The sequence below is a fragment of the Cygnus atratus genome, chromosome 4, assembly GCF_013377495.2.
Source record: "Cygnus atratus isolate AKBS03 ecotype Queensland, Australia chromosome 4, CAtr_DNAZoo_HiC_assembly, whole genome shotgun sequence".
Taxonomy (NCBI): Eukaryota; Metazoa; Chordata; class Aves; order Anseriformes; family Anatidae; genus Cygnus; species Cygnus atratus.
Genome location: NC_066365.1, coordinates 18,903,385 through 18,975,473, shown reverse-complemented (window position 1 = coordinate 18,975,473; position 72,089 = coordinate 18,903,385).

The window sequence follows — 72,089 nt, the reverse complement described above, 5'->3', positions numbered from 1 at the left end:
ACCTTAAAATAAATGAATATAGAAGAAATATATATATATGTTTATATATATATACATATATATATTACATCACCAATTAGTTTAATTGACCTTCTGGTATTTGCATTACAATATTCACCTTTTTATAATATATATCTTCAAAAGGGCAAAATTTGACTAGTAGTAATTAAGACAACTTAAACATAGTTCTCATATATATCTTTTGTTTCATTACTATCAGAATATCTGGCAGTAAGAGAAATATCAAAACAAATTATTCTTCAGCTAAGTAGCTTATGTAATAGTGAATCATTAACTGTATTTCTTTTTAAAGCTTCTTAAACTCTTAAACCCTTCTGTGGAGTACATTCTGAAAAATGTTCACAACATTCCACTTTTTTTTATGAGAACATTTGATTGTCAGGTAGAATTAGCATAGCACAAAATATAGAGCAGGAAGCAGGAAACAGGTATCATGTCATTTAAGCTCCATTCTTTCCTCTTTATGGAGGAAAATTCCAGTAACTGCATGGCATACTCTCAAAGGCACATAAAATTCATAATTCTCATCAGGGTGAAAATGGTAATTTAAAGGTTGAGATTGCTTAATTAAGATGGAAAGGAAACATAGCTTTATAAGACTGAGAAGGAGAGAGATGGGTGTTTTTCTGGTCCCCAATCTGAGAAGCAACTTGACATCAAAACAAGTTGGATAGCAAGAGGCACAGTTCCCTCTGCCTGGCTTTCAGACTAGAACAATCTTTTTCTTCCCTTCCCTTCCCTTCCCTTCCCTTCCCTTCCCTTCCCTTCCCTTCCCTTCCCTTCCCTTCCCTTCCCTTCCCTTCCCTTCCCTTCCCTTCCCTTCCCTTCCCTTCCCTTCCCTTCCCTTCCCTTCCCTTCCCTTCCCTTCCCTTCCCTTCCCTTCCCTTCCCTTCCCTCTCCTCTATACTTAAGGTACTGTTGAAACTATGCGTTTCAGCTCAAGGTTATGTCATTGATCAGACTAAGCCTGTGCAAAAACAATTTGCTCTGAATGAGATATGAGTGTATTTATCATATTGGTCACAAGGCAATATAAAGTTATTAATTTTAAGCTTCCATGATAGCTTGGACCCATCTGGATTGGCACTGTTTTAACCAGAGTGAAGCTTGACAGGTCAAAATGTAGCTATCCCATTGATAGAAACGAATTTTAAATGGCAAAATTTTCCTAGTATACTACACTGTGTGACCAAAGGACTTGTTTATTTTTATTCCCCATAACATAGAGAATTTATTGTGCTGTTGAACAATGGCCTACAAGCTGGTCATTTCCAGTCCCAGTCCCAGCTCTGACTCAGGAAACACTTATTTTCAATGAATCAATCATTGATCATAATTTTATCTCAGAAATCCTTAATTAAATCTAGCTTTAAGATGTGGTTTACCTCTGTCTTGTGGTTGGGGGTCACTTCTCTGCAAAACAGCTGTTGTTGTTCCAGCAGTTGCAAGCACAGTCTACTTCTTCTACCCTGGACAGCACTGGTGGTTATTGCACTTTTGCTGACCAATGGGAGGGTAGAAGACACATTATTATCATTCTTTTAGTGCCTAAATATAGACCTTCTGTAAAGTTCTTAGTGATAGTTTTCTCTTACTGAGTCATTATCTATAAAGTCAAGGCATATAACTGAGCTAAACAGGAACTGTATATGTTTGAAAAAATATATCAGAATGACATTTTTAAATAATATCTGGGAAAACATTTGATCTATAATATTTGCATGGGTCTTACTGCAAATAGGTCTATGAATAGGGTTAGTTTGCTCTTGGAAAGAAGACTTTGGTTCCCCAAACCAGTCATAACTGAAAGAGCTTATGTTTTCAGTGTGCTCTAAATCTGAGCATTGCACAGATGTCCCCTCTATTAATATATCTATATATGTTTGAACAGGGGTTATTAAGCCTTGATCATTGGACTGTACTGTAAATCTGTATAGCATACTCTTTGTAGCTATGATTTGCAACTGTGTGTATAATGGGGAGAAAGTTATTTAAACCTTTTAATTCATGGGAGTTAAAAAACTGAGTTGAGAGGAAAATAGGAGCCCTGTTTTTCAAAGTGACAGCATGACACCATTTCCCAAGGATGTTAGTACTAAAGAACACTCATTAGCTCTGAACAAACAGCAGATGGCCCTTGGAGTGTGGGATGCATATTTGGAAACAAATTGTGAGCAGGGGTACAGAAAATCAACAGTATTTATCCAAATAAAAAAGGTAGAGGGCCAAAAAAAAAAGCTGGCATAAATTGGCATATTGGCACTGAAGTCAATTCATGAAGACACTCCCATATCTATTAATGAAGTCCTGGTCACCAGAGATATACAGGGTAAGGAAAGATTGCAATTAGAAGGGGGCTCAGGAGAAAAAGGGAATAGCCAGTATAGAACAAAAGTATACAGAAGAAGAAGAAGAACGGAAGTATAGAACAAAAATCCCTAAGCACACAAGTTTCAAACTATATTCTCAGTAGTTTCCAATCAAAACCATTTTGAATTCATCAAAAATGCCTTGTTTTCATTGGAAAATTTTTATATTTTTTTCCCTTTTTAAATGTGTTTTTTATGAGTCATACAAGAAATGTTTCAAAATTCATTTCAAAATCAAAATTCCAAGATTGTGACTTCAAAAAAAGTCACAAACAAGAAACAACTAAAATTGCAGGTAATGTAATTTCTTTTGGAATGTTTAGATTCAATAGCTGAAAAGCATTCTAACAAACTTTAAGAATAACTTTAAAATGAACTTTTCTTTCACATTTATACAAAATATATAATGTGGGCTTTAATTCTAACTCATAAAAACTGATAAGGCATCATCAGCTATATAAAAAAGAAAATATGGAATAAGAGTGGTCAGAAGATGTATTTTCAATATTTAGATAAAGTTGAAATAAATCTTATATAAAAACTCTGCCAAGAACACGAAACAATCCAAAGTGTTGATGATATCAGGTTTAATTATAGTTAATAAATTTTTGAGAGGGAATTGATGGTTTTATGATTAGTTGAAGTTATTAAATGGTCCATGATATTTCATATTCCAGCTCCCACTTCTACAATGCTTCAGCATACCTTTCCAGCTTTAGAGCCACAATAGGCTCTTCGCAAAGTAAGCAATGTAGCCCTATGAAAATGCGGTGATGGTACACACTGAAGACAATTTCTGAACTTTCAGTCAGAAATAATGGTCCTTAATCCTTCAGCGATGGAGAAATAAGTAACAAATCAGTAAGAACATACAGCTTTTATTGAAGGAACTCTGATATATCTGAGGCAGGATCTCATAGTAGCTTAATATTTTCTGCAATGTATTAAAGGTTTTAACCAGCGTTTGCTCAGTTTCTTGCTATCTTTTCCAACAATTTGTTCTTATTTCCAACTTGATAAAATAAAATACTTTTTCCTTCTAAATTTTTATTATATTCACTTCATTGCTACACCTTGATAAGTATCCTTTTCTCCAAAGATTTTGGATTCTTATTAAATTTATTTTCTTAAGGTGAAGTTCTAAGGTATATGATATTTTTATAATCTACATAACTTGTCAGGAACTGAAATTTTTTAATCAAAATATTCTTGTTTTCTGCACAGTACAATATTTACATAAAATTTATGAAAACAAATGCAGTTAAATCACATATTTTGTATGTCTTATTAGTGATGTTTATTGTTGAAGATTCATAAGCTGCTACAGCATCACCAAAAGTATCCAAAGAAATAGCCTTCTGATATGTTTATAATCCCTAGGTCAGCTCTAGTAATCCAGCCTTTCCTCAATGCACAGAAATATTTTGAGTTCAAAAAAAACCATATTGCAGTATTCAAGATTTACAAGTACATTTGTAAGAACATGGACAAATTATTAGCTATTCTGCACATTAAATATGAATACTATGAAATATCCACCCAATGCCAGAATCTCTTTCCTTGTACTAAATTTCACTCTGAGTTCACTCTAACAAAATTAAGATCAAAGACTAGATTAATTTCATCTGGTTGCTAGCTGCAACACAGGGAGAAAAGGGCCAGTTCTTCTAAGAGAACGGGACTAATAGTCTGAAAAGAAGTACCAGGACTTATTCACTGCACTTATTAATGACATAGAAAATGTTGAGCAATGAGGTGACAAAAACTGCAAATTCTATTAAATCATTACGAAGCACTTCAGGGTGAGTTACTTAGGCTGTGTGGTGACAGGAGAGAGGATAAAGATAAACATTAAGAAGAGTTTTTTAAACTACATGAGAATAATTAACTGGAGAGACCACCCCATTTTAGCTCTAGTAAATACTCCTGTGCTAGCTCTACCACTTCTTTACTGTGATGGAAAGAATCTATGTTTTAAGCCTTCTTTTCCACAGATTTGTATTACAAAGCAGCCACAGAATACTTTTTGATGTGCTCTTCTTATTAATTCCTACTAGACTGACAGGAACTGAGTCCTACCTACAGATAAGTGGTTCAACTTTTGTTACTTACATATTTTGACCTTGTTTTTCCTCTTTACTATGCAGGATTCTGAACAATACAAATTCTACTTGAGACAAATTTGCCTGTGAATGATTGCAGCTGTTTGATTAATGTCAAGGTGTACCATCCTTGTCTGGTAGACACAACATAGGCCCTTCAGCTGGAATTTGGAAGATACCTGAAGCAGGTAAGAGACCAAATAATTTTGATATTATTAAAAATATGTTTATTCTGTTCTAATCATCTGATATAGACCAGTAGATCTGTAAATTCCAGTGGAACTTTTGGTTCCTGCCCTTTACTGAATTGCCTTTGATACACATCTGTGTAAGGAATTATTGCAAAACAATGTTCAAGCCTACTGTTGACTGCAAGTTTCTCTCACGGCTACCTAATGCAGAAAAGCTTTGCTTCCATAACTTTCTCATTTCTCATAACACTGAAATCTGTAATAAAATATTTACCCTATGTTCTCTGTTCCCTTATGTAGAGATTTTGTATAAGGATAGGTATTTTTTTCCCTCTTATTTTTTATCCTATGGAATGAGATTTTTAAGATTAATCCAAAGAAACTTGGCTACTGATTGAAATAAGAAGACAGATTTTTGGAATGGTAACATGCTATTTTAAAAGGATACAGCAGCTCTGTTTGATAAACATGTATATGAGAAAAGAAGGTCATTTGGTTCCATACAGACACTGTATAAAATGGGATGTTTTTTTCTTGTCAGAAAATGTCATTTTGATTCATTAAGATCTATATTTTCTTCATCCTCTACAGTTACTATGTTTAGTAAGGGTGGGTGACATTTTTTTGCTGTATTGACAAAGGTTTAGTCTACAAATCTCTAAAAACTTAAAGTAGCAGATAGAAACAATAGCTCTCTTATAGTCACAGATATGATCAGACGGCTTGACCAGTAATACAGACAACGCCAGTGATAGATATAATTAGCTCCTCTGATGTGGAATCTAAATGAGGAATCTAAATTCTATATTCATATGGATATAACCTACCTTGTTGCATCAATCCATACCACTGAAGATTAAAACTGAAAATGGTTTTCTGGAAGGACAGATGAAGCCCATGCACAATAAGCAAAAATATGCAACTCATCTCTTTTGTATACCAGCAAATTCATTGTTTGGTAAGATTATTTCAGAGACATCCAAAGATTGGGCTGTGTTGCAAAGTTAAAGAATCAATTATAGTATTTTAAGTCTGGTCCCAGTGGTGACTCTAAAACACTTAAACTGGATTTTTTATTTTCACTTTCTGATATGGAGAGATTTCCTAGTATCATAACAACATCTTTTAAGCACATTTGCACACACTCTATTTTGAACTTTCTTTAAAGAAATCAATAACAATATCTCATATATATTTTGATCTCAAATGCATTCTTGGGCTCCATAAAAGATGCACTTAAATGCTAAAAATAATGAGATTTATTTATTATTTTTTTTTTATATACTATCCTTCCTGGAAAATAAAACAGTCACATTTAAGCCACATGACAGAAGGACAAGTTATCCCAAGTATAAAAAAAAAAAAAAGTGTAGTGAAACAATTTATAGTAAAAATGGTGTGTGGATTTCACTGTAAATTAGGCTTTTGTAAAAAAAGTATTGTTTCTGAAGATCAAAGAAAGGTGGTTTCTGCACTACCCTGTGTAATGTCTTCCTATTTTAGGTGTGATCATGCCTAGTTATCTCTTGCTACATCCCTGCTATTAGATGTCAAACTAATGTCAAATCATTTATTCTACTCAGAGGAGAAGAAATGCTTTCAAAGAGTGGTAAAGAGCATATAAAGATAGCTACCTACATTTTATCAAAACCTAGAGAAGCCAAACTCTGTGTACTGACTAATGGAAGATTATTTTGCCTAGACAAAATTTTGTAGGAGTTTGCCACAAAGACCTAATGCCCAAGAAATGGTGTTAGTACCACTTTGCTGGCTTGATTCTTACTAATGAATTGGACTGAGATTAAGAACATTGCAGAGTGCTAGTTGTATTGTTGTTTAAGGCAACCTTAAAATTTATTATTGCATGCATAGGAGCAACCACAAGATTTAGTATCAGATTTTGCAGCCAAATATGTATATTAGATAATGTTCTGGGTAGTATCTGGGGAAAGAGGAAAATGTTTCCATTTAAAATAGACAGGAACAGATTGATATTTTACAGGGTATTTTTTCTTCAATTTGTGTATATAATAGCTTGGCTGCAGAGTTTTTATTTTTTATTTTAGTATAGAGTACTAACATTACTCACTGCAAAATCTGAATCTTTCTTGCATAGAATAGGTTAGTAATAATTCTTCCATACTTCAGATAATGTTTGAATCACTTACCTTTTTAGTGTCCAAATAGTAAGAGCTGGAATACAGTCTCAGGGAATGGCTGCTCAGTTCACATATTTTAAATAAGGACTGAAGGAATTTATTGATTTACAAATCACACTAATTAACTCACAATCAGTGAATTCTAAATTCAGGATCAATATGAGCAACAAAACATATATAAACCATAGCAGTAGACACTTATAAAATGTTAATAAACACTTCTAAATTTATAAACACCCTTCTTAAATATTTTTTAAAAATTCAATTACACACACATAAATGTAGCTTGCAGGTGCCCTCCCATCTCTCCTGGAAACATAGGTGTCTGCATTTCCACACAGCTCTGGTTGGAAACATGGTTGCTTGGACTTTGTGAGCACGTGTTTCTCCTTTTAACCCACTAATTCATGAGAAAGCACCATTTGAACTCACACACACATTCACCTGAGGTGTGGGTCCCAGGTGTTACCAAGTCGCCAGTCCCAACCACGTGTGGGCTTCTTCCGGTGTCCATCAGAGTGGTTGCTTTGACCCAGACAGAGTTTGGAAAGTGACTTCAAGCAGCATCAAACCAGATTTTCACTGTTGCTGCCTCCAATCCAATGTGGTCTCTCCACACCATTACGAATTTTCATGCTTGTTTTGTACTTGTGTTCAAGCAAACTCCTCCTTTGTTTCAAAACTCTCCCTGTAGTTTCCCACTTACTGTTCAATCTCACTGGTTGTCAACATCCCCCAGAAACCTTTTGGGGCAAATGCCCTCTCTGACAGTTTTGGGTCTGTTCATACTTTTGTTCCTTTCTTAAGAGTTCTTATAGAGGCCATGCTGCCAAAGGTGGGCTTGCTGGCACTCCCAGAGAGTCCATTCACTATTATACATTTGCTTGCATCAGGATAATTTGGTTCTTTTTTTTTTTTTTTGAAGAAGGAAAAAAAAAAGAAGAAAGAAACATGACTAGAAGCAGAAAAAGATAAGCAGAATTTGAGCTGTGCTAAAAATGGCCCAGAAAGATACTAATAAAATTACTTCTGAAAATGTTTTATATTCTTGGGTCTCAGGTGAATGTATCCATATTTATGTATACGTATACACACGTATATATGCATACATACACTCTATACACTATTTCTTCATTTGCATTGCTTATCTCCACATAAAAAACAAACAATATGTTTCAAATTAAAGATGTATAGTCAGCATCAATGATGTTCTGACTTCTGAGATGTTACCATTTCAGTACTGTTAATACTGTATCTCTACATTCATTTTTTTTTCTGAATACCTGACTTTACCTTCTCTGAAGGAGTAAGTCATGTTTATCATAAGTTTCACAAATAACTGTAGAATTGCCTTGTGCTGAGTCCCACCAAGTAGTTGTAATTCTGTAAATAAATCCTGGGATATATGAGATCGTAGCTCATATTGTCTGTGAGACATGTATGGAAAAAATTGCATTTTCATTCTTTATTGATAACACCATACTTTGTTGAGAGTTATGAAAAAGAACTATAAATTAGCTTTAATCAGCCAAGAGGAACGGCAGGTGACAGGATGCACATTAAGGTGTCACTTACTGCAAATACTACCTTTCAATTTGAAATAAATGGAAATAAAAAGAACTTTTGCTACAGAATGAAATATACATTATTGTAATTCTGGCAGAAGAGCTTGGTTTATTTGCTGGTGAATAGACAGGGCAATTGTTTACATATGTCCTTAGATTCTTTAAAGATCTCTTATTTAATACATATGTATGATCATTTATATTCCAATTCATTTTCCAGACAGACAAAACTTCTCAGATTTTACAGGCATTGTGTTATTTGTCCATATAAGAAGACTAAGATAAAAGCCTTTCTGTAAATGCTTGCTGATCACTGCTCACAAGCTGTTCATCTTCCCTCATTCCTCTGCCTGAATTAAATTGATCTGCACTTCATCAATCTTTTTTTTTTTTTTACTTTATTTCTCTACATTTTTTCATTTTATTTTCTATAAGTGATAGAATTTAAACTCGTGAATGTTTAAATTGGACTTGTAAGACACTTGATTAGAATTTAAGCTCGTGAATGTTTAAATTGGACTTGTAAGACCCTTGATTTTACTACCTATATGGACAGCATTCACTGTTCATCTCTTTTGTATGTCCTAAATGTAGCTTATCGATGACAGTATCTTAAGTAAGATACTAACTTTATGTTCCGAAAGTATTTGAGGATCGTCAGTGCAAAAAGTCTATATGAAAAAGTATGTGCCATATCAGACATCTTAGCCACAGATACTGAAATCAAATTGTACTACAATGTGTCTGTCTTGAACAGTATTTCTAAAGGTATGTAGGTATTTATAAAAGGTATGTAATCTGTAAAATCTTTTGCCATATAAAAGAAATATATACACCTTTCTCAGACTTCCTATCTATAACTCTATTGATCTGGGAAACATACTGCTGCTAATAAGTACTATTTAATTCCTTTTATAGCCTCATATCTTTGTCCAGGTTAAATAAGGAACTGAGATTTACCATTACCATAATGAACAAAACCTTGATTTATTCCACAGTACCTATTCTGATATAAATTTTCATTGGCAGACTGTATTTTCAGCATGGAAATATAATAATCAAAACGTGTATAAAGAATGTAAACCTCACTAAATGAAAAGTTGGGACAGTACCAGAAATGTCAAAGATAGGTGAATGAAGGAGATCAGACTCATAAAAATACCTTTAAACTAAGTCAGAGTAAGCTACTCACTTTCTCATAAAGACTTGTTTAAGAAGGCCAATGACTCCACTAGAAGAGTTATACTTCATAAATATGGTTTTGTCCTGGGAAAATCTACTGAAGTCAAAGCTGTTAGTTTCTTAAAAAGATCTCTAAGACTTAATTAGATCTCTAAGATTAAATATAATCAAACCTCATAATTGGAAAGCACTTGGCATCATGATATAGGTTCCTGTGTCATGTGCCCAATAAAGTGCCCAAGGTAACTCAAAGCAATTCACAGTTATTGTAACCCTGGCTCTGTTCACCTAGACTGAATAGGTCGGTAATGTAACCAAATAAGTTGTGATATACTGAGTTAGCTTGGGCATCTAACACTCCTGAGCAGTGTTGTTCAAAGATAATCTCAATTTTTACTTCTGTTACACTGCAGGTATCAAGTCAATGTGAGTACAAGTAGTATGTTACTGGAGTTAGTTTATAATGAAATCATTAACATTTCTAAATGTTACATGGTCCTCAGAAGGAAGGCAGAATGTATACTATAAATATAACAAATCATTTCAATAATAGAATGAATGAATGAATGAATGAATGAATGTGCTTTTTACAAGCTTAATCTGAGCCCCCTTAAGCTAGCTGAAAGACATCCATTAGGTGAAAATAGTTCACAAGCTTTACAAAATAGCTTTAACATGTCGTTATGTGATAAAGTAGAACTAAAACCTTAATAAATTACATTGAAGCTCAGATGTCTATCAGCTTCTCTGCATTATCTGTAGGTATCAGTCAGATAGACTCTTAATTTTTAGATGCATTGCTGCCTACTGGAATACCTAAATTTGTGTACATACTTTGTAGCCTTTTTATGAGTAGACCTGAATGCTTCAAGGAGAGAATAATAGATATTAACGCCAGTCAGGAAGTAAGCACCTTCCTCCATTTTGCTTTTCCATCTTGAAAGGAAACGACATGTGAAGTTCAAATTAAAAAGAGTTTACCTGTTTTTCTTTTCCTATTCAGCCTGCAAACTGAAAAAATCAGTCATTAATACAATTTTATTCTTGATGTCTGGACCCCTGAAAAGAAATAGTCCATTTAAACTAGTACATTTAAACTAGTCCATTCAAACTTACCTGTAAAAGAAATTAAACTCCACTTTCAACAAAGCATAACAATTCCCAGGAGGGGCATAAAGAACTTGTTTTTTTTTTTTTCAAACAAGAAACATTTGTTTTTGTTAACACACAGAAAACATTGTAATACAGAAGAAAAATTCTGTAAATTCCCCTTCTATTTCAAGGATTTGTTTGATTGCATTGATAGCAAGAAAACTTTGTAGTTCTTTCAGTACCACAGTAATGTTGTACATGATGGAAAAATTACTTCAATTTTCATGACATCCTTAAACCCAGAAGTTGCAGAAGATTCTACTCCTCATTATAGTCTCTTTGTTTTTCTCACAGAATTTATACTTTTAGAAGAACAGTGATATCTATGTCATATTTACTTCTATGTCTCCTATTTATTAATGTAGCTCCATCATCTTTGAATTGTTGCAATTGTGTTTAATATTGGAAAAAAAATAATACTGTACAGTTTAATTTACATAGCATGTAAGATGTAGCAACAATTTAATTGTGCACCTCCCAGGGAATGCATACAATCTTCTGTTTCTCAGTCCTCTTTCCCAGCTCTAAGCTTTTTCATAGTAAAAAAAAAGTCAGCAAAATCCAATATTTTTGGCCCTCTTGTTGAAATGTCTGCATTCTAGGGAACTTGTGAAAAATATAGACTGTATTAAAAAGGTTATTACTATTTTCAGTTTACTAAACTGAGTATGTAGGTAGCAGTACATTTTAAAGGAAAAAAAAAAAAAAAAAAAGATAACTACAGGCCCCAAAATGTTTACAGTGCAATAAACATTTCCATGATATTATGTAGGTCACGTAGCATAAGTTACATGAACAAAATGTAAAATCAACAGCCTTATTTAATAACCTTCTGTAGAGTAACTCTATATTAGCCAGTCTCAGATTTGTTCAGGAGAACTGAATCTGCTTTCCAGTGTTTCCAAAGACCAGCGTTCACTTTCATTGTGAAAATTAAATTTCTTCTTAGTGATCCTCTGAAATCCATTTTCAGTAACAATAAAATCCATTTCTTACCTCTCCTCTAATTGATACGTCCCAAAAGTGCATGAATTTTTCACAGGTCTCTCTGACTAGATGTTTTTGTTCATTCGCAAATATCTGAATGCTAATCTGCTTCTCCAGAAATTTGTATATGTGTCTGATTTCTTATGCAGAAGAAACTATTAAAGTACCTTTCATAAGTAATTTTAAAGTAAATTATCTTCTACTTTGAGCTGTTTTGCACTCAGTGTTGAATAATATTTAACCTTTAATTTTGTCTATTAAAGTCTCTAGAAAGAACTGGAACTCATGGGACAGGCAGAAGTACCATCTTGTTTGGATAATCAAGGATATCCTGTTTGGATAATCAGTTTTAGATGCTGTTTATCCAGATACTAAATATAATGAAAAATGGAAAATAGGGAACTTGTTGCAGGGCCAGCACATGGTTCTCATAGTAAAAGTACAGTTAATTTACAAAAATCTATAAATGCCTCCAACATTCCTATCTTTAGAACTGTCAGAATGTTGCAAAACAAAAGGAACTGTGGAAGTACACAATGGTAATGACAAAGACTGGAAAAGTAGATAAGCTTAGCTTTGTAATTTCAGTTCAAAAATGTGTTTAAAAATATTTAAATATGTTGCATACTGAGAGCTTGAACATTAACACACACACCATTGTTCTTTTTGCAAATAGACTTGGATTTTTTTATATGTTTTTTCATTTTCATATGGCTGTCCTCCTTCTCAAATGTAGACCTAAGACTAAATTTAGTTTAACTCACTTTTAAAGGATGAGTCTTTATGAGCACAATAATTACAGTAGATCTTACTCTAAGATTCAGAAGAAATAAAGAAAGAAGAAAAAATGAGGAAAAAAATGTTGAACTTTGAAACTTTTAAATAATAAAATATATACCTACTTGTTATGGGGATTATTTTCAATTCATTTTTACTTTGCAGAAATGCTCTGGGAACAAGGAAATGTTATTGTTAATCTCTATTTATAAATCCAAAATTCAGTTTCATTGGGACACACCAAAATGGCTACTAAACTCTTTTAATCTATATGCTTTTTCCTTCCTTTCCTAATTCACTGTAATGTAAATTCACATATTCAGTATGAGAGTAAGCATTTTTCATACAGATGTCATATCTCTTTTGCAATAGACTGCTATAATAACTGACACAGTGCTTTGTAGAAATATCTAGGCAAGCACACATGCCAGAAGCAGTATAACTGTTTTAGTGCAATACCCCACTTAATATAACCAGATTACTTCCACTACTGTGTCTAAAAGTAGTGCCAATGCATTATATAAATATAACCAAGTTTAACATGCACAGGGAATTCCATTTAATCTAAAATAAATGTTATATTTCTAATCAAATAGAATAGTTCAAGGATTTCATACATAGCCTGTATAGTCCTTGATATCCTTCAAGACTGAAAATTAAGTTTCTAATAATATCATCTCAGAATTTTTCCCTTATTCAGTGTGAATTAGCCTGTATAGGGGACAATTCAAAGGTAGTCCAGGGACATCCACAGAAACCACTTTAGCATAAGCTAAAGTAATTGTACACAATTTTGCAAGATATAATTCCCTTTGAATTCTTACTTTCTGGAATTCATTACTTTTAGCCTATACAAAGCAGGCATATATATTCATATTAAAGATGGTTTAGCTGTGCGGTCAAGCACACACACAGAATGTCTGTGCTTAACTTCAAATAGATGTGCAGCACACTTTACATAGAACAAAAGCCAAGTCCAACAGTATATGCTGGATATATTGTAAACACAGAATACATACCCAAATCTGAGGGAGTTTTGCCCAAAATAAAGTAAAAATTCTAATTGTTTTGTAATTTAAGTATTGGGAAAAGGGAACAAAGGACAATGTTTTTAATCTCCAGGAAAATAAATAAATAAATAGATAAATAAATTGTAAATATTTTTTATTGGATGGGAAATACAAACATTTTGAGTGGAAATGTTAGGGGTTTTCATGGATGATAAAAGAAAAAAAAATCCTATTAAAAGTCAGTGATTTTCTTAGTGTTCCCAGTTATAGTAAGTAATACTGAAAATTCCCATCTTCCAGATTTCAGCAGTGGCAACTATAATGCCTGTTTTCCAATATAAACCAAATAACAGGAATATGAAATTACAAGCTCTGTGTCTTTGTGTTTACCTTCAAAAACAAAATGATAATAATAAGAATAAATCTTCATAGAACTAATATGAGCTTCTTCACAGAGCTTCCTTTGGTACATAAAATCTTTCTTGGCTCATAAACTTGTCCACTTTTTATGCAAAACCCAAGAAAGAAAAGAGAATATTTTCTTGATTTTGTTAATACATTTTTAAACTTAATTTCGTTGATTAAGGAAAAATCAATTTAGAAAAAAAGACATTCAGAGCAGAATAACCTGGTTAGGGGCACACTTGTATTCTTTGTCTCACCAAATAAACTTTAAAAATATATAATCTGTAGGTTACATTCTCCAAATAAACTCTCTTTACAGTTTCTAAAACAGTTTCTAAAATCACAGCGTTTTTCTTTGTTTAATGAACCCAAAGATATATCCTTTAAATTACTTAATGAAAGATTTTTAAGTTCTAAGAAAGAGAAGTACTGTTTATTAAATATTTCCAATAAAATAAAAGTGATATCGTCATTGTAAATCATTTTAGATTTTTGTTTTTACTGAAGGAGTTACTTGTTAAGATTCTTTCTTTATTTGTTTAGAGATATATGTGTGATGAAAATGCCAATGATTTTATGTTAACTGTTCAATGGCTCACTCAGAGTAATGGCTTCTGTGTGTCAATAACAACTTGAGTATTGCCCCTGAACTCCCAATCATCTCAGGGAATGTTGGCATCAGTAGCATATTTCTGGGCTGCCAGAGTAAGCAAGAACTGCATACTCCCAAATAACAGAAGACTTTTGTCAAATGTGCCTCTTATTCAAAAAAAAAAAAAAAACTGAAGAACTTCCTTTTTTCTTCCTTCTTTGTAGGACTTTGTTGGAAGTATGAGTCATCTACAGTGCTTTGGGATTATCATAATTTGTGTAATTCTAAATGCAGGATGCTCTGTAACATTCCCTTGCAATCATACCTGCAAACTGTTCTCCATTTGTTTATAGCTTTGTATTTTTCAGGATATTTTTACTTCAGAATATGTGATGGCATTATTAGGTACAATGATAATATTTTGAAATCATCTCTCCTAACCTAGTCAGACTTTCAGAAAATGCCTTGATCAGAAAGTAAAATTAAGTCACCTCTGTTACTCTCAGTTCTATGCTCAAGTGCTGATGCCACAAATCACCAGCATTACTCTCCCATAGCAATTCCCATCTTGTTTTGAGAAATCCACAACAGGCTAGATAATGCTGTTATAAACAGTAAGTCTGACCTTAAACACAAAGGGGAAAAAATCTGGGGTGACTAAACTAGAATATACAGCTTACAAAATCTATAGAAAAGAGAGAAGTTTCATGAGGTAAGATATGTGTTTAATTTTTCTCTGGAAAAGCTTGTGTTTGTTTTTGTGAGCCTATTCCTTATGTTTAATGAGATAGTAGTATCACAAATTTACGCATAACAAATTAAAAAAACAAAAGCCAACTATGGTAATCTGTGCAAACAGAATGAATCAATCAAAGGGTTACATGATGAATTAATATCACTGTAACTACACATTTAATTCTGTAACAATATTACCACTGTGTATACATATCTGTATATTTTTTTAAGTTAAGCCTTTACAATCATGCTATGTCTTTTCATGATATAAATTCTTTTATTTAATGCTTTGATTGCTATTCTAATCTGTAAACACAGTGTAGGTGAATAAAAGTTGCAGCCAATGCTTTTTACTTATCTTCTGCCTGTTTCAGTATCTGTGACTATTTCATATAACTGGGAATAGTGATAATCTGAAGTGTTAGGTTTTCAGTTAGAAAACCCAAGGGAGAAAAAAGGTAATTAGGGAGAGGGAAGGTCAAAAAAAAAAAAAAGTCCTAGAAAACTCAGCGAGTGTTGGCTTCACCACCACCACCATATAAGAACTACCAGAAAATGTTTTAAAGCTAAAGGGAAAAATTGTCATACCAGCAGATGTGAGTTATAGAAGAAGGGAATAATAGGAGACAGTGGAGCTATGAACAGGAAACTACTTGGCAAGGCCAAATGTCATTGAAAGACCACCTACTCTTGGTGGCTTGCATGCCAAGGAATTGTTGCAGAGTGTTTTCAATTTTGACACAGGAGATATGCATGGGACTTGCAAAGCAAAAAAAAAAAAAAAAAATTACACTAAACCACATCAAGACTGGAACAGCTACTAGCAAGCCTCTGCTTGTTTCTGGCATATGTAAGTCATCTGCTATGATTGTTAGACACTGTCTGGTGGAAACCAATTATACCAAAGAAAAACCCACCAAATTCTTCTCTTTTTCCTTCCTTCACTAACCCAGTCAACCAACTGTACTTCCTTCATATCAGTGTGAAGATGACAATAGTAAGATTAAAAATGTTATGAAAAAGCATATGAAAATGTTATTTTAAAGCAGAGTATAAAATTACAGGCTGAGCTATTATTGTGGGTTGCTTGAGAGTTATGTGATATGATCACACTGAGAACACTTTCTTCCTGGCAATGTAAAACAACATCCTATGAGGGAATTATGACCTTTTTATTTTGTCTGTAAAGCATTTTTATTTTTTTTTTGAAACAAGGAGGTTTTCCTGAACAACTTAGTAATGAAAATTTACAGTTATATTACGTGATCTATAATTTAGTTCTGACAAAGTCACAACCAAATTGACTTCAATGTCCTGTAAGAGTCCACTGAGAACTGTGAGGTACTGTGTTCATAACCATTGTAGGTGAAATCCTGTGCTGTGAGGCAAGGTCTCACCACGACATTTCTTCTTGTGCAGGCTGCATCAGAGAGCAAGACAAAGCTTGTACATTTAGCAATTTTCCCTGCATGGGGGCAATATAGGATAGCTAAAAGGTACTATTTGCCATAGGAAATTCTTATTTATCATCTTTTATATGATCGCTTCCTGCAGTTACAGCAAAATACTGTATTTATCCTAGTGACACCATTTTCTGCCATTATGCTTGTGAAGATCCTTGATAACTTGACTGATGGCAGCAGGAAAGAATGCTTGGTGATTTTCTATGTCCCTTAACTGAAGTGCAGCATTATATATACTGATTCTTATTAGCCTTTATCTGGCTAACTGAAGTCAGAGTTACACCAATTAACTTTCAAATTTTGGACCAATAAAAAAGGTAATATAGACAACAACCTCATATTTCAAAGCTCAAGAAATTATCTGATTGGTTCAGGCCATTGAATCCAGTGTCTTCTTCAGTGTACAGTACTCTTATTGTACCTTGTGCCTAACATCAAAGAAAAATTATATCATATCATATCATGTCATATCGTATCATATATTAATGTTGAGACATGCCTACTTTGGTTAAATTCCACATCATGCTATTAAGGTGGTCAATTTAGGACACCAAAATACTTTAACATTTTAGTTCATGCCAGTTTATCCAAGGTCCTGCCAGTGTCCTTGTTGAAGGGATAAAGAGGAAACAGAAACATGTTTTATTTTCCCTTACTTAAAAAAAAAAAAAAAATCTAGTAAGGTGAGGGAAGGGTTTCATCTACTACATTCTCTGATGAACAAAAGATGCAGAAATAAGCTGAAAACTTTAAATCATAAAAACAGCACAAAATAAAAATCAATTCTCAAACTTATAATGTCAAAATGCTCTGCTTAAATAACAGCATTCTGAACTCCAAGAGCTCAATGCAGCTGTATCCCCAAGAAAATAAATAATTAAACAAACAAATAAATAAATAAGTAAGTAAAAGCCTTACTGTTGATGGTGAAAAGAGAGAATAAAACTATATGGTGAAACAGTATTTAAACAGATGCTTTTCCCTGAGTTCATTGGCTTTAGTGACTACCGAAATCATCTGTGGTACAGTACGTCTATTCCTAAAGAATGTTCTTCTCCTAAAAATCTTTTGTGTAATATTTCTAAAATTAAACTACTTCCTAGGTATGATCCACTGAAACGAAAGGAAATCAGCAGGCTTACTTTTCTGTTTTCTTGCTCATTATACTGTCTTGTTTTTGAACTGGTGTCTTTGAGTTTAATAGAAACGCAGAATAGAAGTAAATTGAGGCTACTGTAATATAACATTTTGTGAACACTTTATTTTTCATTGACATCACTGCAATCAGATATAAGAAATAAGAAATAAATTTGAAACTCAGACTTAAACCATCTTCAATTCACTTCTAAATTAAGCTACCTTAATGTCATAATCTGAGTTTCATCAGTTTTGTTCAGGGAAATTAACTTTTGAGGATAAGTTGGTTTAGAAGGAATAAAAATAGTGCTATTTTTATTTTCAGTCTGATTACAGTGAAGTAGAGATGCCTGAATGACTGATAAATGTGTTGTTTCAATAGTTCTTAAGCAGTTCAGAGTGAGGTATCTCCATTTCAATAATTCCTTAGCAGCTCAGAGTGAGGCATCTCAGTTTCATGAACCATACAGCCATTTTAGTCTGGCAGTGTGTCCAAGTTAATGAGCCTGATGAAAAACAGCTTAGCTGAGGTATGGAATTTTACTAAATAAAAAGCTTCTAGACTGCAGATTATTTAACCCAAACTGGCTAGATACTCACTCCAATTGGTACTAAGTACAATTTCTCTTAGTTTAGGAGTAATTTCAGAAGAATTAGTGCATGAATCATTGTACCAGCCTGTTTTACAGCTACCACATTTCTCATTCTTTATAAAAAGATATGGTTTATTTAATCCAAAATGTATGTAAAAGTGTATCGAGAAATTCAAAATTTAGTAAATTACTGCTGAAACTTCTCCAATACTCTATTGACTTTCATGTTAATCGTTCCTTGGGGGGGGGGGGGGGGGGGGGGTGGGGGGCAGGAGCCTTAAATAACCACCAGACAGATTGTTTTATCTGCAGATTCTTTTCAGAAATACTGCACACTGGAACTGACAGTCCCAGGCTAGGTTGAACTGGGATTCTGGTCCATGGACAGTCAGTGGGGAAGCCAGCCAGGGCCAGTCAGGGCTGGTAGTGCCCTTACGGCCCTGAGAAAAGAATGAAAGAAGGACATGGTGAAATAGCATCAGGAGTTTATACTGCACAGTCACTGGTAAAAACTATTTGTTTTAATCTTACCTAGATGAAGATCAATTTACAGAGTCTCTTCAGCTACAGACAGAATCACCCCAAACTAATAAAATGCTTTGTCCTATTTGTCATTTTAATCTAAATTAGGATCATACCACATTTTCATGACATACGTTCAAAGTATAAAGATCATCTAGAAGTATCTACCTTTTTATTAAGAGCATTGCCCCATGGGAGAGCACAAGTCCTTCTTCACGCTGTTGAATTCTGGATAGGGTTTCTGATTAAGATTGGAAGCTATAAGAATGATACTACTTTAGATATTTTTTTTTTCATATAAGTTATATCAATAACCTCTACAGTGTAACTGTGGGATCCTGGTAAACTTGCCTACCATAATATCTTCAGATGAATTCATTACAGATGGAAAACAATATGCTAACTCATTTTTCCTTGTGATCTGATGATTGCTTTTCATTTCACCTCACTCACCATAGTGTGCCTGAAGTCTAGCAGTTTAGAAACTTATTATGTAAACTTTCTGGTAAGTTGAATGCTGATAAAAGAGACTTTTGGCAGTGTTCATGAAACACTTGGCTTCTCTAACCTGCCTGATCACCCCATAAACTCTTACTTAACAATTAAAGCTAAGAAATGTAATCCAGCTGTACACTGTTACTATATGAGCAGAACTGATCGATTTGTCTACCCTAATGATAGTACTTGAATGCCAAAGGTAGTCATGAAAGAAGTTATCTGCCCTATGTAATGCCTTTGTCATACCATTTATGAAGTATGAAGTCATGCTATGGCATTCATTCCTCCCTAGCAGGGCTTGGTAGGTTTTGACAATGAGGTTATAATTATATATATATATATATATATATATAATTTATTTATTTATTTTCTTTTTGTGGAGTTCTTCAGAGGCAAAGAGTCTGCCTCCCTGTCTCTCGTGAAAAAGGCTGTTGTGTCCATTACAGTGAAAGGTAGTCTGTGTGGAGAAGCAAAGAAAACGGTGGAGAAGTAGGGGAGGAATGGTTCTGCTGGTACTTAGCAGGGATAAATAAAATGGTTTCATATCATGTAAGCCTACAGGTAGCCTATATTGCTGAGATGAGTATATCCAAAAACTCATTGGTAAATACATGCATCTAGCACGGGACAACTGCACCAGAGCTAAATTTAAGTGCGTAATTTTGGGAAATCATCTAGTTATGCTTTAAATTTTCAACTCAAGACAGATATGTGCCAATCAAGGACTGAAAAATTGCTCTCTACAGCACTGAATGAGCCTCATTAAATCTAGCACATTGTATATGTAATCATATCCTCAGATACTCTTAACAAAAATCAGTCAAATTGGGGTTGATATTTCCTGACTGAAAAACAGCTAATAAAGCAGTTGGCTCAGATCTTTTCAGCAGGGTATATAGAATATTATATTAAAATATTCTTCTTTTTGAGATATGAAGGAGAAAAAAAATCCAGTTCCATAATGGCGACAGAACAGCTCTGCAAGTGACTTATTCTGTAATTCTAGTAATGATTTTCTCTGTTCTGCATCACTCTACTTTGACATTGATTGTTTTTCTGGCTAACTTTTAATATCAGACAAATAAATAAAATGGGTTTGGTGCAAAATGTTCAGAATATGCTAATAACATAAAATTTGACTGTAACTATACTAAAAATCTGGTGCAAACCAGCAATAAAATCCTATTTTTTTTACACTTTCCATCAGAGTAAATATCAGCAATAACCATGTATATAAATGCAGCTACTCTTAGATATTATCTTTATTTTCCTTCAGGGAACTTAGAGAGACAACAGGTAAAATAATAGTTTAAACAACTACACTTGAATGAAAATGGGAAATAAAGGAAATTATTGTAATGAAGGAACAGAGAGGAAAGAAAAGGACTATGAGTAAGAACAGGGAGATAAAATTCATGCTGTGCTGAGCTGGGCAGAGGAAAAAAAAAAAAAAAGGAGAAGTGTGAGGTATGGAAGAGCATTTTGTTGATGTTGTTATTATTTTACTCAGATATAGTCAGGTCATTTTCTCACTTTTTCCAAAAACTTTTCTAGGCCAATTTTCTTCTCATCATGATGGCCAGACTCTCAGTTTGTAAATGCATTTTATTTCCACTTCAGATTTAGCATATTCACTATTAATACTCCTCAGCTGAACTCACGTTCTTCATATTCAATGAGATTTCATTTAGCATCCGTGATATGTAGTTTCAAGTTACATGGCTAGGTTGTAATGAAAGTGTGTTTTTTTTTAGTTCCTTTATTTTAAAAAAGTATATAAATAAACAAATTTGATATGGATCTGTGCCCAAAACAAATGGACACAAGCACACTTCTAAACTATGCAGGTTCCAATTATCACCTGCTTAGCCACAGAGCCTGCATTTTTTCTGATTTAGTGACACTTGTTTTAAGTCAGGTGTTTGGGGTGGGGGAGTGTGTCTTCTATGTGATTAATCCTAAATAGATAAAAAAGAAACAATCCAGGAAACCTTGTCGGTCTTCTTTTCTACTATTTAATAGGAAATAATTAATCTAGCTCCCCTACGCACACACACATACTTTTCATTTTTATGTAATCCTTATTTAGTAACTTGGCTAACTTCTGAAATAATTGAGGGAGCTCAGTGATCCTTGGGTAACTGGTGCACTGGAGCCACATTAAAAATAAACAACATACAGAAATTGACTATATTGCTTTTTGAGCCTTTAGATTTAACCTTTCATTCAAAGGCATCAATTGAAGTTAACAGATTGGGGCTCAAGATAGAGTTACTGCAAAGAGGAACATTCATTTATTCCAAATTAAATTTGGAACGGGTGAAATGAAGGTCATAGTCTTATTTAGTAGACCTAGTACAACATCAACCCCCGATTAACCTAACATTTGGTTTGAGTGCCACACACATAAAGCTGTTCCCTCTGGTCTTTCATAAAGAACTACAGAGGAGACTATTTAGCTGAAGAAGATAACGTATAAGAATCATAAGACTACGAAGAACACAAAATCGCTCAAGGAATTAAACAAAAAGAGGAGAGAGAGTTGTATTTTCCCTCTGGTTTCAATCATATTTGTCAGGAGTTACCAACTCCAATAATGCAGCAGAGGTGAGACTGCCACAGCCCCATCATGCACACAATAGCACACGGCCGGCCACACAGGTCAACACAGACAGGCACGCTCATCACCTGCTATAGCACAAACAGCACAAATGACCTCATCCAGTTACCTTCTCTGGCTGTTCAGGAAGAAAGCTAATTAGTGGAAAGAATATGCATAAATATATACAGTATGGATCCCTTCAGTAGCTGGCCTTAAACACTTGGTCTACCCTGTGGCTGGTTCCTGGATTCTCAGTCTCCCCAGTTGGTAGTACCTTGACATGTGAGCACCCAAGGCTGCAACCTCCCTCCAGCTGCTGGTACTCAGACCTACATGCGCGTGTGTACACACACATACATGCAGCATGGATCCTTCCTAAGGCCTACCTGGCCTTAGACACCTGGTGGACTCAGAAGCTCACTTCTGGATTCCCCAGTCTCCCAGCTGCCTCAAGCACAGAGACGCAGAAATGAGAACGGCTCTTCCCAGTAATTGTTCCAGACTTACGGTGGCTGCAGTACTTGCTTCCACGTTTCTTCCCCTACTTGCTGATAGCCTAGCTTGATGTTTGCTGTGATCACTCACTGGCGTACCTATCCACACATTTTCAATATATCAAAATATTTTATAGGACAACCTAGGTGATCTTCTGTATTAAATTGTTAAAAATGTAATAGGATAAATTATAAAGACTGCTGGTGACAAGGATGATAATGTCCACTGTAAGCTGAGATTTTTTTGTGATATTATATTGAGAGTCTATTAATTACATATTTTCAGATGTAGATTTTCATATGTAAGGGTTAGGTCCACAGATCAATATGAGGAATTAAGACATGGCTGTGAGCTGTCCCAAACTATGGTCAAGAGCCAGGAAGTCCCTTCCAACCTATATTAAATGATTACTCTTCATATATAACACCTTCTATTTCAAAGAAATTAAATCAAGATTAAATCGGTACACTACATTTGATTAGTTTCATGACATGTGATTGATGAAGAAAACATTTTAATGAAATGTATAGTATGAAATAATGAAATCATTAGTAATTGTGGTTCATTAGAAACAATTAGTTGTAGGAATAAAAACTTTTTATCCTGACGTTTGATGTGATCAGCTCACAAAGAGGAATAATGCTTATTGTGTAGTTTCTCATATAATTTAAATAAAACTACATACTTATTTTTTAATTGTACAGGAAAAATCTATACCTTATATTTCCACGGACTTATGTTTAGAAAGGAAAGATGTTATTGAAAATACCTGTTAATTACTTTTAACATAGTAGATGTTTAGAAAGGAAAGATGTTATTGAAAATATCTGTTAATTACTTTTAACATAGTAGCATATGTACAGAAATGTTTGAAAGTAATATTCATTTATTGGGGTTATTATGAGGAATATTTAATCATATATTTACGTGGCAAAATAAATTTCACTACTAATTTAATATGAAACTCATAAAGAGAGCTCATACAACAGGTTCAACTAAAGAGTCTCCAGAGATTATCTCTGATTATCTCTCCAGATATTATTATATTGAAGAAATAAAATTATAAAGATGAAAAATTATAGTGTTTATGAACATCAAAATAAATAATTATGTTCATGCAACCTTTTCTATTCTTGTTTCACTTTTATTTGGTGCTATATTCTAATTTCTTTCAGGTAAGCTTTAGTATTTTAAAGGTCACATCTCAATTTTTTTTTTTTTATATTTCATTAAAATGTGCAAAAATATATTATTGTCTTTCGTTGATATTTTGAATTTTCCTCCAGTTCACACTGACACCCCATGAACTTGCAGTACTGCTGAGACTTCCAGGATATTGCATACTTCAGGATACTGTATTACCAACTTCTTTTATTTTTCATGAGAATATGCTGTCTTTATTTTGTCATTGTGTAGTCTTCTATTTCTGACAATATCAGCAACAAATTCATTATTTTGATTATATACTTTGAATGGGAAACGTAGATGATATTTCAAGTTTTAACAGTGCAGGGCCCAAAACCCATTAGTGATTTTTAAACCATGTGATAAATGCTTTATATATAGTATGTATTGCCATTGTCACCATAACATTTATAAATTGTTGAGAGTGGTGGTAGAAACTACATGGGATTAGGAGACAGGCAATGATAACTTCAGTAGGGGACATTTTACTCTGTCAATCACCCCTTAAAATGAATTATTAGATTAAACTAGATTACCAGTGCAATGAAAAGAAAAGTCTTTTAGGTTGACCCTTTCTGTTCTTGAAATACATGATGTCTAGATTTTGAAAACTTGGGCACATAGTTATGCACTATCTCATCTAGCTTATGTGCCAAAGTAGAAGGAAAGAAACATGAAAATTACTGTAATTGAATTGTTTTCAGAGAATGGAAGAAAATTGCTGGAAGGGTCTGTAGAAACATAATGTTTGCTTTTCATACAGACAAGTAGGAAGAGTGGAAGTAAGGGCACATCAGCATGTCTGGGCAAATGTACAGTCTGAGGCACCTGTTTCAAATTTTCAGCTGTTTTTATCAATCACTCCTTGATATTTAAAAATTCCACTCTCTTTCCTAATTATTAGCAAACCTAGGACTTTACTTTTATTTATTTTATTTTATTTATCCTGGCAAAGAGCAAGTAGCTTTTAAAGGACAGTGCCCTCAAACAAACAAACAAACAAACGTGAAATCCTGTTTTGAAAAAATAACAAGAAATATGTGCTACTGTATACTTCTAAAACTTCCAAAATTAGTGTCCAGTTGTTTGATTATTATTTTTTTTTTGTGTGGACATTCATATCCTTACATTCTGCAGCGCTTGTCTGAACTATATTGCATGTCAAGATGAGAATTTGTGGAAAGCAATAATATAAGTGAAATGACTGAAAAAATTTTAAATACATTAAAAATGCTAAAATATTAATGTGAAGAGAAAAAAAAAAGCGAGCAAGGCTTAGCCTTGAGAAGCAGTGAAATTTCGAATAGCTTGTTGACTTTAGTCAGTTATTTCATAGGTTTAAAACTTCATAAAACGCAGAAGTTCAAGGTATCATGTATCAAAGTATCTAATCACCTATCTGCTTTAGGTGATTAGATTACTAGAATTAAACATTTCCAACCATCTTAGAAACGGCCTTTAAAGCACAAACGTGTAGTCCATATTTCAGTTCACATACAGCCATCTATGAAATAATGGAGGCAGGACAGGGGAGGCTTAGCGGATGAGGGAAAGGTGTCAAAACAGACAATCCATGAATTGAAATGACACAACTGTTTTTATTTTTATTGATATAGAATAATGCTCATGTTTCCAAAGCATAACGAATATCTTTCATAAGGACAAATTGTCTGCTGAAGCCTATTCAGATGCTGTTCACTGCCAAAAGACACTGGTAATAGACAGTGTGCTACTTTTCAGCTGTGTCTCTTTCTGTCTCACACAGGCACACATTTAAAAGTATTCTAAACTGAGTTCGCTGTAAAGCTGGTAAGCCAAGAAAAATACAAAACTCTGTATTTTCCTGTAAATGTGAATGGTATATTTTCACCTTTATCTCCTCATTTGGATAACCAGTCTGATATTTAATTACCTATTCTCAGGCAGGGTCCTCATTAAAGCTGCACAGAGCTATTCAAATTCCTGTTAAACTCGAGTGAACAAGTCTCTCACTGCTTACAAGTTTATTACCATTAGCCCAGTAGGTTTTTTCTTCACCACAAGACTTATCCATTATGCTCCAGAGAAAGTAAAACTCTGAGAACACTAACACCGATACTACTTCACTCTACTGAGAGCCCACTGTGCTTTTCTCTCCTTTTGAATAAGCTATTAAAAGACAAAGTAGAAAACTGTAGCAGATCCAACCAGTGGTGAAATACTTACCCAGTTTTACAAAAAGGGTATTACTGAAAGAATGGAGGAGCTTTGGAAAAAAAATGATGAAGCAATTTAAGATAATAGGATGTAAATTAAAGAGGAATTATAGTGGAGATTTTATAATACTTATTACACTGGCATGAATGTTGATGGCATCCAGATTGAAACAAGCCCAACAAGGAGCTAAGGAATTACAAGCAATTAGTAACCAGATTCTGCCACTCTCAGAGAGCAGTAGGCTTCTCTGTGCGCAGGTAATACTCAAAGTAACAGAGGCGAGCCCTAGATACTGTTCAGTGTGATTGCTCTGCCACTGTCAAGGCAATAGATAATTAGGAATAAATTATACAGTCAGCACTGTAGAAGTCTTAAGCGTACAACTAAAGTGTGGGGCCTCAGTATGAATAGATGTTTCTAGGGTCTAACTCTTGAACATACCTCAAACTGCACAATACACTTGACAGTTGTGACAACTTCTGTAATACTCTGTAAAGGTTGGTTCCTCTAAGGGTCAAATTATATTATCAAAATTAACATGAATAGCAGTACCGTTATACACTTAAAAGATCAGTCTTAATGCAGAATATTTAAATTAGCAAGAGATACTAAGTGATAAATACGGAAATATTGCCAAGTGTTTAAAAAATCTGATTAAAAAAAAATGTTGCTTTTTAAAACAATTTATTTGTTTTGCCAGTTCACTGACCTATGGAAAATTACAAAAGCTTCAAACAGAGAAAGTTTACTTCCGCTCTCATTTGGTATGGTTAATAAGAGAGCGTTTAAAAGCTAAACAGATGTTTTATTTTAATTAAAATAAATAAAAGCCTTTGGAGTTGAGAATAGGAAATAATTTTTAGCCTAGAGCAGAGACTCGTGATTGGATTACACATCTGGAAAAAAAGGGGGGCAGGGGTTGAAATTCAAAGTACTGAGTTTGCTGATACAACTTTAAGTCTTTGTAATGCATAATCATAGTAATGTAAATATTGTCAAATGCAATACTAATAAAATATGTTACTACCCATTAGAAACAAGAAAAACTCTTATTCTTTATTACCCAAAATATACTGATGTATATACTTACTGAAAACAAACAAACAAACAAACAGAACAAAAACACCATAGGAAACTGTTGAAATTGTACAGCTGCATGTTTATGCAGTTTTAAAATATGATCTTGGCCCACACTTGTCTGGTATATGCCATCTAGTATATCAGTATAGGACACCAATGGCCAAGTACTGGGATAAGCATCAATTGAATCTGGACTGGAGAGGAAGGCATGTTACAAACCATATAATTACCCTACACCAGAGGTATTTTCCCTTATGAGGTTCTGCTTAATCCAGTGCTCCCAGGGTGGGAGGCAGCTGCCTGTCCCTGCACCAGCAAAGACAGAACAACTCCTTCTTCCCAAAAGAGCTTCAAAATAAAGGAACATGGAAAATAGTAAGCAATCTGTAAAATCAGCATGTGATTTCCTGAGGGCTGTGAGGCAAGAAAGTCAAGGTTATATTTTAATTCTGCTCTGACTCATTCTATTCTTAGATTTCTATTATAACCTCTTGAAAGAGAAAGTGCTCGCATGTGGAGCAGTCTAAAATAGGAACACTACCCCTACCTCTCTTCTTGCCTGTTCTCGTACCTAAAGATCATTTGCAAAGAAACATCATTACCTAAAGGTCTTTTGAAGATCCTGACCTTGGCTACCTTAAAATGAAGAGAACATGTCATTTCAGGAATGTGCTCTTGCTTGTACTGACGGTAAGGGCTACTTCAGAAAGACAAGTAAGGTGTCCCTACCCCTCTGATTTACAGAATCACAGAATCGTCTAGGTTGGAAGAGACCTCCAAGATCACCTAGTCCAACCTCTGACCTAACACTAACAAGTCCTCCGCTAAACCATATCACTAAGTTCAACATCTAAACATCTCTTAAAGACCTCCAGGGATGGTGACTCAACCACTTCCCTGCGCAGCCTATTCCAATGCCTAACAACCCTTTCAGTAAAGAAGTTCTTCCTAATATCCAACCTAAACCTCCCCCGGCGCAACTTTAGCACATTCCCCCTCGTCCTGTCACCAGGCACATGGGAGAATAGACCAACCCCCACCTCGCTACAGCCTCCTTTAAGGTACCTACAGAGAGCGATAAGGTCGCCCCTGAGCCTCCTCTTCTCCAGGCTGAACAAGCCCAGCTCCCTCAGCCGCTCCTCGTAAGACTTGTTCTCCAGACTCTTCACCAGCTTCGTCGCCCTTCTCTGGACTCTCTCGAGCACCTCGATGTCCTTCTTGTAGCGAGGGGCCCAAAACTGAACACAGTACTCAAGGTGCGGCCTCACCAGAGCTGAGTACAGGGGGACAATCACTTCCCTAGCCCTGCTGGCCACGCTGCTTCTTATGCAAGCCAGGATGCTGTTGGCCTTCTTGGCCACCTGAGCACACTGCTGGCTCATATTCAGCCGACTATCAACCAATACTCCCAGGTCCTTCTCTGCCAGGCAGTTTTCCAACCACTCATCTCCCAGCCTGTAGCGCTGCTTGGGGTTGTTACGCCCCAGGTGCAGGACCCGGCACTTGGTCTTCTTGAACTTCATACAGTTGGCCTCAGCCCATCGCTCCAGCCTATCCAGATCCTCCTGCAGAGCCTTCCTACCCTCGAGCAGATCGACACACGCACCTAACTTGGTGTCGTCTGCAAACTTACTGAGGGTGCACTCAATCCCCTCATCCAGATCATCAACAAAGATATTAAAGAGAACTGGCCCCAGTACTGAGCCCTGGGGGACTCCACTAGTGACCAGCCTCCAACTGGATATGACTCCATTCACCACAACTCTTTGGGCCCGGCTATCCAGCCAGTTTTTAACCCAACAAAGCGTACGCCAGTCCAAGCCCCGAGCAGCCAGTTTCTTGAGGAGAATGTTGTGGGAAACGGTGTCAAAAGCCTTACTGAAGTCAAGGTAGACCATATCCACAGTCTTTCCCTCATCCACTAAGCGTGTCACTTTGTCATAGAAGGAGATCAGGTTCGTCAAGCAGGACCTGCCTTTCATAAACCCATGCTGATTGGGCCTGATCGCCTGGTTGCCCTGCAAGTGCCGCGTGATGACCCTCAAGACAATCTGCTCCATGAGCTTTCCTGGCACTGAGGTCAAACTAACAGGCCTATAGTTCCCCGGGTCTACCCTCCGACCCTTCTTGTAGATGGGCGTCACGTTTGCTAGCCGCCAGTCAACTGGGACCTCCCCCGATAGCCAGGACTGCCGATAAATGATGGAAAGCGGCTTGACCAGTTCCTCTGCCAGTTCTCTCAGTACTCTCGTGTGGACCCCATCCGGCCCCATCGACTTGTGTACATCCAAGTGCTGTAGCAGGTCACCAACCATTTCCTCGTGGATAGTGAGGGCCACATCCTGCTCCCCATCCCCTTCCACCAGCTCAGGGTACTGGATATCCAGAGAACAACTGGTTTTTCCGCTAAAGACTGAGGCAAAGAAGGCATTAAGCACCTCAGCCTTTTCCTCATTCCTTGTAACTAAGTTTCCCCCCGCATCCAGTACAGGATGGAGATTCTCCTTAGTCCTCCTTTTGGTGTTGATGTATTTGTAAAAACGTTTTTTGTTATCTTTAACCGCAGTAGCCAGATTGAGCTCCAGATGAGCTTTGGACCTTCTAATTTTGTCCCTGCACAGCCTCGCAACATCCTTATAGTCCTCATGAGTGGCCCGCCCTCTTTTCCAAAGATTATAAACCCTCTTTTTTCTCCTAAGCTCGAGCCACAACTCTCTGTTCAGCCAGGCCGGTCTTCTTCCGTGCCGGCTCGTCTTTGGGCCCGTGGGGAAAGACCGCTCCTGAGCCATTAAGATTTCCTTCTTGAAGAGTGCCCAGCCTTCCTGGACTCCTCTGCCCTTCAGAACCACCTCCCAAGGGACTCTGCCAACCAGTGTCCTGAACAGCTCAAAGTTAGCCCTCCGGAAGTCCAAGACAGCGGTTTTACTGGTCCCCTTCTTGACTTCGCCAAGAATAGAGTACTCTACCATTTCGTGGTCACTCTGCCCAAGACAGCTCCTGACCACCACACCTCCCACCAGTCTGTCACTGTTTGTAAACAGAAGGTCTAGCGGGGCACCTCCCCTGGTAGGCTCTCTAACCAGCTGCGTCAGGAAGCTATCTTCCACGCTCTCCAGAAACCTCCTAGACTGCTTTCTCTGGGCTGTGTTGTGCTTCCAGGATATGTCTGGGAAGTTGAAGTCCCCCACGAGAACAAGCGCTGACAATTTCGCAACTTATGCCAGCTGCCTGTAGACCTCCTCATCCGTCTCCTCATCCTGGTTCGGCGGTCTATAACAGAACCCCACCAGGATGCTTGCCTTGTTGGCCTTCCCACTGATCCTAACCCATAGGGACTCAACCTTATCATTCCCAGCCTCGAGTTCCACAACATCAAAACACTTTCTAATGTAGAGAGCCACACCACCACCCCTTCTGTGCTGCCTGTCCCTTCTGAAGAGCCTATAGCCAGACATTGCAGCACTCCAGTCATGAGAGTGGTCCCACCACGTTTCCATGATGGCAACGAAGTCATAGCCTGCCTGCTGTACGATGGCTTCCAGCTCCTCTTGTTTGTTACCCATGCTGCGTGCACTAGTGTAGATGCACTTCAGTCGGGCCATTGCCTTCTCCCCCGGCCTTGCCATTGTTCCCCCTGGCACAGCTCCAACAAGCCTTATTTCAGCCCCATCCCCCTTCTTACCTAGTTTAAAGCCCTCTCAATGAGCCCTGCCAGCTCCTGGGCTAGGATCCGCTTTCCCCGTAGAGACAGGGACCCGTCTGCGGCCATCAGGCCGGGTGCCGAGTAAAGCGCCCCATGGTCAAAAAAAACAAAATTTCTGTGTTGGCACCAGCCTCTGAGCCACGTGTTAACCAGGTGGACTTTCCGTGTCCTCTCTGTACCCCTCCCTGCCACTGTAGGAATAGACGAAAACACCACTGAATTGTGTTTACCTTATTGTGCTGCATGTTTAAATGAGCCTAATAATACTTCTATGTTGAATGCTATGCAATATAAAATAGACTGCAAGCATCTGATAGTAGAGTGGTGGTACAGAACACAGCAGCATGGCATGATAAAAATCACAGAGGCAGATGGAGACAGAGGACTCAAAGACGAATGTTTCAGAAGACTAAGAAGAGTAGATAGGTGTCCTGATGCCCAGAATGGCATTACCCAAAGAAGGCAGCAAAAAAAAAGATTTAAGGTCCATGCAAAAATGAAGAGGAAGGGCAACTATGAGTTGACACAGAGAAAGAGATTTAAAATAGACTTGATTAGGATTAATGATAAAATCTCGGAGATGAAAAGAGGAAAAAAAAATAGAAAGAAAAACCTATTCTTCTAACCAGATTTAGGCAGAAAAGTGTTAACTGCAAGACAGTCATGAGAGTGTCAAGCAGGAAAACAACCTTTAGGACGTTGTTATACAACTGTCCCAGTATGGCAGTATGTAGGAAGAAGTACTTCTGTTAAAGCACAGCCAAAACTAATGAGACTGTAATCCTAGAAAAAGGTGAATTATGTCACAAAAGGGTTTAAAAGGCAATGGAGTGCAGCACTGCTGGGATTTACTGAAAGAGAAGGTATTTAATGCACAATGGTAGGCTATACATAAGCAAAGCAAGGAATGGCAGAATAAGGAGAAAAAGGCAGAGTAAGGAACTATTGTGGAGGCATCAGAATTTCTCCAGTGACCTGAAAATTTATAAAGAACCATAAGAAAAATGGAAAGAAGATTACAGGTCTAAACATGAATATGAAAGAACAGCTCAAGCCCTTTAGCGATAAGATCAGAAAGGCACAGGAACATAAAAGGAAACAAGATAAGGTTACCTAAATGCATAAAGGGAAAATCAAAACAGAGGCTTGGTGCTCAACAGTAAAGGAGAGAATGTTAAGAAGGACTCAAAAAAGAATAAAATTTTCAATTGTATTAAGTATAGCTTTAGTTCTTCTGAAAATAAAGAAACGAACAAACCAAAAAATGGCAACCATAAAAGTTCTCTGAATTCAAATATTTAATTTTTTTAATCCTAACCAGAAAATAAGGGTTCAAGCTGGAGGAGACAACATAAAGTATTAAACCATGATAACTGATATTCTCCTCCTACTGAAGAAATTCTCGCTGTAAATTACAACTTTGATCAGACTCTGATCTCTCACTAGTCATAATTATCCTCTAAAACTTGCCTGTAAAGTAAAAACTTGCCTGGGAAAGCAAAACTAACATTTAAAAAAAAATAATTGCCATAGGAAACTATAGTATGGTTAGCCTAGTTTTCATTCCCTAAATATTCCCATAAATGCACAAGTTAATTTCTTCAACTGAATGTTTGAATTTGAAAATAGGTAGTTTAGATCAGCTTTTGGAATTTCTTAAGAACCCAGGAGAAAAACATAACTGGTTTGGAAGACATGATTCATGAGTAAAGAAAAACATAGTTTAGGCAGTATAGAAATGGGGAGAGGATACTCAATCAGGCGTATATATTATTAAAAAAAAAAAAAAAAAAGATTGTTCAGTGATCATAAACAGAGAGTAATCATATTTTTCCAATGCATGAAAACATTTTTAGTTTGTATTCTAGATTAAAAATTTCTCTGGAACTGAAAAGGCTTTCTGAGGACACTATCCAAAGGTTTTTCATTTTCATTTATGTTGTTGTTTTTGATTTTGGTAAAGCATGGCTTATGAACATGCGATGGTGGTAGTGGTCTAAATATGCTTGATCCTATCTTAGTGTACCAGGGTGGGATAGATCGTGTTTTATACACATTCAAAGTGTAAAAATATAATTCTTAATTGATCTGTAAGTTCTTATGGGACTGGAGAATCTTAGACAAAAAGAAAGTACTCAGATTTGCTGTGAAATTACTTCAAACAGTATTTGCAAGGGAAAATAGTAGGAAGAAGGAAGATTTCATCTCCATAGGCAGGATTTTTTAGTGAAAGAGGCGCTGACTTGATAATGATACCTCAGTAAAAACACTAAGGATTTTTTATTATTTTATTATTATTATATTTTTGTCCATCAAATACAAAGACAAGTTGGCTGGAATTGTTTTGGTAAACCTACAGCAGGATGGGTGCTGCACAGGTGCAGTGAGAGCAGGTGTGATCCCACCTGGTGACACAGTTGGGCAGCAAAAGTTTCCATCTCTTACGTTCACAAAAATTGTATGTGTCTTGCCTAATACCAATAGGCATTGTGTTCCTGCCCATCCTGCTTCACACCTTTTCATATCTTGTTCTGATGTCTTTTAATTTACAGATTTCAAGCTCATGACAGAGCCCAACTGGTTTTACTATACTGCCTGAAGCAGCACTTCAGTGTGACTGACAGGCCTATGGTTACGCTAGATAAGTATAATTTATCAATACCTTTTGTATGAGATAAGCTGTAGTCAAAATCCACCCTTAAGTGCTTTCCTTAAAAATATAAGAATAATAATAAAAAAATAAATAAAGAAGAAGAAAGGCATGGTTTAAACCTGAACTATGCTCAGTTTTTAATGTGAGACTGGGACTGTGGCCAGTTCTTAGCACACTTTTCAAAGTCACCTCAGGAATAGCTATCATAACATCTAACAACCTCTTTTATTCAGAAAATTTACTCAGGCTGACATTTCTCTGTGCAATCAGAGCATTATTTCACAAGAATACTCTTAAACCCACCAGAAATCTCCCAAGATTTATAGTACATTTCCAGATATAGGCTTATTTTTCTCATCATTCTCTGTGCAAATGGATTAAAACAAGAGAATAATAATATAAGGCTTTATTTTTGTATTGGATTAAGTTACTATCTATAGTCAAAAATGTATACTTAAAATTGTGTGTGAAAACAATAGGGCAGCTTATGCAAGGATATTTTCCATTTTGGGGTCTGAATAGATATAGTCTAGGATTCCCTCCACCACATGACAGTTTGTAAAAATGCATCTCTATGATAAAGAAGTCTTTTGAAGTCCCATATTTCCATTTGGGCCTGTTAGAAAGCAACAGAATAGTCCCCATTGAATGAGGTTACCAGCTAATTATTAATTGAAAAGTACAACTTATTCTGCAGTCCAGCAATGTGCAACCACAGCAAATACAGTAATATTTCAACTGCTGATTCTCCTTTACGTCTAAACAGTTCAAGCTCAACATGCCAACAGCTGAACACAGAGCTGATCTTTTGTCTCTCAAAGGGAGGCAGTATACTGCTCTTCAGAAGCACATGGCAGAGAGAAAGAAATTATTATCCCCTCCAGTTCCTCATATGACTAGATTTACTTTCTCCAGAATGCTGGTGTAACGTTCCTCTATGTTTTAGAGCCAAGGACAGTTATGTTTGATAAGGAGAGTGCCAGACGTAGTCATAAATCTGTACCGTAGGAGACAGTGAAGCGATTAGTTTAACACAGTGACAGTGGGAAAAGGATACCTATCATCTGCTAACTGAAAACTGCCAGTGTTACTCAGAAACAAATCAGTACCTAAGTGTTGCTTGCTTCAAAGCTTGTAGCATGAGAATTACCATTCCAAAGGACTTCTCTCCAACATTTCTGTATACATATATCTGTTGGTGCCCTGATTCCCAAAGGATGGTAGGAGTCAAAAAGCCTAAAAGCCAAATATCTCACTTTTTCTAGAATATTTTTCTGATATTCTGTGAATATCAGAAATACATAGCCTTTTTATTAATTGGTGTAAAATCTATGAGGCCTTCTTTCAGAAGAGAGGCTGTTCTTCTCATCCAAATAAGAAAAGAAAGTAATGAAAATATTTTAAAGTTATTATTATTTTTAACCAGAACAATATTACTAGCTCAAATTTGAATTACATAACTTGCACATAATCTCTTTACATAAATAAATAAATGCACTCTAAATGTTCTCTTTTATATTCTCGGTAGCAAAATATGCTTATACTGTCAAACTGAAGTATTGAAATTTTTTATTTCAGTCTATTTCAGACTACTTTTAATTATTTGAATTCAGTACAAATTAGAGGAAAATTATAAATGATATAACATATATCACTTTTCAAGCCTTGTAATTATTCCAATAGTGAGATTACATAGAAACATACTTTCAGTAGAAGACCCTGACAAGTGTTCAGAATAATAGCTAGCCTTTTGCCACATATCAAGTTGAATGCTCCAAGTTTTCGGATATTAAGTAGTAAGAGCTTGCAAGGTAGGATCCTCACTAGTCACTAGAGCCTCTGGCTCTGTATCAGTATGAGTATTTCACAGGCATTAATAGATTATTTCTAATATGTAGGAAAGGAACAAAAATGGGGTATAATCTTTACATTGCTAAAGCCAACTGCTGCCTCCCAGGAGTCTACCTTGCCAAAAACAGAAGCTTCTCCAGATCTACACTTTCTTTCAGTAAATGTTGGAATTAGTTAAGGTCAACGTGGTGTAGCATCATATTTTATCAATTCTAAGTTTTAGGAACAAATGAGCAGAATTAAAAGACTCATTTTGTTTGAGATGCTAAAATCTAGAAGATAAAAGAGAGTGAAGATCAATATCTGGACCAAGAACAAAAACAAAAAAAAAGTTTGTGTTTATCTCCCAACATTTCAGAGGACTTAATGGAACCTAAACACAGAAAATGATGATGCTGGATTTGCCTTAAATTGTTCATAGAAATATTTTTTAGAAAAGTGGAACATGCCCACTGTTTGAGAGAGTCTGTTGCATTAGGGAAACAGTGCAAGAACAATACTCTGTTAATGTAAATTTGTATATGTAATGTTCTGCAAGTTTATTGTGACCTTCAGTTGTCATCTGCCATGAATTTGCCTTGCAAATTTGAATTATCACTCATTATCTTTCTTCCCTCCCTTCCTGAACTAGTTAGGTTTCCCTCTTTGTTTAATTTGCTTGTTGGACCAGATCCTCCCTTTTGTAAATTAATTATCCAGTTAAAGGGAGGTAACTTTCATAAGAGCTAGGATGTTAGGCTAGTTCTACAAATGAGCAATTAGAAAATGTATTTCCTTGTATCAAGAGGACTTGAAGGCTTTTAAAAATTATAAAATGTTACAAAAGAAGTGACATTGTTACATGGTCTTATGTAGAAAAATAGTGCATCCTATTCCTGTCCCATCTCAAGTCAACAAGCTTGTCTAATCAGTCGCAAATGAACTATAGCATTTTACATCTCTGGAGGTCTTTAAAAGACGTTTAGATTTAGAGCTTAGTGACATGGTTTAGTGGAGGACTTGTTAGTGTTAGGTAAGAGGTTGGACTAGATGATCTTGGAGGTCTCTTCCAACCTAGATGATTCTGTGATTCTGTGATACGTCTGTTATCAGTCTCTTAAGACACCAGTATCTACAATAATGTTAGTGCTCCATAAATAATCAAAACATTTTTTCAAATCAGAAAGAAAAACTAAACTATATTTTCATGTTAATGAGGGATTTGTTGCACATATTTGCAATAAAATAAAATAAAAAATAAAAATAAAAACTTATTTTGAAATGAACATTTAAGAAACTTGCAAAAATTGTATTATAATATTTTGGTTAAAAGATGTTTGGAACAGGGTTTGGATGACAGAGTGTAACAACCTCATACTTGTACAAAAGTCTCACCAGCTCCAGTATAAAGTTTTGGGAACTTTACATTAGAACAATTAATCACTGAAATAGAGAGAAACTAGTGTATCCATTGGCACACAAATAAATCACACATGACTTCTTTCTAATGTCTAGTCAACAAGCATAATAGAAAACACAGCTGGCAGGAACATTAGGAGATTATCTACTCCATTTCTTTCCTCAAGCCAAAATCAAGTGCACCTTGCCCATGCTTGACAGATACTGTCTAACATCCAGCCAGGGTGCTTCCAGTCTCCCAAAGTAATACAGTCCAAAACAAGACAGAAAGTCTTGTGAGGTAGTTGAGCCTAAATCTGCCTTGCTTTAATTTATTTCTTCTCATACAAATTCCAGATATGGAAAGCAGTTTATCCCTTTCCTCTGTGCTGCAGTCTTTTATATTTTCAAAGACCATTATTATGTTTAAAATGATGTAAGCTTTTTCAGTGCCGCTAGTTTTTCACTGCAAAGAAGACAAAAGGAAACCTGAAATGGAATTGGGAGTTGTTTTCATGCACAAAAAAAAAAACCTGTCTTACCCCCGTCACAATGAATATGGAGTGCCCTGTTAAAACACTGCAATATAATATTTATGTTTAGTTCTGATGTGCTTATGCAAATTTTATGATGCAGTGAAGGATATAGCATGCATTTTGAAATGGATGTCACATTTGGGCAGATTTACTAGAGACTTATGTAACCTCAGCCTCTAATGGAACATCTAGATACAAATGAAGTTATTCGTAGGTAATTGACTTTTTTGTTGCTGCTCATGGATGTTCATCTCCTCATTTAAGATAGGAAAGTAGGAGTAAGGGACCAGCTTTTTGGTGCATAGCATTCTTCACATGACAGGAGCTTCAGCTAACCATATTTTATTAAGAAGCTTAAATCAGAATACATCTATTTACAATTCATCAGCTTTTTCCCCTTTAAATTGTTTTAATATTTAATTATTTATTTATTTTTAATTATTTTATTCCTTTTACTTTATTTTTACTGTTGGGACAACAAAAATTTTCTTTTCCATTATACAATATTATGCATTATGCATTTACTTCAGTGTTTTGTCACAGGATATGTTGGAATATAGAAGTGTAAATTGAATAAAAATATGGATTTATATGCAGTGCTGGACTACCTTCTTCAGCAAAGCCAAGGACTAAAATACTCTTCATAAGAGAAGCATTGAAATGTCCAAGAAGTTAGGTTTGCTCAAATTATATTTGTAGGCTACATATTTAACTATCCCTAAAAAGTAGGGATACTTCTCCTCTCCTCTCCTCTCCTCTCCTCTCCTCTCCTCTCCTCTCCTCTCCTCTCCTCTCCTCTCCTCTCCTCTCCTCTCCTTGTCACACAGGTGACAAATAACTTAGAAGGAACCAAAAATATCATAGCCTAGTGCTAGATGTTCACCTACTGTTGAGGTTTAACCCAGCTGGCAGCTAAACACCACACAGCCTTTCACTCACCCTCCTCCCCTCCCCTCCCCTCCCCATGGGATGGGGGAGAGAATCAAAAAAAAAAAAAAAAAAAAGCTTGTGGGTTGAGATGACAGTTTATTAGGACAGAAAAGAAAGGATGATTGATGATGATGATGATGATGATGATGATGATGATGATGGTGATAATAATAATGTTAATAATAATAATAATGTGTACAGAACAAGTGATGCACAACGCAATTTCTCACCACCCGGTGACTGATGCCCAGCCTATCCCCTAGCTGCCAGTCTCCCCAGCCTGGCCAGCCACCTCATATTAATTGTTCAGAATGATGTCAGATAGTATGAAATATCCCTTTGGCCAGTTTGGGTCAGCTGTCCTGGTTCTGTCCTCTCCAGCTCCTGCTGCATCCTGCCACTCTGCATATTTCAAATTCAGAATTATTAGACAGTAAAAACAGACTGTCACTGAGGTTCGGGATAGCTTATATTTAAACTTAAATCATATTATTGTAGGTGATCTAGTTTAGCTATAAATCTTTGCATGTGTTTTGGAATATGTATTATGTGAGTGAAGGTTATAAATGAGAAGAGGATGACTTAACTGGATGTCATCCAATCTGTGGGTGGTATTCAGTCACCATGATTTTTTTATAGAAAACTACTCCATATTATTGTGTTTTGCTTTTTTATGCAAAAAGTATTCACAAAGAACAATGTTGGCAACTATAACATTTCCAAATATCCATTTTAATGGGGTTCCTAGCTGAAAGATACCCTAGATGATTCTAGAAATGGTTCACAGCCTTAAATAGCAAGGAACTTTCATTTAATTTTCAGTCTAGTCAAGCTCTTCTTTTGAGCATGCTTTACATTCAAAGAATTGACAAGAAACTGGCACTGATTTCCAAAACAATTTCAGTGCATTTTCACTAAAAAGAGGTATTTCAAAACAAACCAAATATTTTGCTTCTTCCTGTCAGCAAATATAGTTCAGAGGCCTACTCTTGTTATTGATAGCTCTTGAAATTATTCACATTTTTGATACTGTCTTTAAGTATTAATGTTGATTAATGTACCTTAATCAATCAATGTTAATCAATTACATTAATGTTCATTACTGTAATGAATATGGCTTAAAATGAATATAAAATCTGGATATTTTTTCTTGCTAAGAAATCTAGTAAGTCCCTCTTCTACATATAAAAATGTGTTGATTTTTTTTTCAGTGGTTTAGTCCTAGCTATCTCCCTCTCAGACACATCTTTTTCCACTGAGTAAGTTATAATATAATCTAGCAGTCTCAAAATGTTACTAGGCTTCTGGATGGTGATCGTATATAGAACTTTTTATGATCAGCTAGGATATGCACAGACTGAAAAATGTAACACCAGGGTTATGAATTGTTCCCTTTCTGTATTACATATTGAAAGATAGCAGAAACATTTCCTAATTTAAAATGTTTTTGTCTGACTCCCTAATTTGACATTCTCTAAAGAATAACTTTTGTTTCAAAGTCTGACAGATTTATGTACAGAAGTTACTTTTGCTAAGCAAGAAGTGTGGTCCAGTCTTACTTCTTATATGGAAATCTAAACAATTTTTAACTTGAAGAGCTTAAAGAGAACTGAGCCCTTGCTTTTTTGTTGTTTGTTTGTTTTTGTTTTGTTTTGTTTTGTTTTCTAGTTTTGGGGAGCAGCAACACATCAACACTTCAATGACTATGAAGAAGCCAGTTTTTATGGATATACTCTACATTGCCTCAGAATTTCTTAGCTCTCACACATCAATCCTTACAGTTCTAGGAAATAACTGAAAGAGCATGTAGACAGAGAGATTACACAATATGGAGTCTACATAGACAGAAAGAAAAAAAAAAAGATGAAAGAAAAAAGGAAAGAATGGAAGGAAAGAACAAGCAAAAACTTTCATGTGAAGAACAAGATGCTGATCAGATTGTTTCTCTAATTTATAATCAGCACTACTCAGAGTTAAATGAACATGATTCAAACATTTATTTAATAATTAAGATGGGAAATGAAATTGCTAATTTGCACAAGACTATATATCTCAGAACTGGAGCTGTGGGGTGATGGTTTGGCTAACAAGTTGATCATTGTAGTGGTATGATACTTAATTGTTACATGACTCATTTTTGCTTTGATTAAAATAGAAAGTCTGAGTGACACTCATCATTCCTGCAAAAATATTTGCTTCTCCGTTCCCCCTTTTGCTTCACCTGTTTCAGGACAGAATTGATTTCTAATATTTTTCCCATAGCATCTAGAATATTCATAATCTAATCTACCTCACTTGAGCTTCCTCTGAACCACTATCATAGGATCAATTAAAAAAAAAAAAAAAAAGTTAAAAGAGCTTAAGAATTTAAAAGTTTAACCTAACTTAACTTCAAAAGCAAAAAAACACCTTGGCTGAAAAAGTACAAATCAGATGCTTAAGACCAACATATTGACACTCATTACAGTATTGTTTAATATAATTAAAGAAAGATACTCTAAAGGATACTCTAAAGAATTCTACTTAAAGTAACCCCTATAGATACATCTAGATAAATCAAAGATAGGTTACTTATATCACCTTTGCTAAACATCATGTTCAGTTGTCTGCGCTCAAAATCCTTTCAGATGCACTTAGCTGTTTACAACGTAACTGTAAAGTTTTAAAGCAGATGGAGAAAAAAAACACACTATAATTATAGGCAAAATCTTTAAAACAATATACTAAATTGACTTCTACTATTAACACTGTGGAGTAATTTGCAGATACCATATGTTGCCAGAGCTGACTGTTTGATTTAAGAACTCATCACAGGTTCTGGCAATTATAAAGACTATTAACCTCTGTCTTCTTGAAGCTGCTCAAGCAGATAGATACCTTGATCTACATATTTCCATCCTCAGGAGGAATGAACCATTTTTGGAATCTGTCATCTGTTATTAAATTTATCTTTGGAGATCAACATTTAACTAATACAAAAAACAATGCCTCTTATACTAATAATGGACCTCTAACTCAGATACATTAATACTACATTACAGGACCACTTATAATTTTTGTTTTAAGGTTTTTCTGTATTCATCATTTATTCCAGACCTCGCAATTTATGAATTCACTTTGATTGCATATGTCTATATATCTGTTGTGGTTTAGCCCGGCTGGCAGTCAAACACCACACAGCCATTCGCTCACCCTCCCCACTCCCTCTCCGGGATGGGGGGGAGAAACGGGAAAGTGAAGTCTGTGAGTTGAGATAAAGACAGTTTATTAAGACAGGGAAAAGAATAACAATAACAATAACAATAATAATAATAATAATAATAGTATTAATAGTAATAATGTGTACGAAATAAGTGATGCACAATGCAATTGCTCACCACCCGTTGACCGATGCCCAGCCTATCCCCGAGCAGCCGGCCCCCCCCTCCACCCCGGCTAGCCACCCCTATATATTGTTCAGCATGACGTCAGATGGTATGGAATACCCCTTTGGCCAGTTTGGGTCAGCTGTCCTGGGTCTGTCCCCTCCCAGCTCCTGCTGCATCCCTAGCCTGCTCGCTAGCAGGACAGAGCGAGAAGCTGAAAAGTCCTTGGCTTGGTGTAAGCACTGCTCTACAACAATTAAAACATCAGCATGTTATCAGCGCTCTTCTCATTCTAATCCAAAACATAGCACCCTGCCAGCTACTAGGAGGAAAATTAACTCTGTCCTACCTGAAACCAGGACAATATCTAATATACTATCTCTATTTCATTGTAAAACACCATTTATATTGTTCATTATTCATAAGCAAATTAATAGATCAGTAGTTAAACTTCCTTAAAGTCACAATGTGCATCCCTTGAACATCAAAGATTGGTTTGCAGACCTTATAGGTTTTTTGTTTGTTTCTTTGTTTGTTTTTAGAGAAAGAACAGAACATCAATGTACTACTTATCTTCACAGAATCACAGAAATCACAAAATAGCTGGAAGAGACCTCATCTGTTCGAGCCCCCTGATCAAACAGAGCTACCTAGAACAGATTGCCCAGGACCATGTCCTGACATCTTTTGAAGATCTCCAAAGAGAGAGATTGGACAACTTAACTGGGCAACCTGTTAACCTGCTCACTAATTCAGCAATAACTTGCACATATTTTTCTGAATAACATACTTAAAATGTGAAAATGCTTGCAGTTCTGGCTCCAAAATGCATAATTTAACATTCATTGAAATATGGGGTGGGGGGGTTTATTGTTGTTTGTTTATTTTTGTTCTTTTTCTTTTTTAAGTTTTGCTTATTTCCAGTAGTTTAAAATGTTTTAAATTTGTCTGAGTAGAAACAGTTTTAGCTGACTATATGAGGGAAAAAAGACAGAGTTTATTCATTTTCTCATATCTGAAAAGAAGAGGGAGAAAAGAGAAAAATACAGTGAAGATAAAAATTGGGGCTGAGATCAAGAAAAGAAAATAAAATTATGAAAATTATAAGCAATGGAAAAACTTCTCAGAGATGTAAACAAGAAACTAAATGACACATACAAAAATGAGACACTATATTCTTTCACTGAACTTTTAAAGAGAGTGAAGATGTTAAAACAGAGGACCTGATGTTTGTCTGAAAATGATGGCTCAGCAATGATAATTTTTCATCAAGTGTAATCAAACTATTTGAAGGATACAAAATGTGAAGGATACAGTAAGTAAATAAATAGCTGGAATAAAAAAAGATGAAGTATACAGATGGCAGTAAATTTTAGTATCTAAACAGGTGGCTTAACAGATTACTAGAATGCTTTCTGTATAGTTTAATTCAATTCTCTATTCAATTCTTTCTCTTTTTTTTTCCCAAAGGGAAAAAAAAATCCTATTAAATAGATAAATGAGATTAAGCAGACATACTTTAATAGGCATACTTATCCAAGTGTTTTGGGGAGAATGAAACAGACCACACAGTTTACAGTTCTATGGATATGACACTTGTCCAAGAAATGAAGTCTTAAAATGAAACAGAAAATGGAAAACGTGATCCTGTCTCTTTCTAGCTACTCTGAATACTTTAGAGGCCCTGCAAACTGAAGATTTTTCCTATTGGTACATAAACAGTTGGCATCCCCCCCATGATAAATAAGTTTGTCAGACATGTTTTTCTTTTCCAGTAGGATTGGGTTACTTATGGTATTTCCCCCTTCACTGCTGGAATATTCTCCAGTATTTCATGAACGCTGAAGCAAAATTCTCCATATGGAATAGGAGGATCATTTCTGCACTTGCGTTTGTTAGGACTGGAAATGCCATTTCAAGTATGTGCTATAACATTTACAGCACAATCAAGATTTATTAAAACTACTCCACAGAGCACTATCGTAAAGAATTTATGAACTGTAAAACTGCTATAAAGGTCACTTGAGATGCAAAAGTTTAATTTGGAGTATCATGTTATGGTGTAGTACTGCTAAACTTAATGCTTGCTTAAACAAATGGCTTGAGGATATTTGTCTCAGAATGTGGGGTTTATTAACTTCAGTAAAATAACTTTATTTTTTTCTACTTAGCTTTGATTTTTGAACACTTGTTCACCTTTTTATGTCCACTAATCTTTTACTTAGTTACTATGAACATAAGCATAAGAAGCACAAAAAAAAAAACATATTTTGAAACATTTGTATAGTGTTTTATAGCACTCTGCATAGTTTTGTTGTTTATCCTTTTTCCAAGATTTAATATTCCAGTTCATGACATTTGTTTTCTTTATCCACCAGCTGCAAAGATTTAGAAAACATTTAACTGTCATCTGGAAAATGAAGGAAAAATGTCATAAATACATAGCAGGTCCCAAAAATTGCATTTAGAAGAGCATTGTTCTTTGTGGATGATAATGTAGAAATGCACGAGAATTGCACTAGATGAAGAGCAAATCCATCAGATGAAAATTGATAATATTTGTACAAGTTTCATAGGCAAAATTTATCTTTCTTCTGCCACCTTCTATACTATTTATATAACCTGTGACTGAATCAGTCATCACATCACATGGGTCAATCTTTGTGCACATGCAGACCTCAACCTAAATGTCCGTAGGTAGCAGTACAAGATCAGTATTCAGACCTAACTTCTTCATTCTTCCAAATCTCACTTAGCGAGATCCCCTGCTCATATACTGAAAGGCAGTACGAGAATGACTTTAAACTACCAAGAAGCTGCACATGCCAAAAAACTGCAAATTTGTAAATGTGAAACATTTATTATTTGCCAGCAATAATTGCTTCCTGTTAAAATTGGCAGGAGTGATTAATTTCTTTCTCTCAGCACTTTACTGAGGATTTAGGAGGTTAACAGAGGGAAACTGTAATTGGAAATTGGTACCCTAACAAATAGCTAGAGTTGGTCCATATACAAGCAGTGCTATGAACAGAAGTGATTTCATGGAGTTTCATAAAAATGAGTAGTATTATTTACATGTCAATAGCATCAGATAATGAGATCTGATCTTTGAGACAATGTTTGTCTTTAAGTATATGTCTGTGCAACATAGAGACCAACATGTGTTTGGATCACAGTCATAACATAAACAACCACCAGCAATAACATGAATAAGACATGTTTTTTCAGACAATTGAAGAAAACTTGACATTTTAAGCTCATTTTTTTCTTGGAATTCACACAGATGACACTTTGGTCTTTAACCACCACATGAATGAAGGTTTGGCTTCTAGTTTTCTTCAAGATGAAAATATTCATGCAATACTGTTTTATGCATGTGCAAGAAAAATCGCCAGAATAAGGAGAGTGAGGAAACATAAATTTAAATAAAATAATAATAAAAGTCCCTAACTGTTTCTATGCCAGAGAAAAATGTAAAATTCATTATCTGTTTCTTGGAATGCAAGACTTATTGAACAGATCCTTTGTCATGTGTTTCCACCACAGCTTACACAAAATTAGCTGCTCGGGACAGCAGAAAAAGTGTTTTACAGTAATGAGTTTGCTATTCGTACATAAAGCTAGAAGGGAGCTTCTCTGATATGCTCAAAAAGAATTAAGCCCAGACATTGTAGAAACCGATGATGTGTTCTCTTTTACACACCATCTGAGGAAGGCATAGCTCCCAATCCAAACAAATAAACTGTTTCATGAACAGAGCAAGACTTCGGTCAATGAAACAAAACTAGCTACTGTATTATTATTTTGTATTCTAGGTCACAGGAGGAGTTTGGTGGGTGGAGAGGGAGAATGAGACAACATAGACGTGTGAAGTAGAGGTGGAAAGAGGATGGAAGAAAAGGGACATTGACCATAATAGTCACACAGTGACTTCTAGAATGCACTTAGGGTTGTGGACATTTTTGTTTATCTGTGTATAATAAAAGCAAGATATGTCATCTAAAATGCTCGTGAAGAAGACAAATATCACTTTCATTCTAGATAAATAAAGGGCTTTTAACTGATCAAAATATTGTTAATTCTAAAGACAGAAAAGACAACAACTTTTGTTACCTACAATCAATTCTCTACCAATATGAAGCTCTAATGTTAGTGTGTTTCCCCTATCATTCAGTTCAACAAATTACCTGTGGTCTTCAATGTATTTCTTCAAGTGTTAAATTAACAAACCATCTCTAGAAGCTATCACTGAGGAATGTTTCCGTGTGTTCATTTTCAGCATGAGATAACATTCACCCTGCAGACTCAGCAGTCTGAGTAGGTCAGGTCTCTTGGTTATGATGGGGACTATATTCAAAATAAGCATATTTGCTATAAAAAGAGGTGTTTGTTTGTTTGTTTGTTTTTTATCTTGACATAGCAAGTACAAATAAATAAATATGTACTACCATGAAATATTTAATCAGAGCCATAAGAAAAAGTAATTTCCTGAGGTCTGTGAACAGGTATTTCCAAATATTTTCTGCCAATCCTTTGATAAAACTTTAATTTAAATTCCAAATTACCCAAGGAAGCTATTTATATTTTTGAACAGCATTTCATATTTCAGGAGGAAACATAAGTTTGTGTTTACTTATGAACAGCATACTGGTTTTTTGTTTTGTTTTGTTTTGTTTTGTTTATTATGAACTCACATTCTGATATTTCTTTGACTGAAAGACCTCACATATATTTCTCTGTGTATCTGAAATTCTGTTAAAAAATAAATAAATAAATAAATAAACACATTGTTTTACCCATCAGCACACTGACAAACATGCCTATATAGTACATGTATGAATTTTCTGCTATTTTACTGTGTTATTTATTCTTCACAACTAGCCATAAGTATTTTAACCACAAAGAGCAATCTAGAAGTAAATATTAACATTTAAGCTATTAGCCTAAGGGAAATGTGCGCTTTTGCAAATACAAAACCCATGCTTAAGATAAAGCATCAAGACAAACCATGCATTAAACATTTTAATAGTATTGTGTATGTAGCAGAACATTAGTTCTATCACACAGTTTCATAAAAATGTAGTTCATGTACTAAGTACAGTGAGACTGTGATGTAGGCTAAGCACATGTCCATGAAGCATTTTGGAATGAAAATGTACAAGGCCAAATGAAGCTGATGATTCAAGGGAAATTTTATGGTTAGAATCCATAGAGATAAGGTTCCTTATGTAGAACCCTCCTTTCTATAAGAACAGACAAGAAAGGAAAGACTCAGGATTTATTTAATAGTGCCCTATGAGAGGATTTGAATGAGTTTGAAGATACAGGCAAAAGCTTGCAGGATGTTAAGACAGTAACGAAGACGGAAGATAATGAAGCACAAATTAAAGAAGTAAGGCAGCATTAATTCATAAAAGTAGGTTGCTAGGAGGAGGTTATGATCAACTAAGGGCAGCAGACTGAGAAGGATAAGAATGTAAAAATTCTACAGAGCTTTGAGGAAACTGAGATTGTTAATGTCATTAATAATATTTATAGGTACTGCAGGAAGCCAGCAAAAGGGGGATGAAGTAGAATTAACAGTGAGGAAGCTAAGGCTACAAAACCAGTTACATTCAAAAAGGTCCTTGTTGAGGATAGGAAGAAAGGAGGATACTGGATACAAAACAGAGATCTTGAATGGTTCTCTGAAATTGCCTGCCCAGTATAATGTACTGTGATGTTGAATAAGGTGAAATGGATATTGGTCAGCGCTAAAAACAAACAATGAACAAAACAGAAAGCACTGATACTCTTGTAAATCTACTGTACATTTGTATCTTCAGTAATGATGATGGACGGAGCTCCACAAAATCAAGAACCACATGAAGAACTTAAATAGTCATATTTTTTCACACCACAGGAAGCAAAACGTAGCCAAAATAAATAAATAAATAAACAAACAAATAAATAAAAGAAAATTACTACGCAGTGGGTTTAAAACAAAAAATACTTTTCACACAGTAAATAAATATTATGGAACTTTCCTGTCCCCCCAGGAAATTAAGGAAGCCTAAAATTTAAGTAGGTTCAGAAGGTGTTCAGAGATGTTGACAGAAGAAAGGTTTTTCAAGGTCCAATAAATACAACTCTAGGCCACAGATTCAGAAGAACTAGCAACGTATTTGTGGGAAGTTTCATGATGTTTCTGTTTTATCAAACATTTCTGTTTTATCAAACATTCAGTTTGCATGGTTAAGAAAAAATATATATATATTTTTTGTTGTAAGAATGCAGTCATTGGCAATGATTTCCAAAGTATAGAAATTCAGATACTGAGCCCTGATGAATGTCAGGGGCACGTTTGGGAAGACACAGTCTGAGAATAGGAAATTGGTGATACTTTCTTCCTGGAAAAGTAAATGCATGCTTCCTCACATATATAGGGTGAGCTCAGGCCATGCAGGGATCAAAAATGCTCTTAGCTTTGTAAATGAGCTCGTCATTTAATCATTCACACCAAGGTACCCTATCACTTACAATGAAATTCAGTGACTGTAAACTATTAACCTAAGTGTAAAATCACAGAAAATGTCAGGCAATCATAAGAATATCTTGGCAAACACATTCAGGCAAACATAATATTATAAAAATACATTTAGAAATATTATAGAAAAAAAAATGAAGCATTGCAGAATCTCCAATCTATTCTCTTCTAATTATGCAAAATTCAACTTCTGTAAGAAGAAAGAGTGGAGATAATGAGAACAGAGGGAAAGAGATGATGAGATGGGGACCTGTAGCTAAAAATCAAAGGAATTTAGAGTCACCATGGCTCCAAGTGCATTTAATCTACTAAATTAAATCATACTAAATTAAATGTATATGTATATACACATGCACACATAAACACAGAGATTATTATTTGTCCAAAAAGAAACATTTTTCAGTTCAATGCTCTACTCAACACTTCCTTTTTACCTCTTTTCATGAAAGTCACTGGAATAGGAAGCGAAGACAATCCCTAAAAAAACATCTCAACACAGTCTCAGCTAATTGTTGATGTCCTTCCATGGTCAAAGAATAGGATGGGAAGATGGAGGGAGTTTGAGATCCATGCCAGAATTCACTTCTTTAAATAATTACGTGTAGAAGAAAGGTAAGCTTTTGTCAGCATTATTGAAGATTTTTTTATTTTTTGAGCATGGAAAGATGTTTAACTTCTATAAATAGTAGGCCATTCATAGGCTTTGATTTCAGCTCCTATTATAGCTGTGCTTAGAAGTAATGAAAAAGAATATTATTCTGTCTTGAATTTTATTCTTCCTATCACAATATTCTTGATTACCATTAATTATCTCTGACCAGTTTTGTTTTAATAGTTGATGCACATTATTAATCAACTCAGCAAATACTTCCTTTTCTTTGGGGAACAAGTATCACTACAATAGAGCCAGCTAGCTGTCATCTGTGCAAGATCAGAGGGTGTATACAGCCATTAATCAATGTTATGGCCCACTACTTTAAATCAATTCCACGTCTAGTGCCTCTAGAGCAAAGCCAAGAGTATTCACAACAAATAGCTAACTTACAAGAGATATATGTTGAGAGAGAGAGAGGAAAAAAAAAAAACAGTAACAAAAGAAGAGGAACTAAAACAATAAATATCTTGCAGATACAGAAAGAGAGGTTTTCACGTGAAATTTTACATCAATATCCTAGAATCAAATATTGAGGGGGGGAAAGGGCGCCAGGAAAGTACATAATCATCCTCAAGATGGCCATTAAAGCAATATATAACTTGTCCCATGTGTTTTTAGCTAAATTATATGAACCACTTTTTTGTCACATATTATTTGCTCCTTATGTTTTCCTATAGGGGTATTGTATATCTTATTTATATGCATGCATGTCACAGTCTTCAGTTACATGTGTTTCAAAATGTTTAAAGTATATTCTCATATTTTCCATCTTCTATCCTCATACTTAGCTGTTGCAAAGATAGTGGCTAAGTATAGAAAACAAAATGGACTGTGCTGCTCTGCCAGTATCCAGGTTGATGAATGTAATAGTCCCATATTGTATATAGCTGTATCACATAAAGGTACGTTTAAGATTTTTGTGTGTGTGTGTTGTTTAGCTCAAGTAAATAATCTATTTAATTAATTTGTATGTGAGTTAACGATATACGTGAAAGTGAGTTACCCTTATATAATGATCTTCTGCAGCATCATCAAAAACATTGATGATAATGCATATTCATGTTTCTAAAGGTTTTTTTTGTTTTAGTGGATACATGTAGGTTAATATTCAAAATCAATTCATGAACGGAAATATTTTCTGAGAAATGCACGAAGAGGTGAAATGTATCTACTTTTGCAAAACTTTTGTTCAGTAACATTTTTAAATTGTGGCTTTGAAAAAGTATTTGAAAAATATAAGAACTGTAATAGAATAGTTTTAATCATAAATACGTACATATTCTATTTCAGACCCCACACTCTGAAGACAGAAGCATTGTTATTTGCAAACCACAGTAAATCTCTTTACAGAAAATGTCTGGAAGGTAAATTAACATCCATGTCAAAGCTACATACTGGCAGTGTCTCTGGCTGTTCTGAAGCAGCTGAATAAGTTTCTTAGCCGCCAGGTTTCTTAATCTGTTATTTCTTCAATATAAGAACAAAGTGTAAGTTCATTTCAGGAGGGAAGCAGAGGTGAGATAGAGGGGTTATGTGTCTGTCTGAGTACATTAGTAATAAAGGTAAAGAACTGAAAATCTACCTTTCAAACGTCATTCAGATTGTTATTTTTATAGCCAAGATATACTAAACAGCAATCATGAGTACAGCATTTGATAACACTACAAGATGTGGGTGGTTTGGTATTGCTGTTCGTTTTTTTTGTTTTGTTTTTTGTTTTGTTTTCCATTTAATAAGAAAAAAAAATGTGTATTTTAATTTCCAGTGGTTGACAAATCATGTTGTAATTACAGTATCTCTTTAATTTATTAATTTAATTATTAATTTAATTATTAATTTAATTATTAATAATTTAAAGATCTCTTTAATTGCAGTGTAATTTGGCACTTCTATCCATGCAGACCTAGCATACACCAATAAGATAAGTACAGTTAACAAAGGAAAATCCTTACTTCCATGTAAGAATAATTTTACAATTCTAAATGTCCATATTCTTGAAATAGCTAGCAGAGCACCTAGTCCTCCAAGGGTTTCTTACCAAAATTCATCATCTGCTGACTGGTTTCTATCTCTGACATCCACTGTCAGAGTTTTGTTATAAATTTACTTCCTCTTTCATACTCCATGTAACCCTTTTTCTAATTTTGTATTTTTCTTCCTTTTTATTTGTGGGGAAATAAAAAAAAAAAAAAAGAGGAACTTAAGAAACAAATGTTTGTCTGAGGAAATAAATCAATCCCAAATATTTTTCCTTTACATTTTTATAATTTAATATTTAAAATTATTTTTTTAAAATCAAATATCCAATAATAGAAACTAAATCGACTTTACATTCTGCTCTCTCTAACTGTCCCAGGACACAAATTTTACTTGCTCTCTTGCCTTCAGTTTACCCAATAATTCAGTCTGTATGTTACCAGATTTTCTTCCATGAATTGGTGTTACAGAGAAGCAGCAAACCAAACAGCTTATTCTCTTGATAACTTTTTCTATTTTTATCTTTTAAATGAGTTCATAAAACTTTTAATGTCCAAATATATATAAGTAAATTACCTTAATAAAGAATACAAACAAACCCAAAGTTTGTTGATTTACTCAGAAACTGTGATGCAACAAAAGGTACTAAGGAATTTAGGAGCAAAAGGGATTCTGACCCAAAGAACTTAGTCCCACTGGATTCAATGATTTTTAAAATGGGAAAGTTCATTCTTAAAGTGATCACTGTAGATCTCAGACACGTTCTGGTCCCTTACCTACCTATCCACAAAGACAGAGAGATAATGGGGGAGGAAGGAGGCTTTTTTTCCTTGAGCTATGCAATGATTGTAGACTGAGATTATGTTAAAACTATTTTTATACTATAAATAAAGAAAATTCACATAAACCAAAATATTCAACATAAGAAGATCCAGGTGGCAATTTTCATTTCTTTTTTTTTGGTTGGTTGGTTGGTTGGTTGGATGGTTGGTTGGTTTGTTTTCCTTGCGAGAGTTTTCCCAAAGTGAGCACATTATAGTCTTAATCTTGCAACTGGAGAGACTCTAACATTTTTATCCTAGTAATAATTAATTTGAAACATCACAAATATTAGCACATTTCAGAGCTAAGCCATGCATAAGATAAAGATGAAAGGCAAGACTGCTAAAATTTGTTCAGGGGCCCTGAAATGAGTAACAGAGGGAAAGAAAAATGTAGAAAGATAATGTCAGTGCAGACATCTCCCTTTTTCATCTGAAATTTCCATGACTCATACAATAGGCACGGAGACAGAAATGTCTCAAATGTTGTGCAGTGAAGTGCTGTAAAGTCTTTCTTTTATATACTTATCCATTCTCCCCTTCAAACTCCCATTCTCAATTCTGTTTAGCACAAAACAAAAGACTTACTTTCTGCAAAGCCAGTTATAGCCAATATAGGAACAGAGCTGCTCTGAAATGCACAAATCTTAAGTATTAATATTGATGTCCCCAGAATACCATACAATTTTGCCATATATCTGAAAGTCAGATATTGCAGTTCTTAGAGTAATATGACTCCCATTGACATCCATAGAGTTTTGCTTGAGGTTGTAAGTCAGGACAGACTCTAAATCACAGTGTAGCTGTCACACTAAGCCAGAAACACTTTCAGCACATTATTTCTTGCTCACTATATTTCAAAAACAGTGAGTGTCACCCACCTGCTGTTTAGCAATTTTATTTAAATAAATACAGACATAACTGATTGAGACATCTGTGTCCTTCTATCTCCAGAATTAAGTAGCACTAGATATAAATTTGACATAATGTTCAATGACTTCCTTAACCACTTTATTTTCTTTTGTAGACATCTTTTTCTTTTAGCTTGTCTTGCTAAAATATTATGAGGAGCTTATTATTTCAAAATTCATCTCTTGGTGATGTTTTTAAGTATCTTGACAAAGTTTACCAAAAATTCCCCACGTTTTATTTCTGCTCTTTTCTTCATAATGTGTACCTTATTTAGTGTTCCTTTTGTCTTGCAAGTATTGCTGAAGAATGAGGTGAAAGTACAACTAAATTAGGTAATAGAAAACCTAAGCTTTAGAAATAGAGTTAAAAAAAATGAAAAGAGAAGTTACTGAACAACATTCATGATGACATAGTTATGAATACAGTTCAAGTAATTAGAGAGTAATATATTAGGTTCTTACGATTGTATATTGGATCAGAAACTATTTGAGGTGTTATACACTAGAGTTATATGCTAGATAGAAAGGAAAACTAAACAAAGTTTTCAAGAGCAAAAACGTATCAAAACAGTGAAAAGAGAGCAATCTAATAGAGTGGAACTACAGAAGAAAGATAGTTCTGAGCTGAAGAGAACTCAGGGAGCAAGACAGAAGAGAGTTCAGCTCTGCAATACAGGCAGTGAGAAGGCAGAAGGGAATAAAATGTTGGTGAAAGATGCCAAACAGGAAACAGTAAGTTTGGGACTTCTTTGAAAACTAAGCACATAGGAGTTTTAATTATTTTTATGCATACTACAGTCCTGAAGCTACAGCTAATTGCAAATAAGAGATCTCTGGAAATATGGCACCAAATGTTCTGATGCTGAAGCAAATGCCTGATCTTATGGAGATAATGAAACATTTTATCAAAATTCTTAAAATTGTGACCTTACCTGTACAGGAGGAACTACAGTGGTAACAGATTAAAGGACAGAAAAAATGATGGCTAGACGGTTCCATAGTGTGAAGACTCATATTCATGACAACCAGACAAAAGCAAAGTCTGCAATAAGAAAGAGACAAGGAGAAAGAGAGAAAGAGAGAAAGAGAGAAAGAGAGAAAGAGAGAAAGAGAGGGGTAAAACTAGTGCTACATACTTAAATCCTATACAGCTCAAAATAGCACAAGGAACTTCTCTGCAATTCCTCATGAGAATCAAGGATCATCCATAAAAGTCTCAGCCACTTTACTGCTTAGCAAAGGAAATGGCATAGAAAGAGGGATTATTTAAAAAGAGGAGTAAAGGCAATGTTTGTCCATATGCAATAAAATAGATATGCAGCAGTATTTACAATGTTTTGCACTATATTTGATAAACAAATGAGGCAGAAGCATTTGCAGCTCTCTTCTAACATGTAAGTTAATGAATTAATCAGAATAGTTCATCAGATCTTAATTACATAGGCTAAAATGTCAAGTTTTTAAATAGGGAAATTAGATGTTTTAATAAATTAACAATTTTGTGAATTTTGTATGCCTGTGAATAGGACAATTAGAATTTTTTTCAGATAATTTAGTTTAAAATTAAAAGCTACATGAAAGTCTCCTTAGACATCTTTAATAACTTGACCTAGTTATGAATAATTGCTGTTGACACAGGATTTACACGTCCTTACACTGTGTCATTTTCTCAAATGCAAACAAGACACCTGCTGAGTATTAGCTTCACGAAGCATGTCAAATATGAATCACCACATAATTATTCCTACCATGTACATGGAACTTAATTCATCTTTAAAATGGTCTTTCAAGGTATTTTTAATACATAAGAATGAGACATTCATGTTATATATACAGAAGAAAACATTCCCTTTCAAGAAACAAGGATAATTTCAACATCAAAATGACAGATTTTGGTGGATTTTTTTTTCCTGATACAATTTACACTGAACAAGTATATATGTATGCTTTTAAAGATTTTTTTATATTTGACATTATGCAAAGGTACAGTTTACAGGGTTTCCTGTGTGGAAGTACCTGTGATTATTAGTAGTACAGCATGGGTTTAATTTCTTTCTTTTCAGAAATTGGATTTAGCCCTGCCAAATTCCAAGGGATTATTCAAAACAAAATAAGGACAAACACAGTGGTGGGTATTTGGAGACAGACGGACGGATTTGAAAGAAGATGGGAGCAACAGTTTGTACAAGAAAAGAGAAGAAATAATGTTATAAAATTATTTTTTTTGTACAGCAAATAAAAAAAAAAGAGCCAAGTATATGCGTACGAACAGAATTGAAAAATTCAGGACTCTATATAGACTTAAATACACTCATCACTTTTGCAAGATCTGGACCTTAATTAGGACTCTGCTCTTATTCAGTCTTGCCTATAGAGTTGAAACTGGGCTGAAAATTTGCAACACTTCAAGAAAGTTTTATGATTGAATTCTCTAGCCATTGGGAAACTATTAAAAATACAAAGTGACCATCACCCCAGTGGTACTATGAGGCTGAAGAACCTAGCTCCTACTGTGTTTGTAGGGACTGTCTTATTCAGAGCTGTTAGATTTTTCCGGAGAATTTACCAGACAGTATTTTCAGCTGAAATATATTCATATGTTGTGTTAAATTTAAACCTCTCATTAATAAAAATGTTGCTAATATCAACTTTGAATTTAATATGATCTGTAATTAGGAAAGTAATTGGTATCTGATCAGTTTTATCAGCTACAAAAATGAAACTTATACATTTTTTCACTACTTGAGACCACAAGACCACATTTTTCTAAACAAAGCATTGTACAGGGGGATGTGCACTTTACTTTTGCTCCAGAAACTATTTTGGGGAAAAGTTTATAGTCAGATACCATAGCTTTTATTGCTGGGCTTTAATTACACTGCTAATGTAGTTCTCCAGCAAGCAACTTTTAAAAAGAAGTCAAACATCTGGGGGTGACAATGAGCCAAAAACACATAAGCTTCTTTTTTGGGAGCTATACTGGTTATTCCATTTGTGTAAGACTTTATTTGGTTACTAACTCTAACTGAAAATGCATTGGAATGCTGAAATCAATCTTTCTGAGATATGAACTGAATCTTCATTGAAGCTGGGAGGTATGATTTTAAGTCTGTTATTTCTCCTTCCTTTAGGATATTTATGGGGGATAGAATACCACCAGTTTTTGTTTGTTTGTTTTTTTAAAAAAGCCTCCAAAGAAATTAAATCAAACATTCTTTACTTGCAGGTCTTGACTCTTCTTTGCATGTAATCATCTTTTCATCCTCACCCTCTCAGATAATTTTAATTTTACTCTTTTTGTGCATTAACTTTAAGAACATTCAGTGGTAACATTACTGGGGTTACTGTCAGTATTGCCATCAATGGTAACCTCTCTCATTGCTGGCATTTGCATTTTAGGGCTGCAAATGACAGGAGCAAATTTTGCAAAGTTAGATCACTGTCACTCAAGATCTTTCCCTTTTCAATTTTCTGAAACAAAAACAAAAACAAAAAAAAAACACTACTACATCTCAAATTAATTCACAGGTACAACGTGAGTTAATAAACACCCTATAGGCTCTGACCTGAGTCCATGAGGGTGCATCATCAGGATTTGGACAGAGTGTGAGAATGGTTGCATTAACACTGTAAGCAAAGCTTTACAATATTCAAGCCAAAAGGATTGTTGTTGCTTTTTATTTACATATTTTTCTCAAGCTCACACATGAATTATAAATGACATGCAATGGATAAAACACAAACTACTCAATATACCTGATTGTAGCACCACTCCCTCCTTCCCACCTCCAATCATCTGAAATTTTCTAAATGGGTACAGTTATTTCTAAAGGTACAGTTATTCTAAAAAAATGTACCCATAGAATTAAAGCTCAGAAGTCTCAGGCATGTCAGTCCCTGTTAAGTGTTAGTAATATAAAGAGTGATGGACAGAGATCGAAAGTAACATTCCACGTTTGATACTCTTGTTTAACAAATACGCCAAGAGTTTCTCCTGCATCATTTTCTACTTTTTGCTTTCTTCCACTGCAGATGAATTGTAGAAAACACAGTGTAGTTCTCACTCCTGCTGACACTCGTAACTAACTCATTTGAATCATTTCAGTGTTTGTTGTGAGATACAGAAAAAATGAGTTTGTCTTAGTTGCCCTTATCTCTGAAGATAACTCCTATGAACATATTCATTTGAAAATTCCTTTGAGGATATACATGAATTAACTAAAGACAGTAGGATAAGCTTGCCACAAACCAAATATCCTGCTTTATGGAAGTTACATTTTACAAATATCATCTGCCAGCTTTAAGGGTTTAATCCTGCACATGTGAGGTGCCAAGCATTGCTTGTATAAGCATGAGATAAAAAAGATGAGCTGCAAAGGGGCACAACAAAGCTTGCTGCTGCATTAGCAGGAAAGCTTTGCTACGTAAATGTCAGCTTGTTCCCATCTAGTGACAGATGTTAAGGCTAAAGATGAGAGAGCAGAGTTTAGTCCTCTCTGACAGTTCAGGATGACACTTGAGTCCACCTTTCTCCAGGCACATTGATTGCTCTCATTTCCGCTGTGCTAGGCAGAGATGAGCCAAGTCTAAATAACTTTTACAATAACTACCCAATACTTTGCTCCTTGTGTGTGCTTACACACACCTGTGAAAACAGTGTTGCTGATGCCTACATCTCCTCCTCTCCCTATTGCATACAGCGCAGGGACTAAAATGAATATTTATCTCATAATCCCTATTTTTTTCCATGCAGAGACATTTATACTGTGCAGTTCCTGTATTTTGGCATTCTTACTAATGTTTGCATTATATCTGGCATGCTGAGTATCTGTTTAGCATTAGGCATGAATGCCTTCCCTTGAAAGGAATTTCTCTTTACTTTTTGTGCTTTTTTTAAAAGAGCTCTCAAAAGCCCTAGGCCAAACAGCCACTTTTAATTTTCACGAATAAGGTATCTCAAATAAGGGGATCCCAAGGTCCCCTGGCTGCTTTTGAATTCTGCATGAATATTACGAGAGCTTCAACTGTGCTCACAAAGCATTGTGTCCAGTGGATCTTTCTTTTCAGAAAAAATGAAAATAAAAATAACGGTAAAAAAAAAATCCTACTACAGATAACATGAGAAAAATTTAAAAATAAAAAAAATCCAGATTGCTGTGTATGAATGTGTAACTGTACATATATTAATTTCATATAATTTGCAATACTGTTATTTTCCTGTCATTAATCTGTCTTCAACTGTCATTTTAGTATAAAAAATTAAGTATTTGATCCCTATAACATAGGATGCAATTCTGAAGAACTTTTCTGCCACTGGGTCTATCCCATATCAAACATGACAGAAACATCCAAAGTCATTTGAATGGGACTTAAATTTTAAAACTTTGTATTTGTATTTGCAATTGCTACCATATCTTTATACTCAGGGTTAAGAAATAGAAAAGAAGTATGAAATAAACAAAACCTAAGAAGTTTCACGAATTAACTTATCACAAAATATTCATAATTCATGTTAGCACAAAACAGTGCAAAACAAAACTGATAGAAAATGGTTTTCTCCAGCCATGGTACTTTCTGCCTTTCTTTTTTCTTAATTTCTCTCATAGTTTTTTTGGCAGCAATGAAAGGCTTATCTGCTAAAAAAACATGAGCCCTGCCTAAGCTCAGAGGATGTAGAAAATTCATGATCAAGTCCTGTTGTCTGAAACTTTTGTTATGGGTTAAAATGCACGTCTTACCAAATTTAGGCAAATACCAATACCGTCAAGGTTTGTTCTCGTACCATGTTCATTCTCTCTTTTGTGTGACAACATGAACTAGAATTTCCACCCTGAAGCAGAGAAAAATGTTCTCTTGGTAGTTTTGTTGAAACTTACAGGTTCCTCACAAATACATAAAATGTGACTATTATTAATTTTAAGTTTCACCTTCACAATTTCTGAACAATTGTGAGTGTTAAACAACTAATCTTTTAGGACAAGAAGAGTAAAGCTGTCAAAGGAGGCAGTTACATTAAGAGTCTGGATATTTTAATCTGATATTTATTTTAAACATTAAAGTTCATTTGGAAAAATGTCCATCATTTATATATATATATAATATATTATTATATATATTTTAAAAGGAAAAGTGATTTTATTTTGGAAAAAAAAATGTTTATTCCAAAAATGATGTACACAGAGGAAAAAAAAAAAAGGATGGAAGAAGTGTATATTTCAAATCTGACAGACTTAAAATTAGTATTGCTGTTTTTTCTGATAGAGTTATTCTTTAGTCTTGTTTTTATCAGGTCTGAAAAGATTCTGTTTTCAATTTTGCTACTGAAGAGAAAAATCTTTTCTTTCTCTATATAATTAAAATTACACAGGATTGCAGTGGATGCAGTATTAGAAATAGCTCTGAGTCCCAACAAGTAGTTACGACTTTGATGGGTGTATTGCATACATTTATGAAGGCTTAAATAGCAAATAGAAGAAGAGAGGGGGCAGAAATAGAAAAGAATTGAGAGAGAGAAAGGAAGAAAGGTGGAAAGGAGGAAAAAAATAAAAATTTATAGTGCAACATAATAGAAAGGATAAACATAAGCTAAGTTACAAGAACAAAAGAGAATCATGGTTGTACCCTGAGCAAGGAAATTCTTCTAATTTCTCTGAACCTGTAATAAGACTGAAGACTTACAATAATGCTAGGTATATGACCAAGACATCTTTCCCTTTTAGGCTGAACACATTTTGAAGTTTACATATAGAATACAAATGCTAACTTGCTACAGACCAAGCTGCCAGAAAAATCTGAAGTTAATCAGTGGAGTGTATCCACCAGTGAATAGTACTCCTGGAGCAAGGAATCATTAATCATCTGTGCAAGTGCCTTCTTGCAGCTGGTGAAAATCAGGACTGCTATTACCCACAATTGCAAGAGTCTCTGAAGGCATACACACTCTAGAGGAGTGAAACAGCATAAGCTGTTCAACAGAATCACTAGAAATCAAAATAATGTCTGTGATGGAGCTTGAAAATGGCAAATTGTCTATTTTGCTTATATCATGTTTAAAGTGGGGGGTCAGATAGTGAAAGGAAAACAGAAAGATACATCCCATAAAGTATTCAAAAAAAATCAGTATTAAATAAGAATCTAAGATAGATGAGTCTTTAAAATTGCACTCAGAATACCTCCTTCTTTTGTTCTTGTTCTCTTGTTTCAGTATTCAACCGTACAAGAAAGGACAGAAAACAGCAAAAACCCGAGATCACAATAATATAGGGTATTACACCATAAAGACCTTATGTGAAGCACTGCTACGACTTTGCTTCTACATATGCTATGAAGTTAAAAGAGAGACTCTATAGTTTGGTTGGTTTGGTTTGGTTTGGTTAGGTTAGGTTTGGTTTGGGAGTAAATTCTTAAAGAACACAGCTGGGGAGACTAAAATATTTGAAACAAATAACATATGAAATATCTAGTCTGTATGCTGAATAATTCATGAAAAAACTGAAGACTACCAGCTGGAAGTATGCTAAATTTAATCTGGCAACAGATCTATAAATGACAGAAGGGGTAAACCAGCTCCCTGGGTGCACCTTTCCAGATTTGCCAGAGTTCTGATAAAACCACGGGCAGTAAGGACAGCCCACCTACACAACTTCTCCATCACAAGAACATAATTACACACTGAGTCTCAATTACCAGCAAGGCAACTCATAAGGACAAGTCTCATCCCAACACCCTGCAGCAACCCCAGTGTGCTCTCACGGCGTGCCTGCAAGTGGCTACAACACAGCGTTTATTTCTGTCCCATCACAGTAATCAGTCTGAAACAGCAAGCGCCTTGTTAATTTGAGTCTCCAACTTAATGATAAATCAGCAGTGTGCTTTTCATGTGTAAATAAGGAACTGGGGAAGAAAATTAAATCAGAAAGAGACTTTCTATACTTTGCTTTTTCTCTAAGATTCAGGAGTTATTTTTATGTCTTAGAATTATTTTTTTTTCATACATGTAAAAGCCTCATATTTTTAGAATCCTTATGTGCAATACAGCAGGGTGGTAAATAGGCAAAAATAACACCCTCTACACCCCAAATGCCTAAGGGATAATTGTAATGCCTTGTTAGTACAGCACAGGAGCCTTCCTGCAAAATGTTTTCTTCACACGGAGTGTGTGGGAATACTGTATGGGAGCTGCCAGTGCAGCATCCTTCCCTAGCACAGTCACAGGTTCTTTAGAAGTGGCTACAGGCACTCATGAAGAGGCTGTGATTGCCCAGAAAAAGATCAGATTTGCAACTCTCTTGCAGCCTGAAGCACTGCCCTGTTCACAGCCTGCCCAACAGCAGCTGTGCTACCCTATAGCTCAGTCCAGGTTTCACATTTGACTTGGCAGAAGTCCTTCTACTGTCTGGCAACAAGCTACCCAGATAGCCATGTTCCAACAACCACCCCCGCAATGTCTGCAGCAGATCCAAGCTATCTGCTGGACAATCAGGAAGGTGGCCAAAGCAAGGGATGCAAGGCAGACACCGCCCACAGAAGGGTAGGGACTCTGTGCTCACTTCCCCTGTTTGCATTAGCAGACCGAATTGGGTAATGAAGGGACAATGTGACAGAAGGTTCACAGGAGGACAGGAGAAGTAGCTTCTTAACTCTTTAAGAGTTTTGTCTCATTGTTTTTGCATTAAGACCTCTTTGAGCTAGGTCTACATTGTGTAGTAGCACAGGGCTCCATTTCTCAGGCAACTGAGCAAAAATCCCTTTATTTTTGGTAATCTGAGTAGAGGAGTCATTAGCTCTGGTTTTGAACTACAGGAAGTGCCATTTCCATTTGAATAAACTTTATCGCAACACCCACATTTTCCATTATGCCTTTACAGACTTGTCTTCTCTTTCTTTATAAATGGAATTATTTCAAAGAAACTTTTTTTTTTCACGTTTTTTCCTCTCCCAAAATACCTCTATACAATTAAATGTTCTACATAATAGAACACTGCTAAATTACTGCCATACACATTCTTTTTGGTGTGGGCAATTAGATTAGTTTTCTCATTTTAAAGAGAGTATTTGGGGGAAGGGTCTAGCAGGAGCACAGGATACAGCACCTAGATTTATATTCCCTCCAGTTATATTTATATGAATTTTAACATTTGAAAGGTATTTTCTCTAGAGCAACCTGCATATGCAGAAATAAATAATAATAATAAAAAATCACATGAAGGTGTGTTGCAGAAGCCTGTTTTTTATGGATTTTTGACATACTGTATGTCACATCTGATTCTTAGTAAATTATTCATAGTGAAAATTTCTTGAGCATTTCCATATACCAGTTCTTCAATGATGACACATCTCAAAGGAGTTTTTTACATCCTCTGTTGCTGGTCCTCCCTGTAGGCAATATTTATATAATAGTAATTTTATTGTTATTAAAAATAATAATAATAATTTTACCAAAAGCAATTCTAAACTGCTTTCCTGAAAAAAAAAAAAAGTAAAAATAAAAATAAATAAAAAATAAAAAATAATTTTTACATTGCTTTTAAAAATTCAATCTGTTTGTAAATGGGAAGAAGGTAGAAAATATATTACTCCAAGTGTTTTCTTTCGAGAAATTGCCAGTAATTATAAAGTGGAATGATTGCATCAAGTGTCAGGTTCTGATAGGAAGAATAAAAGGTAGGAAACACAGGTTTGTGTGTGTATAGTACATGTATGCTATATACTTGCTTATTTTTTGTTTTGAAAAACATACCCACTCCATCTCCCCAAAGCTATTTTTTAGCAACCTGCTTAAAAAACTTTAGCAGATATAGATAAGAAGAACCATAGGACTTTATGATTGGTACAGCTTCAGCTCTGACAACCCTGTGCAATGTGTGCTGTAGTTTAAAGATGCATCTTCTCTAATACATTTGCTGCAACAATTTTTTTTATTCACAGATAAGCAAGCAACACATGACAGAAAGTATTTGACTGATAGAAAAATGCACTTCAGGTAGATGACAAAGTTCCTGACTTTTTCAGGACGTCATCTGTCACAGGTATAACCAATCCTATTAGTCTTTTCCTGATTATTTGCTTTACTTTGCTTTTTTCACGGGTGAAGGAAATTATGTAGATTAAATTATTCAACAATCATGAAGGTGTTAAACTGACAAGTGAGGGGGATAAAATGTTGTTTACTCCTGTGATATTCTCATTGCATTTTTTAGAGAATCTTGATATCTCTTATCAACACAATTAATTATACTGTTAACAACCCTCTTAAATGAGTCTTTAATTTATGAATGACTTGAGTACAAAGCTTCTACCACTCAATTAAATTTCTTGACAGCTGAATTTGAAAGAAATTAAATCCATTGGGTTACTAAAGCTAAAAGAAGAAAAATACAGCAAGTGAATACAAAATTTGCTAACACTTTAGTAAAACATTTAAAATATTCAACTAAAAGAGTCCAGTCACTGTAACATGGCATCTTTCTGAAACTGAGAACTTTCTAGCCATTCATGGATTTTTATTTTTATTTTCACTAAAAGGAAATATCTCCAACTATCTTCATGCAAAGGTTAATGGAGTTCATAGACAATACAATAATCCCATATATAGCATTTCCTGATACCAGAGGAAATGCCTGCCAACTATGCATTTGTTCCTCATGGTCCTGTCTTCACAATGATGCCTGAACACAAAGGCTTATGCCACTGATGATTTCATTGCCTGCATCTTATACCAGTTTACTGATGTTTAAAAGATAAAGATCTTAGAGAACCCTGTAACAAAATATATGTTTGTAAATTCGTGTTCCTGTATTTTATGTTCTGTCAAACAAGACTTGGATTTTATGAATATCATGTTCTCTTTTTGTGTCTCATTGTTAATTTTAACCTTAACATGAGTGCTTGCTACCCTTGAATTTAGAAATACCAAAAGTATAGGTACCATTTGAATTAATTTCTCTGATTCAATTTCAGTTTTTTCTCTCTTTCTGAATGTATGTGTGGTTCTTCATCAAATGTAAAAACCCTATATGTAACCTGCTATAGAACAGTCGTGCATTTTTGCTGCAACATCATGGTTTAGAAGCCAGACTATCAGATAACTGTAGTGCTGAGCTTTAAGAAAACCGCAGTTCTTAGTAGGAAATTTCAACCTCGTAGAAGAGATATCAGGGTGAAGATGGCTGCTTAATTTTAAAATTATTTATTCAAAAAGCATTAAATTATCTTTTGCATGAGATGGAAACTAAAAGGACTTCAGAGATGACTTATCAATTCATCCTTTGAAAAAATTGATACTGTATCTGTTAAAATCTCACAGTTAATAATTACCAACAAAAACTAATTAAGATTGTTTGAACTCATTTCCTAGAGTCACTTTCCCATGTCAGTTCCCAGTTATTTGAATCCTTAAACTCTGAGTTAATTATATGGTTACAAATATTGGGAAAAAATAGAAATGTAAGTAATTATGAATTACCGGTTTATATGATCATTAATACAGTACATTTCATCTCACTGGTTCCATATCCAGTACTTTAATTGTTTGTAAACCTCAAAGCTCTTGTGTTGCTCATTTGAAGTTTAACAAACTCTATTGAAAAGTTCAGCTGGGGCAAGATAGCCATTAAAAATGTAATTAACCCTGTTTTTTGTCTCCTCCAACCCAAATTACCTACTTCACATGCAGATAGCTGACATAGATTTAAAAAAAAAAAAAAAAACTATTTATTCTACTTGTTGTGAATATAATTCCATCCAATAAATCTGTCCAAGGCACAAGGTATTTTCAATGTGTCATTTTTCTCTTCTTCAAAGTATTTCTTTTCTTTTTTTCTTAGATGGATGGACAGTTCACTTAGGGTATGCATCCTGTTTATGGGAAGGAAGAAGTACAATCTCCAACAGAGACTCAGTTCTAGTATCTTTTTAAAGATTTCTCAATTATTTCATGTGTCACCATTATTGTACCTCCATTTTCATACACTGAAGTGATAAAAATGCTAAGCAGGTAGAGACTACCTGGCAAGTATATGTAAGTCCAAATAGGAGTTACAGAGTGGAAAAAAAGTATATGCAGAAATTGGTCTGCAAAATAAAAACTTATTCTGTTATCTTATTCTGTTATTTCAACTGACCTTTTTCTAGAACTCAGTATTTTTGTGCCTCAGAAATTCCCATTTTACACAGTTGAATAACCTCATACTGTCACTAATGATCTGAAGAAAATTAGAAAGGAAAGAGACCAGTGCAACCTCATTTGCTTCAAAGTTTATTTCCATTTGTTTTTTGGCCTATCTTCAACTACTACACTAAGCAATACTTTAATGCAACAGAGATTTCTAGATCCATTTACCCAGACAGCAATATGTAATCTGAGTCTACCATATAATTAGAATTAAGATTACAGCTAAGGTAGCCTAGCTAAACTATGAATCAATTACTTTTTTTTGTGGATATATACCTAGGCCATGAAGAAAGTGGTATCTTGTTGTAGTACGGTATAGAGCCTATTCTACTTTTGCAAGCAACATATCCCAAGTGGATTTATAAAGCAAAACATGTTGGTATTTAAGACCTGTCATCCACATATGTTTAGGGAAGTTTTACTTTGGACTAACATTAGTCTGATGGCATGAACTGAGTGCCTGCTCACAGCTGAAGTGCATCTGTAATTGTCCTGGGGCACTCCTTCCAGTCCAGCTTCATTGAAAATGAATCTGATTTTAAAAATATATTTATATTCAGTTCTCCATTGCCCATGATTTTCTCCACTCAAAGAGAAATTTATACAAACCAATGCATTTGCTTTATGTGCAACTTGTGTCACTACCTACTTCACAGCTGCACTCAGCTTTTAATGCTAAAACCCCTGCCCACCATGGTGCCTGGCAGGAACCTTCTATGTAGGTGCAAGAGCAATATGATTAAAGGAAAGCTGGGTTCCTTTGCCTTTGAAATCCCATTTGCAGGTAATAAAAATTACACACCCTATGTGTCTACTGACAGGCATGCTGATGAATATTAGACCATTATTTGATTTCAATCTTTTTACCTTTAGGGTTTCTCCATGTAATTTTAAAGAAATAATAATGAAATAGTGGGACTGAATTCTATGATACTGTACAGTTCCAAAATAACAGTCAAATGCCCCCAGCTTTTACCTATAGCAAAACCAAGTTGGAGTCATAATTTCACATCACTCTTGGCACGAGGAGTTCATAATGGGAGTTCCTAATTCTGAGGATGTTTCAATTTCCTGGGATGAAATCTGAAGAAAATTATGTTGTTGTTTTTGTTTGTATGACTGTTTTTCCAGGAAAAACAAATCAATTTTAAAGTGTTATTGTAAAATTTGCATGAACCAGGCAGATTTTACTGTGATCTATGTGTTTTTTCTATCATATTGTATTTCAGCCAGAGACACAGCCTTATCTAAGGCAATGTAAGCAGATTCCTCTTTCCTTTCTGCACACCTTTTGTTTTGATCACACTGACCCTAGCTCTGGCATGAATTTGCGCAGCTGCTTGGTTAACTGCCTTGGCAAACTGAGCCAGAAGGAAAAGAACTACAAGGAACAAAAGAGTTGGATGATTCTTTAACTTCATCCACTGATCAGCCAGGCTCGTGTGAGACATCAAACTTGTTTAATTATTCCCTAATTTAAAATGGAAAACAATTCCCATTAAAAGACAATAAAATAAGGCTTCTAACTGTGGACTTCTTTTCATTAAAAGAAACTATGAGCAAGTATTTTGAGGAATGCTATAATAATTTCTGTCACAAATCACTCTGAATTCTTCATATAATATTTTTTCCTAAAAAATAAAAAAAAATACTTTTTAAAAAATGATCCTATTACAAGAACAAAAGAAATCTTTGGTCTTCATAGAAAATAAAAGCATCTGGTACCTAATAAGAATTACAGTCCTACTTTTTTTTTTTTTTAAGCTAAGTATGTATTCAGTCAGGACTTATTATATCTGAAGTGTTTTTATATGTAACCAAGAAGGTGTGGATTCTACAGTTTTGTGGTTAGGTTTAAACACAGGCATGACCCTTTGAAGAAATTCAATACGGTCATAGGAAATACCATTCCCCTTATTTGACTGGAGACAGAAAAAAAACATGTATTTTTTACAGGATTGTTTTCAATTAATATAGTACTTCAGTTAGTTCACCACATATTATATTTATACTGTCCCGAAGCAGAAGCAGAATAATGCACCTAGGGAACTGAATAGAACAGCTTAGTTATGTTGAGGATTTTTCACACATACCAAAGTATACTTATTAAAAGAAAGGAGGTCACCTATTTGGAACTCTAAGTCAAACATTGAAATGGAGCAAAAATCCAGAAGGAAATATGTTGATTGTTTAAAAAATAATAAGATATAACTTAAAATGATGAGTAGTATTGTACTTGGCTAGAAACCACCAAAAAATAATACAGGAGAACTTTTAGGTGTTAAAGAGTTACAGGTTCATGTTCCTTACGAATGCAAGTGCTCTCAGAGAAGGTGAAAAATGTCATTCACCTCTGTATAACCAGTCACAGCAGATGAAAAAACAGTTGATTTATATTTATCCCTTTCTCTCTTTTTCCTTTGTTAAAAGCCAAACGCCCCTAGCAACCTCTTAAAATACATACTAGCCATTCATATTGTCAAAGCATTTGAACTTAGGTTCGATAATCCAAAAGCAATCTTTGGTCTTCTCCACTGAAAATGCGGTTGGATTCGTTGTGTGTGCTTAAAGACGATGGACATAGCTGTTGATCGAACATACAACTTACAGTCAAACACTTCTTAAACAAAGTGAATTAATACTTTCATTATTTGTGATTTTCCTTCATGTATCTGGGATTATTGAAATATCTCTAGCTGACTTTGTCATAACAAGGTTTACATTGGTCTCTGAAGAAAGAGTCTCCCTACACTATTCTCATTGCATAATCTGTGCAACTATGATCATTGCCAGTAATAACAGCAGAATGCACAGCAACAGAAATGTTTTGTAACCTTGTGAATAGAAGCACTGAGACGAAATTAAATAATTTATTGACCATAACATTAAAACTACAAGTTCTGATGAAATATTGTTTTAAACCATTAGGCCAAACAAAGAAGTGATTTTTTTCATTTGCTAAATGAAAGAGTCATTACAAAGATGTATATCAATTACACAATGACAAGCTTTGCTCTTAGTTCACTCCTCTGCATATACAATCTCAAACTATACCTATTCTTCCAACTACTTTTTGAATGTTAACTATCTTTAAAATATCACCACTTGAGAAATATAATCCATGTCCTTTCACTACCAGGAAATATAGATCATTAAGAAATTATCATATTATTGGGGCTTAGTTGAACTGGAGGTCATATCATGATATAGTCACCATCAATTAGATATAATTAATTCCCAGTGCAGCTGGTTCCTAATATATACCATATCCATGTCTAGATCTGTCTTTGGACTATGACTGTGAAAATATAAATTTGTTTTTTACTATCACTTTAAAAATATTTGCCAAAATAGCAACATCTGTGCTAGATGTGATTAATATTCATGACTTTCTTGTTATTGCTTCTCATTCATAACAGTTATGCTGCAATAAACTAACATCTGTATCTCAAATCACTGAGAATGATCTTAAATTAAACTAACATGACATAGCATATCCTGATGTAAATATGTTGTGTTTGCTTTCTCAGACTGATTTCTGCAGTGGTAAACATCCATATCACCCAAACCAAGTGTCACCCAAAATGTTGTTTGCCCAGGTATCTCAGCACTAGAGACACTGAGAAATAAAATGTTTCTGTGTGAAAAAATAACTGAGTAAAATATATTTAACAAGGCAAATAGAAATATGCTATAAGCAAACATCAAACAAGCAAAAATCTGAGCAAGCTTGTGAAAAAGGAAAACGTTTCTGGGAACATATTTCTAGATCAGAGTCCCAAACAGAAAATGTTGTGAGAAATAACTCTCTTGATAAAACATTTATACTTCCATTTCCTTTGTCAGTTCCCAGCGTGGTGTTTTTCTAACTGCAAGCTAAATGAAGACAGCCAACAGATGATTTAAATATCCCTGTTATTCCAACTCAATTAGGTCCTACTGGATATCTCCTAGAACTGGTCCCATATATTCGCTTGAGTTTTTTTGTTTGTTTGTTTGTTTTTTAATACTTAATGAGATATTCAACTGGTATCTGAACACTTTGCCTACCCAATACATTGTCATCTTCACACACCTGAACTCTTTAAATCCAGTCCTTAGGCTGTGTAGTTGATAGAGAAATATTTTGCAAATTTCTGACTTGTTTTATATCTTAAGTCATAATAAAGATTCTGATAACAGACTTTTCAGTAATATTTCTGGAATTGCTTTCCCTCAACTACATTAACTTTTATTTAAATTTAAACTTTTAATTGTTTCCACGCATTTCCATGACACCTGCTCCCCGCAAAATGTGCAAGTTTTTACTAAAAAACTACAGTTATGAAAATGGGTAGTGCTGAACTGACATCAACCCAATGAGTTGGTGTTCCTCAGACTGAAGAAATCTGTATTTTGTGTTTCTGCAGGAAGCCTCTTAAAAAGAGATACTTGCTGGAAAATAATTAAATATATAAACCATGAGTATGCCAAAGCCTCCTCCATATCCCTATGGTCATAGAACACTACATGCTTCAAAATGACATAATGTTTGTACAGAAAGCCAGCAGTTATCCATTTGCCTATGAGTGAATTTTCCTTGTCTCTTCCTTTAGAAATGTTTGTTCCAAAGCAGATACTAGTGGAGGACAAAAAGTTCTAGGCTGACTTAAAGTCACTTTGTTAATTTTCAAGTATGACCCATGAAGAGTTATTGATAGCTGGCAGATTCTGAGATGTGTTCTATTCTGTGCTCTTCAACATGGAACTATTAATTCACTGAATCATATGGGTTAGGTCAGAAAAGTAAGTGCTATTTTCCCACCTGAACATTTAAGAGAAATTATAGTTTCTTTTTTCCCCTATTTTTCATAGTCTGTTTCCTTACTGACAAAAGGCAGTACACACTTGTGTCTGTTAGAACATAATTTAGCCAATTACTTATCCATATATACAGGAATGTGAATATTATAATATCTGTGGTGTACATCTAAGGTGAACTAATAGGTGTTTTTTCTTTGTTGCATTCATGAAACATAATTAAAGTGAATAATCAAAGATCAGGTAGGAACCCAACATTTTGAGAGCTTCAAGAGGGAATTTAGACTTTCTTCAAGTCAGAAAAAAAATCATAAATACAAGAACCGTCAGTTTGCAATTCAATTTTAAAATACCAACAAAGAATTTTTGTCTTTTTTAATACATAATTGATATTCAGTGTTTGGATATCTAGCATTTTTATTTATAAGAACAATACATTTATGTTCAGCACAGATTTTTCTCTCTTTCAGTCAGATGCTGATATTAATACTAGTACTATGCCTTAGTGGGAATACCAGCAAATTGGAAGTTTACAAAGAGCATAAAATCTACAAATAAGCATCAAATTAAGTAGACACTTTTTTTTTTTTTAAGTAGACAAAGTAGACACTTTTTTTTTTTTTGGTAAGTAAGAAGAGGTCAGGAGAATTTGTTGGTTTTGTTTGATTCCTGAGTAAATTTGTAAATTTACGGCAATACTACCAAAATACTGCTGAGCCCACACTTACAAAATCTGACATTTTCAAAGACCAGAACATACAGGGACACTAAACTCCCTAAACTCTTGTATTATATACATAACATTTTCTCTAGGAGTTTAACTTATTTACTGTTTAATTTAAAGATAAATATTAACATCACAAATGAGCACAAATCAGTATGCCAAACTGAAATTCTGTTGTGGATTAGAATTCTGACATTATAATGTCAGTGCTAATTGACATTTAATTTGTTCAGTAATAATGTTGCTAAATCTCTGCTTCCTCATTAAATGGCATATCATGCTAAACATAAACTGTGGCAAAATTTTAAAAAACTGATTTTGAGCAGCCCAGAAAACAATAAAATCATTATGTACTGTATGAAATACAATTATAAATTAGACACAAGGGTTTCAACCTTTGAAACCAGTGGGAGTTTGCTGTTTATTTTAATAGGGACAGGATCAGCCCTAAGGTATTAAAATGCAAGTAACATTAATTGCTTACTAGCTAGGAAATGCAAGATTTAGGGTTGAAACCATAACCTTAACTCTTCTCCATGGGCTATGTGCAATATGATGATACGTAACTCAAGTATCAAGTATTTATTAAAATATAAATGTGCAGAATTCCTACCTTCTCCCAAACAGAAAAAAAACATCTTGTGGTGTGGTGTATTCTCCACATACCTCTTTGGTGTTCGTTTGGTGGAGTTGGTGTTCTTTGTTGTTTAGGTACGCTGCTTTACATCCCCAAAATGTAAGAGTAGCATATTAAGGTGTTATCTATAATTTGTGTAGGCCTCAACACAGAACATTAGATAATTTCCTCTCACTTCAACACCAGCTGATCAGAGGTTTTCAAATCCCACGTGTTATTAACTAAAATATCCTTTGCATGAAACCAAGGAGAAATACTTGAGACAATTTCACATATTAGTTACACATTGTGTTTTGTTCCTTCTTACATAATATGTAAAATGCATGTTCATATAAAATCAATTTTACAAGTAACTTTTAAGCCATCATTGATTAGCATCTGTAAAATAATACATGCCTTTCTTTAAAATAAGTCATTTCTATGGCATAAAAACTATATTTAAAAGTAAGTTTCACTGTACTATCGTGGCAATTAAACACATTCTCAATCAGATTATGTGAAAGGCATGGCTCAGCCATCATGCTTTGGTTACAGTAGATTTGCTGATGTCACAACAAAAGGCTCATTTGCAATCCAATTTCCCAGTTTTAATTACTTCTGGAGACCAGAGAAAAATGATACATTTGATATAAATTCAGTTCTTTCAATATTAATTCAGTCATTTCCTTTTTGTATTTTATGTTCTATATAACAAATACAAAATTATGTTGTACTGGCTGTTATCTGTATTCAAAGTGTAATGTTAATGGAAATAATTCTGCAGTTCCAAGTATATTCTAAATCTAAAGCAAACATCAACTATTCTATTATTTCTTTTCTTTTCTCAATATACAGATAAGAGGAGATTCAAACAGGGATATTCAGTTCCCTTTACAGCACTTTCTCAGACATGAAGGTTCTCATTTTTACTCCCCATTCAACAAAAATTAACTGAAACCACCATTCCACTACCTATATTCTAAACATCAAACTAATTAAAACTCTATCACCAAGAGATAGCTCTACGTGGCAATTCTACCTAAGCTTTCTTATACAAAAAATCTTATCTTTTCTTATACAAAAAATCTTATACACAAAATCTGATAGAACACCCCATCTACTTATTTCTATCCTTGCATAAAATATTATAGTATAAAAAAGCATTTAACTGAGCTCCACTAAGAATTTAGAGAGGATTAAGTACAAATTTTAAAGGAACCACTGAAATTTTTATCTAAGCATCAATGGCAATTATGAAAGTTCTGCCTTTGAGTCAAGCTTCATGATAAAAGGAAAATTACAAATGAGAATGGTAATCTCCTCTCAACACTAAAATTTTCTTATGTCGAGTTCCACTGGGTTTACAACATCTTTATACACGCTCATGTATTCTTTCTCATCAGCCTCTCTCATCATTAAGTAATAACCAATAATAATAATTTATATCTGTTGTG